Source organism: Salmo salar, chromosome 08, assembly GCF_965601325.2.
Source record: "Salmo salar chromosome 08, fSalSal1, whole genome shotgun sequence".
Taxonomy (NCBI): Eukaryota; Metazoa; Chordata; class Actinopteri; order Salmoniformes; family Salmonidae; genus Salmo; species Salmo salar.
Genome location: NC_138298.1, coordinates 28,039,623 through 28,111,711, shown reverse-complemented (window position 1 = coordinate 28,111,711; position 72,089 = coordinate 28,039,623). Strand labels below are relative to the sequence as shown.

Here is a 72,089-nt window from a genome sequence, read left to right as displayed (position 1 = left end):
CTCTACCTCAGGCGAACAAAACTTTGAGACTTCCTTAGATATCGTGCACCAGCTGTTGTTTACAAAAATGCATAGAACCCCGCCCCGTGTCTTACCAGAGGCTGCTGTTCTGTCTTGCCAATAGTTTATAACCCGCCAGCTCTATGTTCTTAATGTCGTCTTTCATCCACGACTCGGTGAAGCATAAAATATTAGTTTTTAATGTCCCATTCGTAGGATATACGTGCTTTCAGTTCATCCCATTTATTTTCCAGTGATTGAACGTTAGCTAGCAGAACGGCGGGCAAGGGCAGATTAGCCACTCACCGCCTGGTCCTCACAAGGCACCTCGATCTTTTGCCTCGAAGTCTCCGTTTCCTTCTCCTGCGAATCACGGGGATCGAGGCCTGGTCAGGTATCAATAGTATATCCCTGGTGTCCGACTCATTGAAGAAAAACTCTTTGTCCAGTTTGAAGTGAGCAATCCCAGTTCTGATGTCTAGCAGCTCTTTTCGGTCATAAGAGACGGTAGCAACAACATTATGTACAAAACATGTTACGAACAAGGCAACAAAAATAATAATAGCATTATCTGTGGCCAATGGCCTTGAGCCTACTTGGAATGGCACTTCTAATCTAAGTCTATGAAAGAACCAAAAGGGCTCAAATTCTTGATGTCTCCCTTACTAAAGGCGGGTGACGTAGTGTCCCCATGAGTGACAGAACACTGAGCCAATCACGGTGCAATGCTCCTATTTTCTGCTGCCCTGCCCAACCACCACAGAAAGCACATAACTAGGCTGAAATGCCGGCATTTTGGAGCTGCCTGTTTGTATGCGGCTTTATTAACTTTTGTTTGCAAACTGATATGACACGTATTAATGCCAAAATAACATGCAAAACAAGCAAGCCCTCCCCCCAAAAAAACATATGTATTTAAAATTATTTTAAAAAAATTTATGTGTAGCTCAAAACAGGTGGGGCTCAGCAACCACAGGGCTATATAGTGCCTTCGGATAGTATTGACCCCTTGACTTTTTCCACATTTTGTTACGTTACAGCCTTATTCTAAAATTGATTAAATTAAACAAAATCCTCAGCAAACTACACTGCATGCACAATTATTAGGCAAATTGTATTCTTTGGCATTCATTTTATTGTTGAACGAACGCAATGCTCTCAGTCAATCCAAAATGTTATTGAACCTCAAACCTGAATGTTAAACAAAGGAAAAGTGAGTTTTGTCTTTCTCTGGGAAATATAAGTGTGCACAATTATTAGGCAACTAAATTACAAAAATAATTTATCTCAACTCACTTGTTTATTCTCAATTTTTAGAGCAAGTGTAACAGGTAAGTAACACAAAATGACAATTATATAACATTTTTGGCCTTTCAAAAATATTCAGTGACCAATATAGCCACCCTTATTTTCAATTACTGCCATGAGCCTTCCATCCATGGAATCTTGATCTGTTCACGATCAATTTTCACTGAAGCAGCAACCACAGCCTCCCAAATGCTGTTCAAAAAGGTGTATTGTCTTCCATCACTGTAAATCTCACGTTTGAGAAGGGCCCACAAGTTCTCAATAGGATTTAAGTCAGGTGAGAATGGGGGCCAGGTCATTATTCAGGCATCTTTGAGGCCCTTGCTGGCTAGCCAAGCAGTGGAGTACTTGGATGCATGTGATGGAGCCTTGTCCTGCATAAAGATCATGGCCTTCTAGAATGCTGAGGACTTCTTCCTGTACCACTGTTTGACGAAAGAATCTTCCAGAAACTGGCAGTAGGTTTGGGAGTTGAGTTTCAGTCCATCTTCAACCCGAAAAGGTCCAACTACCTCATCCTCAATGATAGCAGCCCATACCAGTACCCCTCCTTCACCTTCCTGGCACCTGACTCAAAGTGGTGTCCTGTGTCCATTACTGATCCAGCCACAGGCCCATCCATTTGGTCCATCAAGAGTCACTTTCATTTCATCTGTCCATAAAACCTTTGAAAAATCTGTCTTCAGGTATTTCTTTGCCCAATCTTGACGCTTCAACTTGTGAATCTTATTCAGTGGTGGTCTTGTTTAAGTCTTCTTGACCTTGGCCATGTCTCTTAGCACTTGACACCTTGTACTTCTGAACACTCCAGGTAGGTTGCAGTTCTGTAATACGGTGACACTGGGATAATGGGTTCCTGGTAGTTTGACGTTTAATTCTTCTCAAGTCTTTTGCAGTTAATTTGCACATTTTCTTCCCCATGCGTTTTTTGCGCCCCAGTTGACTATTCGCAACCAAATGTTTGAATGTCCAGTGGTCACGCCTCAATAGTTTAGCTATTTAAAGAGTGTTGCATCCGTCTGAAAGGCATTTAACATTTTTGGCTTTTCAGTGTCAGTTAAATTTATTTTTGGGCCCATTTTACCTGAGGTAATGAGGCTGCCTAATAATTATGCACACCTTGATATAAGGTGTTATTCACTTTCGCCACACCCTCCCTCATTACACAAATACATATCACCTGAAAATGATTAAATCCAATAAGCATTCAAGTTTATATGGTTTGGAGTTCGAAAATGTGAATAGAAACAATGATAAGATCAGAATACTCACTTGCCTAATAATTGTGCACGCAGTGTATACCCTACAATGACAAAGCAAAAACAGGGTTTTAGGAAAAATGTCAAATTTATAAAATAACTTATTTACATAAGTATTCAGACTCTTTGCTATGAGACTCGAAATTGAGCTCAGGTGCATGCTGTTTCCATTGATTATCCTTGAGATGTTTCTACAATTTGATCGGAGTCCACCTGTGGTAAATTCAATTGATTGGACATGATTTGGAAAGGCATACAGGGAAAGGGGGGATACTAGTCAGTTGTACAACTGAATGCATTCAACTGAAATGTGTCTTCTGCATTTACCCCAACCCCTCTGAATCAGAGAGGTGCGGGGGGCTGCCTTAATCGACATCGACATCTTTGGTGCCCGGGGTACAGTAGTTCCCGGGGTACAACACACACTTTGGTGCCCGGGGTACAACACACTTCCTAGAGCTGGCCGCCCGGCCAAACTGAGAAATCGGGAGGGAAGGGTCTTGGTCAGGGAGGTGACAAAAACCCAATGGTCACTCTGACAGAGCTCTAGAATTTCTCTGTGGAGATGGGAGAACCTTCCAGAAAGACATCTCTGCAGCACTCCACCAATACATTACAACGGAACCATTTGACTAGTGTAATGTTAGCTAGCTACATAGTTGTCTTTGTATCAAGATAAAGGCGTAGTACAGAGTACATATCGAGGTTAGCTAGCCAGCTACATTTTCTAACATAGTCAACAACGCGCGCCCTGCTAGCTAGCTAACCCTACCAGCTAGCTGTATCATTTTTAGTCTATGATTTTTGCAACGTAAGCTTAACTTTCTGAACATTCGAGATGTGTAATCCACTTGTGTAGGTAGCAGGACTGACTTTGTGTTAGCTAGCCAACGTTTAATTACTTCTGCGTTATGAACTAGACACGGACACGAATGATCCATTGGTAGCTTGTTGTAACCAAGTATTGGTGCTGACCGTGTGTTATAGGATGCTAGCATGCTAGTTAGCTACGGCGTCATAGGACACGGTGCACTAGGTGGGTTTTCACGGAAGAATACTGTACCAAGTTATCTAGCGGAATAAACTAAGTTTGAGCCTATTCCTGGAAACATTGAACCACTGTAGTTTACATCAATTATAATTTCTAGTGGAAGCTAGGAAAGTTATGTTTTAGTGTTTCAGTGAATTGTTAGTGAGGGAGGCCCTGCTCTCTCGCTTCCCCAGTTGTTTAGTTAATTTTCATGCCAATCTCCTTTGCATTAGCGTAGCCTCTCCTGTAGCCTATCAACTATGTGTCGGTCTATCCCTGTTCTCTCCTCTCTGCACAGGCCATACAAACGCTTCACATCGCGTGGCCGCTGCCATTCTAACCTGGTGGTCCCAGTGCGCACGACCCACGTGGAGTTCCAGGTCTCCGACAGCCTCTGGAACTGCCGGTCTGCGGCCAACAAGGCAGAGTTCATCTCAGCCTATGCTACCCTCCAGTCCCTCAACTTCTTGGCGCTGACGGAAACATGGATTACCACAGAAAACACTGCTACTCCTACTGCTCTCTCCTCGTCTGACCACGTATTCTCGCACACCCCGAGAGCATCTAGTCAGCGGGGTGGTGGCACTGGAATCCTCATCTCTCCCAAGTGGACATTCTCTCTTTCTCCCCTGACCCATCTGTCTATCTCCTCCTTTGAATTCCATGCTGTCACAATCACTAGCCCATTCAAGCTTAACATCCTTACCATTTATCGCCCTCCAGGTTCCCTTGGAGAGTTCATCAATGAGCTTGACGCCTTGATAAGTTCCTTTCCTGAGGATGGCTCACCCCTCACAGTTCTGGGTGACTTTAACCTCCCTACGTCTACCTTTGACTCATTTCTCTCTGCCTCCTTCTTTCCACTCCTCTCCTCTTTTGACCTCACCCTCTCACCGTCACCCCCTACTCACAAGGCAGGCAATACGCTTGACCTCATCTTCACTAGATGCTGTTCTTCTACTAATCTCACTGCAACTCCCCTCCAAGTCTCCGATCATTACCTTGTATCCTTTTCCCTCTCGCTCTCCTCCAACACTACTCACTCTGCCCCTACTCAGATGGTATTGCGCTGTCGCAACCTTCGCTCTCTCTCTCCTGCTACTCTCCTCTTCCATCCTATCATCTCTTCTTTCTGCTCAATCCTTCTCCAACCAATCTCCTGATTCTGCCTCCTCAACCCTCCTCTCCTCCCTTTCTGCATCCTTTGACTCTATGTCCCCTATCCTCACGGCCGGCTCGGTCCTCCCCTCCTGCTCCGTGGCTTGACGACTCATTGCGAGCTCACAGAACAGGGCTCCGGGCAGCCGAGCGGAAATGGAGGAAAACTAGCCTCCCTGCGGACCTGGCATCTTTTCACTCCCTCCTCATTACATTTTCCTCTTCTGTCTCTACTGCTAAAGCCACTTTCTACCACTCTAACTTCCAAGCATCTGCCTCTAACCCTAGGAAGCTCTTTGCCACCTTCTCCTCCCTCCTGAATCCTCCTCCCCCCTCCTCCCTCTCTGCGGATGACTTCGTCAACCATTTTGAAAAGAAGGTCGACGACATCCGATCCTCGTTTGTTAAGTCAAACGACACCGCTGGTCCTGCTCACATTGCCCTACCCTATGCTTTGACCTCTTTCTCCCCTCTCTCTCCAGATGAAATATTGCGTCTTGTGACGGCCGGCCGCCCAACAACCTGCCCGCTTGATCCTATCCCCTCCTCTCTTCTCCAGACCATTTCCGGAGACCTTCTCCCTTACCTCACCTCGCTCATCAACTCATCCTTGACCGCTGGCTACGTCCCTTCCGTCTTCAAGAGAGCGAGAGTTGCACCCCTTCTCAAAAAACCTACACTCAATCCCTCCGACGTCAACAACTACAGACCAGTATCCCTTATTTCTTTTCTCTCAAACTCTTGAACGTGCCGTCCTTGGCCAGCTCTCCTGCTATCTCTCTCAAAATGACCTTCTTGATCGAAATCAGTCAGGTTTCAAGGCTGGTCATTCAACTGAGACTGCTCTTCGCTGTGTCACGGAGGCTATCTGCACTGCTAAAGCTAACTCTCTCTCCTCTGCTCTCATCCTTCTAGACCTATCTGCTGCCTTTGATACTGTGAACCATCAGATCCTCCTCTCCACCCTCTCCGAATTGGGCATCTCCGGCGCGGCTCACTCTTGGATTGCGTCCTACCTGACAGGTCGCTCCTACCAGGTGGCGTGGCGAGAATCCGTCTCCGCACCACGTGCTCTCACCACTGGTGTCCCCCAGGGCTCAGTTCTAGGCCCTCTCCTATTCTCGCTATACACCAAGTCACTTGGCTCTGTCATATCCTCACATGGTCTCTCCTATCATTGCTACGCAGACAACACACAATGAATCTTCTCCTTTCCCCCTTCTGATAACCAGGCGGCGAATCGCATGTCTGGCAGACATATCAGTGTGGATGACGGATCACCACCTCAAGCTGAACCTCGGCAAGACAGAGCTGCTCTTCCTCCCGGGGAAGGACTGCCCTTTCCATGATCTCGCCATCACGGTGGACAACTCCATTGTGTCCTCCTCCCAGAGTGCTAAGAGCCTCGGCGTGACCCTGGACAACACCCTGTCGTTCTCCGCTAACATCAAGGCGGTGACCCGATCCTGTAGGTTCATGCTATACAACATTCGCAGAGTACGACCCTGCCTTACACAGGAAGCGGCACAGGTCCTAATCCAGGCACTTGTCATCTCCCGTCTGGATTACAGCAACTCGCTGCTGGCGGGGATCCCTGCCTGTGCAATTAAACCCCTACAACTCATCCAGAACGCTGCAGCCCGTCTGGTGTTCAACCTTCCCAAGTTCTCTCACGTCACCCCACCCCTCCACACCCTCTACTGGCTTCCAGATGAAGCTAGCATCTGCTACAAGACCATGGTGCTTGCCTACGGAGCTGTGAGGGGAACGGCACCTCCGTACCTTCAGGCTCTGATCAGTTCCTACACCCAAACAAGGGCACTGCGTTCATCCACCGCTGGCCTGCTGGCCCCCCTACCTCTGCGGAAGCACAGTTCCCGCTCAGCCCAGTCAAAACTGTCCGCTGCTCTGGCACCCCAATGGTGGAACAAGCTCCCTCACGATGCCAGGACAGCGGAGTCAATCACCACCTTCTGTAGACACCTGAAACCCCACCTCTTTAAGGAATACCTGGGATAGGATAAAGTAATCCTTCTAACCCCCCACTCCAAAAAAAAGATATAGATGTACTATTGTAAAGTGGTTGTTCCACTGGATATCATAAGGTGAATGCACCAATCTGTAAATCGCTCTGGATAAGAGCGTCTGATAAATGACGTAAATGTAAAATCAGGCCTTTATGGTAGTGACCAGACATAAGCCACTCCTCACTAAAAGGAACATGAGAGCCAGCTTAGAGTTTGCCAAAAGGCACCTAAAGACTCTCAGATCATGAGAAACAAGATTCTCTGTTCTGATGAAACCAAGATTGAACTTTTTGGCCTGAATGCCATGCATCACGTCTGGAGGAAACCTGGCACCATCCCTACAGTGAAGCATGGTGGTGGCAGCATCATGCTGTGGGGGTGTTAGCTTGTGAATAAAACTTTCCCTGACATCACACTTAAACATTGTAATTTTCAATTTACCTGATATAGTCTGATGGCTAACATTTGCATTGTCTTCTAGCCAAGATACGAAATGCAATCATAATTGACTATAGGGCATATAATTCTTTTTTTATTTTTTATTTCACCTTTATTTAACCAAGTAGGCCAGTTGAGAACAAGTTCTCATTTACAACTGCGACCTGGCCAAGATAAAGCAAAGCAGTGCGACACAAACAACAACAGAGTTACACATGGAATAAACAAACGTACAGTCAATAACACAATAGAAAAGTATATTTACAGTGTGTTCAAATGAGGTAAGATTAGGGAGTTAAGGCAATAAATAGGCCGTAGTGGCGAAGTAATTACAATTTAGCAAATAAACACGAGTGATGGATGTGCAGAAGATGAATGTGCAAGTAGAGATACTGGGGTGCAAAGGAGCAAAATAATATATAAAATAACAATATGAGGTAGTTGGAAGGGCTATTTACAGGTGGGCTATGTACAGGTGCAATGATCTGTAAGCTGCTTTGACAGCTGATGCTTAAAGTTAGTCTCCGGCGATTTTTGCAATTCGTTCCTGTCATTAGCAGCAGAGAACTGGAAGGAAAGGCGGCCAAAGGAGGAATTGGCTTTGGGGGTGACCAGTGAAATATACCTGCTGGAGCGCGTGCTACGGGTGGGTGCTGCTATGGTGACCAGTGAGCTGAGATAAGGCGGGGCTTTACCTAGCAAAGACTTATAGATGACCTGGAGCCAGTGGGTATGGCGACGAATATGAAGCGAGGGCCAGCCAACGAGAGCATACAGGTCGCAGTGGTGGGTAGTATATGGGGCTTTGGTGACAAAACGGATGGCACTGTGATAGACTGCATCCAAATTGCTGAGTAGAGTGTTGGAGGCTATTTTGTAAATGACATTGCCGAAGTCGAGGATCGGTAGGATGGTCAGTTTTACGAGGGTATGTTTGTCAGCATGAGTGAAGGATGCTTTGTTGCGAAATAGGAAGCCGATTCTAGATTTAATTTTGGATTGGAGATGCTTAATGTGAGTCTGGACGGAGAGTTTACAGTCTAACCAGACACCTGGGTATTTGTAGTTGTCCACATATTCTAAGTCAGACCCGTCCTTAATAGTGATGCTAGACGGGCGGGCAGGTGCGGGCAGCGATCGGTTGAACAGCATGCATTTAGTTTTACTTGCATTTAAGAGCAGTTGGAAACCACAGAAGGAGAGTATGGCATGGAAGCTCGTCTGGAGGTTAGTTAACAGTTTCCAAAGAAGGGCCAGAAGTATACAGAATGGTGTTGTCTGCGTAGAGGTGGATCAGAGAATCACCAGCAGCAAGAGCGACATCATTGATGTATACAGAGAAAATAGTCGGCCCGAGAATTGAACCTTGTGGCACCCCCGTAGAGACTGCCAGAGGTCCGGACAACAGGCCCTCCGATTTGACACACTGAACTCTATCAGAGAAGTAGTTGTTGAATCAGACAAGGCATTTGAGAAACCTAGGCTGTTGAGTCTGCCGATAAGAATGTGGTGATTGACAGTCGAAAGCCTTGGCCAGGTCGATGAATACGGCTGCACAGTATTGTCTTTTATCGATGGCGGTAAGGATATCGTTTAGGACCTTGAGCGTGGCTGAGGTGCATCCATGACCAGCTCAGAAACCAGATCGCATAGCGGAGAAGGTTTGTTAACTTGGCTTTCGAAGACCTTAGAAAGGCAGGGTAGGCTAGATATAGGTCTGTAACAGTTTGGGTCTAGAGTGTCTCCACCATTGAAGAGGGGGATGACCGCGGCAGCTTTCCAATCTTTGGGGATGTCGGACGATATGAAAGCGAGGTTGAACAGGCTAGTAATAGGGGTTGCAACAATTGCGGCGGATAATTTTAGAAAGAGAGCGTCCAGATTGTCTAGCCCAGCTGATTTGTAGGGGTCCAGATTTTGCAGCTCTTTCAGAACATCAGCTATCTGGATTTGGGTGGGGGAGGCTTGGGCAAGTTACTGTGGGGGGTGCAGAGCTGTTGACCGGGGTAGGGGTAGCCAGGTGGAAGGCATGGCCAGCTGTCAAAAAATGCTTCTTGAAATTCTCAATTATCTTGGATTTATCGGTGGTGACAGTGTTTCTTAGCCTCAGTGCAGTGGGCAGCTGGGAGGAGGTGCTCTTATTCTCCATGGACTTTAGTGTCCCAGAACTTTTTGGAGTTTGTGCTACAGGATGCAAATATCTGTTTGAAAAAGCTAGCCTTTGCTTTCCTAACTGCCTGTGTATATTGGTTCCTGACTTCCCTGAAAAGTTGCATATTGCAGGGGCTATTCGATGCTAATGCAGTACGCCACAGGATGTTTTTGTGCTGGTCAAGGGCAGTCCGGTCTGGAGTGAACCAAGGGCTATGTCTGTTCCTGGTTAAAAAAAAAAAATTAAATGGGGCATGCTTATTTAAGATGGTGAAGAAAGCACTTTTAAAGAATAACCAGGCATCCACTGATGGAATGAGGTCAATATCCTTCCAGGATACCCGGGCCAGGTCGATTTAGAAAGGCCTGCTCGCTGAAGTGTTTTAGGGATCGCTTGACAGTGATGAGGGGTGGTCGTTTGACCGCAGACCCATTACGGACACAGGCAATGAGGCAGTGATCGCTGAGATCCTGGTTGAAGACAGCAGAGGTGTATTTAGAGGGCAGGTTGGTCAGGATGATATCTATGAGGGTGCTCGTGTTTACGGATTTGGGAATGAGATTGAGGGCATCTAGCTTAGATTGTAGGATGGCCGGGGTGTTAAGTGTGTCCCAGTTTAGGTCACTTAACAGTACGAGTTCTGAAGATAGATGGGGGCAATCAATTCACATATGGTGTCCAGGGCACAGCTGGGGGCTGAAGGTGGTCTATAACAAGCGGCAACGGTGAGATACTTTTTTTCTGGAAAGGTGGATTTTTTTTTTTTTAAGTAGAAGCTCGAATTGTTTGGGCACAGACCTGGATAGTAAGACAGAACTCTGCAGGCTATCTCTGCAGTAGATTGCAACTCCGCCCCCTTTGGCAGTTCTATCTTGTTGGAAAATGTTATTGTTAGTGATGGAAATTTCAGGATTTTTGGTGGCCTTCCTAATCCAGGAGTAGGGTAAGGGTACGGCTAAAGGCTATAAGAACTGGTCGTCTAGTGCGTTCGGAACAGAGAGTAAATGGTTGGTACAACCAGCCTAATCTCGGGAGTTGATAGGTTTGAAGTCATAAACAGCTCAATGCATGAAGCATTGCGAAGAGCTGCTGGCAAACGCACGAAAGTACTGTTTGAATTAATGCTTACGAGCCTGCTGCTGCCTACCATCGCTCAGACTGCTCTATCAAATCATAGACTTAATTATAACATAATAACACACAGAAATACGAGCCTTAGGTCATTATTATGGTCAAATCCGGAAACTATCTTTTCGAAAACAAAACGTTTATTCTTCATGTAAAATACGGAGCCGTTCCGTATCTTATCTAACAGGTGGCATCCCTAACTCTAAATATTGCTGTTACATTGTACAACCTTCAATGTTATGTCATAATTATGTACAATTCTGGCAAATTGATTACGGTCTTTGTTAGGAATAAATGGTCTTCACACAGTTCGCAACGAGCCAGGCGGCCCAAACTGCTGCATATACCCTGACTGCTTGCACGGAATGCAAGAAAAGTGACACAATTTCCCTAGTTTAAAGAAATTCATGTTAGCAGGCAATATTAACTAAATATGCAGGTTTAAAATATATATACTTGTGTATTGATTTTAAAGAAAGGCATTGATGTTTATGGTTAGGTACACATTGGCGCAACGACAGTGCTTTTTTTCGCGAATGCGCTTGTTAAATCATCACCCGTTTGGCGAATTAGGCTGTGATTCGAGGAGAAATTAACAGGCACAGCATCAATTATATGCATGCAGGACACGCTAGATAAACTAGTAATATCATCAACCATGTGTAGTTAACTAGTGATTATGTTAAGATAGATTTTTTTTTTTTATATAAGATAAGTTTAATGCTAACTAGCAACTTACGCGACTACAGCAAGAAGCCAAGGTAACAGGTAGTCACTAATAACCGGAAGTTTGCAAGATTGAATCTACGAGCTGACAAGGTAAAAATCTGTCATTCTGCCCCTGAACAAGGCAGTTAACCCACTGTTCCTAGGCAGTCATTGAAAATAAGAATTTGTTCTTAACTGAATTGCCTAGTTAAATAAAGTTATTCATTTTTTTTATCTGCCACAATCAGTGTCCAACAATGCGTATTTCCGATTTGTTATAAACTTGAAATCGGCCGTTCTGATTAATCGGTCAACCTCTAGTAAATGGAGCAAGTTTCTTGGCGCGGAAGAATAGATTCAAGGCATAATGTACAAACAAGGGTATTGTAGGCTGTATAATGCACCCAAAACAGCTACCAGTGGTTCCATGATGTCTAAAAATACAACCGTGGGACGAACGAGTGACACATTCCCTCGTCCCTTGCCCTGCAAGTGTATACTCGTCAAATGTCATGATAGGTCATCAGAAGTGTCCACTTAATTTGAGGGGAGAGGGTGTCTTTTAAGTGTGTGGAATACAGCCAAAGTGTTTAGTTTCAGGCTCAATGTAAAAATTATTTGGACCAATGAGAACTTGCTGCATGTAGCTATGGGTCCCGGAACCCCTACACAGATTCTAAGCAGATGTTGAACTGAAAAACAACTAGTTCCATTGACCTCTAGTTCTCTATTACAGAAAAAAATAGTTCCATTTATCGTTTGTTGTGTATTTATCTTAAAAAATTCTTAAACTATCCAAATGCTCTGCAATGATAGTGTACTTTTAAAATATACTGAACAAAAATATAAATGCAACATGCAAGATCTTCAAATATTGTACTTACTTACAGTTCATATAAGGAAATCAGTCAATTGAAATTAATTCATTAGGCCCTAATCTATGGATTTCTCATGACTGGGCAGGAGTGCAGCCATGGGTAGGCGTCGGAGGTCATAGGCCCACCCACTTGACAGCCAGGCCCACCCACTGGGGAGCCAGGCCCAGCCAATCAGTGAGTTATGATTGGTCCTTGATGTGGAGGTCCTGGGCTGGTGTGGTTACATTTGTTCTGTGGTTGTGAGGTCGGAAGGACGTACTGCCAAATTCTCTAAAACGACGTTGGAGATGGCCTATGGTAGAATAATGAGCATTCAATTCTCAGGTAACATCTCTGGAGGACATTCCTGCATGCCAATTGCATGCTCCATCAACTTGAGACATCTGTGGAATTGTGTTGTGTGACAAAACTGCACATTTTAGTGGCCTTTTGTCCCCAGCTCAAGGTGCACCTGTGTAATGATCATGCTCTTTAATCAGGTTCTTGATATGTCACGTGTCAGGTGGATGGATGCTCACTAACAGGGATGTTAAGAAATTTGTGCACAACATTTGAGAGAAATAAGCTTTTTGTGCAAATGGAAAATGTCTGGAATATTTTATTTCAGCTCATGAAATCATGGGACCAACACTTTACATGTTGCGTTTATATTTTTGTTCAGTATATATTTTAGTTTTGGATTCATTGTGTACCTTCTGTAAGATTAAGAAATACTGCCTTTTAGTTCCGTTGCCAAAAACCCACATATCTTTAAGTCATTTTCTAATTTCTCTCCCTCATGAGGAGGGAGGATAATGAATATTAACAGAAGTAACAAATAATGATAGACCTACCAATTTAGTTCTAGTGATTTTACTGATATAGAAGTTGTTTATGAATTGAATCTGGACAACCCCTCTCTTTCTTTCTCTCTCCCTCTCCAGTTACCCACAAGTCCCCTCTGTTTCCATTTACTGTAACAAGCCTCCTCACCCACTGTGCACCAACTGACACAGGATGTCCATGGACTTGATCTTTTTGTTCAGTCCACTTTGGCCTTGATGTTAAGTCCACATATGGACCGTACTGGACCAAATATGAAACTATCATAGATGTATGTTTCACAAGTTTGGATAGTACAGTAGTACAGTGAAAATAACCCAAATAGATTTGTACTGGCCCAACGCTCTAACCACTAGTCTACCTGCCACTATCTGCATAGTTCTTCCACTAAATTAGATTTAGTACATTTTTCAATGGAAATTGTTAAAAGTAGTCATTGTGCATAGAGTTATAGGGTTGGTTAAACTTTGATTTCAATGGGGGTTTTTTTGTCATACTTTTTTAAAGTGAAAAAACGGAGTCAAAGCTCAAATCTGTTACTGTGGAATTACCCCTCTGGAAATGATGTCCATGCACTCCAAGCTGTCTTTTTGCCTTTTCCATGAAACTGTGAGGTTGTATTACAGCCTGTAAATGCATGGAAGCCTGACAAAGCCAAACTCGCATCCCAAGCTTCTCGTAGATGGTGTTGATGCAAATCTCCTGCTAGTTTTTCCCCATACCAAAAGCAACCCAAAGCTTTATGGTTGGATAATCCTTGTTAAGAACAGACCAGCAAGGAAGACAATGATGTATGTATCCACTGTTAGAATTATTATATATTTTTTTTTACCCAGTAAGTTGACTGAACACATTCTCATTTACAGCAACAACCTGGGAAATAGTTACAGGGGAGAGGAAGGTGGACAAACAAGCCAATTGAAAGCTGGGGTTGATTAGGTGGCCGTGATGGTATGAGGGCCAGATTGGGAATTTAGCCAGGACACCATGGTTAACACCCCTACTCTTGCAATAAGTGCCATGCAATCTTAAGTGACCATAGAGTCAGGACACCTGTTTAACATTCCATCCGAAAGACAAAGTGAAAGACAACGTAGATTCATCAGTTGTAGCATAGATCTATTTTCCATCTTCAGATTCATTGGCACACACCTTCTTTGTCAATATGTTGAAAAACTCCTGTTTGTTATTAGGGTTTCTGAGAAAGTCAGAACTTACATGGAAGCTTGGTTGTCTCCCCAACTTTCTTTCAGATGCCTTTTCCTTGCTTCTCTCTGGTTGAGTATTTTAGACTCTCTTTGAATGTGTCCCACACAATACATAGTTCACTTCACTGTATATAAGCTACTAGAAGATAGATATGTAAACTGATTTGCATTTTTGTAAATCAGTTTAGTTTTTCTATGGGTTTGCAAAATATTTGTTTTATTAAATTAATACATTTTCATAAAATGAATGTAGGATTGTAGCTTAATTTATAGATAATGTCATTGTTAATTTGCTTACAGTTAATATTCTATAGACCATCAATGTTTAAGAAGTAATGTGAGACTGATCATATTCAGTAGCTGTTCTGTAAGATGACCAAACAGAAAGAACATCAACACCAGACTTCTCTCTACAGTAACAACATTTCCTTCTTATCCAACAGAACAAAATGAAGAGGTCCGGATTGTTCTGCTGGGGAAGACGGGAGCTGGGAAGAGTGCATCAGGAAACAGCATCCTGGGGAGAAAAGCGTTTGAATCCAAAATGTCCTCATATTCTGTGACATCAATATGTGAAAAGAAAAGAGGAATGGTGGGAGGGCAACATGTAGCTGTCATTGACACACATGGCTTGTTTGACACCAAGTTAACACAGGAGGAGGCAGTGAAAGAGATCTCACAGTGCCTGCTTTTCTCTTCTCCTGGTCCCCATGTGTTCCTGGTTGTGATCAGGCTGGAAAGATTCACTAAAGAGGAGCAGGAAACCGTGGAGCTGATTCAGAAATTATTTGGTGTTGAAGCATCCAAATACACCATGGTTCTCTTCACACATGGAGACCTTCTTGATGATGATGAAACAATTGAAGACTTCCTCCATGGAAATCTCGAACTGGAAAGTTTCATTGCCAAATGTAAAGGGGGCTTTCATGTATTCAAAAACAGAGATCAGAATCCCTCCCAGGTCACTGAGCTGCTTGAGAAGATAAACAAGATGGTGAAGGTGAATGGAGGAAGCCATTACACCACTGAGATGTTCCAAAAGGCAGAGAGAGCAATTGAAGAAGAGAAAGAGCGGATCCTGAAAGAGAACGAAGAGCAGAGACGCAGAGAGATGGAAGAAATAAAGGCAAAGTTTGAAGGAGAGCGTCTAAGGGAAGAAGAAGAGAAGCTGAGGAGAAAACAGGAAAGTGAAGCTAGAGAGAAAGCTGAGAATACACACCGCTTAAGGAAAGGTGCCGCAATCGGAGCGATTGTGGGAGTATATGGAGGCCCATTTGGTATGGCATTTGGTGCAGCATTGGGAACTACAGTGGCAGCTGTAGTAAATGCATGCAGGTCTCAATGAGAGTCCATAGCTACAAGATGTTTGACTTCATTACTTGATATTTAAAGCTTCCTCTATATACACAAAGTAAACCAAACATTTGGAACTTCTTCCTAATATTTAGAACTGTTAGAGAATTAAAGAGTGAAAGTTGGCCTTGCCTTTCCTATCAACCTGGAAAAGGGCCTGAAGACATTTTAACTGGAACACTTTAAGGCAGCCAAGCTCTTCAGCCAAGCAAGAGAACACCAGCCATGAATTCATGTCTCCTTTCACAATTTACAGGATAGGACGCTTGGACATGTATTTTAGTCATCACTACTTACATCATGAACATAAAGATAGATCAGCGTATTGCACATTTGAGAGCACAGAATTTCATATTTCCCTCAGTAAAGGTGAAAGTTAAAATTGTATTTCTGCCTGTCAAGCTAAAAAGCTATATGCTACTGTAAGATTAATTTACAGTTGCTGTCACAGCTCACATTGCTGCCTCAGAAGCATGATGAATGGAGATTTACTATTAATGTCATAGTTATTTCATCACACTATAAAATAAAGGTCCACTGGAAATTCCTCCCTGTTTTTGTACCAATTGTTTTATAAGCACTATCTCCTTCACTGCTTGCTTTCCATGCTATCATCTAACATAGGGAGATGGAGATATAAGGTCTACAAAGGGAACATTGGACTATAGAACATATTTAGCTGGATAGAACTCATGTGTGTCTTGTTACATGAGAAAATGTAAGAGCCCTTGAGGGGTTACTTCTTAGTAACAGATTTGATAAAGAAGGAAAGTACGTCTGGGGATCACAAGGAACCGACATGTATACAGTTGAAGTCGGAAGTTTACATACACCTTAGCTAAATACATTTAAACTCAGTTTTTCACAATTCCTGACATTTATTCCAAGTAAAAATTCCCTGTCTTAGGTCAGTTAGGATCACCACTTTATTAAAAAATGTGAAATGTCAGAATAATAGTAGAGAGAATGATTTATTTCAGCTTTTATTTATTTCATCACATTCCCAGTGGGTCAGAAGTTTACATACACTCAATTAGTATTTGGTAGCATTGCCTATAAATTGTTTAACTTGGGTCAAACGTTTCGGGTAGCCTTCCACAAGCTTCCTACAATAAATTGGGTGAATTTTGGCCCATTCCTCCCGACAGAGCTGGTGTAACTGAGTCAGGTTTGTAGGCCTCCTTGCTCGCACACGCTTTTTCAGTTCTGCCCATTCACTTTCTAAAGACTGGGGACATCTAGTGGAAGCAATAGGAAGTGCAAAATGAACCATAGCTCACGGTGTGATTAATAGGCAACGTGATGAAGTTGAGTTCGCAATTCAGAATTCCACTTCCTGTTTCGATCTGTCTCGGGGTTTTGACTGCCATATGAGTTCTGTTACATTCACAGACACCATTCAAACAGTTTTAGAAACTTTAGGGTGTTTTCTATCCACAAGTATTAATTATATGCATATCCTAGCTTCTGAGTTTGAGTAGGAGGCCGTTTAAAATGGGCACAATTTTTTTTCAAAAATCGCTTTAGCGCCCCCTATCCTAGGGGAACCCCAAGAGGTTAATCTGGATGGTTGTACAGTCGTCTCAAATAAAACTGTGAAGGACCTCGGCGTTACTCTGGACCCTGATCTCTCTTTTGAAGAACATATCAAGACTGTTTCAAGGACAGCTTTTTTCCATCTACGTAACATTGCAAAAATCATAAACTTTCTGTCCAAAAATGATGCAGAAAAATGTATCCATGCTTTTGTTACTTCTAGGTTGGACTACTGCAATGCTCTACATTCCGGCTACTCCTAAAAAAACTTCAGTTAGTGCTAAATACGGCTGCTAGAATCCTGACTAGAACCAAAAAATGTGATCCTATTATTCCAGTGCTAGCCTCCCTACACTGGCATCCTGTTAAGGCAAGGGCTGATTTCAAGGTTTTACTGCTAACCTACAAAGCATTACATGGGCTTGCTCCTACCCATCTTTCCGATTTGGTCCTGCCGTACATACCTACACGTACGCTACGGTCACAAGACGCGGGCCTCCTAATTGTCCCTAGAATTTCTAAGCAAACAGCTGGAGGCAGGGCTTTCTCCTATAGAGATCCATTTTTATGGAATGGTCTGCCTACCCATGTGAGAGACGCAGACTCAGTCTCAACCTTTAAGTCTTTACTGAAGACTCATCACTTCAGTAGGTCCTATGATTAAGTGTAGTCTGGCCCAGGGGTGTGAGGATGAACGGAAAGGCTGGAGCAACGAACCGCCCTTGCTGTCTCTGCCTGGCCGGTTCCCCTCTCTCTGCCTCTAACCCTATTACAGGGGCTGTGTCACCGGCTTACTGGTGTTCTTCCATGCCGTCCCTGGGAGGGGTGCATCACTTGAGTGGGTTGAGTCACTGACGTGGTCTTCCTGTCTGGGTTGCCCCCCCCCCCCCCCTTGAGTTGTGCCGTGGCGGAGGTCTTTGTGGGCTATACTCGGCCTTGTCTCAGGATGGTAAGTTGGTGGTTGGAGATATCCCTCCAGTGGTGTGGGGGCTGTGCTTTGGCAAAGTGGGTGGGGTTATATCCTGCCTGTTTGGCCCTGTCCGGGGGTTTCATCAGATGGGGCCACAGTGTCTCCTGACCCCTCCTGTCTCAGCCTCCAGTATTTATGCTGCAGTAGTTTATGTGTCGGGGGGCTAGGGTCAGTCTGTTACATCTGGAGTATTTCTCTTGTCTTATCCGGTGTCCTGTGTGAATTTAAATATGCTCTCTCTAATTCTCTCTTTCTCTCTTTCTTTCTCTCTCTCGGAGGACCTGAGCCCTAGGACCATGCCTCAGGACTACCTGGCATGATGACTCCTTGCTGTCCCCAGTCCACCTGGCCGTGCTGCTGCTCCAGTTTCAACTGTTCTGCCTGCAGCTATGGAACCCTGACCTGTTCACCGGACGTGCTACCTGTCCCAGACCTGCTGTCCCAGACCTGCTGGAACCCTGACCTGTTCACCGGACGTGCTACCTGTCCCAGACCTGCTTTCCCAGACCTGCTGGAACCCTGACCTGTTCACCGGACGTGCTACCTGTCACAGACCTGCTGTTTTCAACTCTCTAGAGACAGCAGGAGCGGTAGAGATACTCTCAAAGATCGGCTATGAAAAATCCAACTGACACTTACTCTTGAGTTGCTGACTTGTTGCACCCTCGACAACTACTATGATTATTATTATTTGACCATGCTGGTCATTTATGAACATTTGAACATCTTTGCCATGTGCTGTTATAATCTCCACCCGGCACAGCCAGAAGAGTACTGCAGGCCACAGGCGATGTCCTGAGACAGGCCCATCCTCACTGTCCATGACAGATACTTGTCACTGTCAAGCAGCTGCTCCAGGTTACCCCCGTTGATGTACTGTAGGTAACCATGACAACAGCACACACACATAGTTCATGAGATTGAGTCCATTCCAGACACACAGATTCTGTGCATGCCTACACATATTACATGATCATTAACCCTACATTAAATTTATGTGGTTCGTGAGCCGTAAAACATTTCCATAGGCATTTGACCTAATTTCTGTAAAGACCTTAGCCTATGTTCTTTGCAGGTATTTGTAGAATTTAATTTAAATGGTACGCAACCCTCATCTTCATTACTTTTTATGTCCCATGCATGCAGCCAATTCCGTTACCATGGACACTATTGTCTCTGGAAGATAAAATGCAAGGACTCCCTCCAGAGAGACAGAATCAGGATGAGTTTACCGGTTAGAGCATGGAGCTGGCCCTTGTGTACACACACTCCCAGGAACCTGAGCAGAGAGAGAGAGAGGGAAAACATTCAAAATACACCGAAAACATCCGAAATACATAATCTATACAGCTAAAAACAACAATGTGATTTCAAACCTAGTTGACAGAGATTTCGATGATTCCAACATTGTCTTCAAATTTGAAGAGTTTGTGTGTCTGTTCTCTGTCTGATAATGGTGGCAGCAGTTTACTAGCTAGTTTTCTGTCTGTCCATCTTTCCAGATTTAACAGTAAAATGAAATGTAGCTAGCCAGCTAATGGACAGCAGTTGTGTCTTTTCCCCTGGGTGGTGCTGTTGAGAGTTGACACAAGTTCTACCCACAGCAAAGGTAGGCTACTACAGACACAAAACAACCACAAAGATTATAATAACTAAACCCTTCAATCTGTGACAACAACACAGTGCTACTACTAATGGGTCTGAGCGAGGCTGACAGGGCAGCTGTGCAATATGCACTGTACATAGCCAAGTGTGTACATTGTGCATGCAGTGTGTGTGTGTGTGTGTGTGTGTGTGTGTGTGTGTCTAGCTCTAGACATACCCGAGTATATTGGGGTGGACCTCCCTGAGCATGTTGGCCTTGTTGCTGGCCAGAGTGTTCATCTTTAGGGCCATCACCTGGCCTGTGATCCTGTGCTGCACCTACAGGGGGAGACAGAGAGCAGCACTGCTTCAAACAACCATAGATATGATTATTTTTATTAAAACAAATATTTAACCTTTTATTAACTAGGCAAGTCAGTTAAAAACAAATTCTTATTTACAATGACGGCCTACAACGGCAAAACCCGGACGACGCTGGGCCAACTGTGCACTGCCCTATGGGACTCCCAATCACGGCCGGTTGTGATACAGCCTGTATTCAAACCAGGGTGTCCGTAGTGACGCCTCAGGCACTGAGACCGCTGCGCCACTCGGGAGCCCCAAGTGGCACAGCTTAGGGTGTGAGGAGAGCAATCTGATCCTATATCTGTGCTTAGGGCTTGAGGAAGGCAAGCTGAGATGGGGTGAAAGAGAGGACTGGGTTGTATTCACTAGAGACAACCATAAAGATGGTGAGAGAGGACTGGGTGGTATTCACTAGAGACAACCATAAAGATGGTGAGAGAGGACTGGGTGGTATTCACTAGAGACAACCATAAAGATGGTGAGAGAGGACTGGGTGGTATTCACTAGAGACAACCATAGAGATGGTGAAAGAGGACTGGGTGGTATTCACTAGAGACAACCATAGAGATGGGGAAAGAGGACTGGGTGGTATTAACTAGAGACAACCATAGAGATGAGGTGAGAGAGAGGACTGGGTGGTATTCACTAGAGACAACCATAGAGATGAGTTGAGAGAGAGGACTGGGTGGTATTCACTAGAGACAACCATAGAGATGAGGTGAGAGAGAGGACTGGGTGGTATTAACTAGAGACAACCATAGAGATGAGGTGAGAGAGAGGACTGGGTGGTATTCACTAGAGACAACCATAGAGATGAGTTGAGAGAGAGGACTGGGTGGTATTCACTAGAGACAACCATAGTTTCACTAGAAACTAAATGGCAGAAAGTGGACCGAAACAAGGAGGGCTAACTTGAACTTGGCATTATGAACAGTATATGAATAGAAAAGGTGTGTACAGCAGTAGTTATATAGGATGAGTCTTGACTAGAATACTGCATATAAAGTGGGTAAAATAGTATGTAAACATTATTAAAAAGTGACCAATGTAAAGTGACCAGTGCAGTCTGTGAGGTGCAGGGTAGAGTACCGGGTGGTAGCCAGCTAGTAACAGTGACTAAAGTTCAGGGCAGGGTGCTGGGTAGAGACCAGCTAGTAACAGTGAATAAAGTTCAGGGCAGGGTGCTTGGCAGAAGCCAGCTAGTAACAGTGACTAAAGTTCAGGGCATGGTGCTGGGCAGAGGCCAGCTAGTAACAGTGACTAAAGTTCAGGGCATGGTGCTGGGCAGAGGCCAGCTAGTAACAGTGACTAAACTTCAGGGCAAAGGGTGCTGGGCAGAGGCCAGCTAGTAACAGTGACTAAACTTCAGGGTAGGGTGCTGGGCAGAGGCTGGCTTTTTCTTTTTTTTCTTTTTTTTCGTGGTATCCAAATTGGTAGTTACAGTCTTGTCCCATTGCTGCAACTCCCATACGGACTCGGGAGAGGCGAAGGTCGAGAGCCGTGCGTCCTCCGAAACACAACCCACTGCTTCTTGACACAATGCTCGCTTAACCTGGAGGCCAGCCGCACCAATGTGTCAGAGGAAATGCTGTACAGCGTGCATTGCGCCCGGCCCGCCACAGTAGTCGCTAGTGCGCGATGGGCAAGAACATCCCTGCCGGCCAAACCCTCCCCTAACCCGGACGATGCTGGGCCAAATGGGTCTCCCGGTCGCGGCCTGCAGCTACAGAGCCTGGACTCTAACCAGGATCTCTAGTGGCACAGTTAGCACTGCGATGCAGTGTCTTAGACCACTGCACCACTCGGGAGGCCAATGGACCATTTTTAAGGTTGTCAATGATGTGCACGCCAAGGAACTTGAAGCTTTTGACCCTCTCCACTGTGGCCCTGTTGATGTGGACGGGGGCGTGCTCACTCTGCTGTCTCCTGAAATCCATGATCAGCGTTTTGTTGAGGGAGAGGTTATTTTCTTGGCACCACTCTGCCAGGGCTCTCATCTCCTGTCCTCTCCTCTCTCATCTACAGTAGTGTCGTCAGGCTTATCTCTGTAGTGTCGTCAGCAAACTTGATGATTGAGTTGAAGACTTGCATGGCCACGCAGTCATAGGTGAACAGGGAGTACAGAAGGGGGCTGACCAAACACCCCTGTGGGGCCACCGTGTTGAGGATCAGCGTGGCGGAGGGGTTGTAGCCTATCTATACCACTTGGGGTTGGCCCGTCAGGAAGTCCAGGACTCAGTTGCACCGGGAGGGGTTGAGACCCAGGGCCCTCAGCTTAGTGATGAGTTTGGAGGGCACTATGGTATTCTTACATATGGTATTGTTCCATAGGTATTTCTCTTGTCCAGGTGGGACAGGAACACAAACCTGGAGTATGATGAAGTTGCTCCTTCCTATACAAATCTAAGATCAGTTTAGAATGTCCCCCACGCCCTTAATGGTCTTGTACAGGGTTTGAGGAGGGAAAGTTGAACCTAGATCTGTGTTTAGGGCTATGGAAACTTCTACCTGAAGGTGAGGGGACACAGTTAATAGTAGATCTGTGTGTGTGTGTGTGTGTGTGTGTGTGTGTGTGTGTGTGTGTGTGTGTGTGTGTGTGTGTGTGTGTGTGTGTGTGTGTGTGTGTGTGTGTGTGTGTGTGTGTGTGTGTGTGTGTGTGTGTGACCTACAAGGCTATTTTAAGCTTAGGGGTTACAGGTTAAGGTTCTGGAAAATAGGATTGTGAATGGAAATACATTTTAGGTCCCCATGAGGATAGAAGAATATAAAGTGTGTGTGTGTATTTAACAGTCGCTCCGCACTAATAGGCTTTCTCGATTTCCCATCACCCCTCTTGATCTGCACAAATCCAGGGTACCGTCACTGTGACATCACAACATAGACAAGACAGTCTCAGCCTCTTAAACACACACACAGAGACACACACACACACACTACAGTATAGACACACCCTCCAAACACACCAGTCAACTCTTAAAATGGAAACCAATATGACGTGGAACTAAAACATTGGCTCAAAAAACTATTTCCATTGGAAAGACAATGCAATACAGTGTCAACTTTAGTATCATTGACCTGTATTCTAATCAATCAGGATCATGCAGGGTGAATGAGGCAAGAACAGGATGTTGACAAGCCAATCAAACGGCATGAGCGTTGTGTCATTGATCGAGAGAGAGAGATGGGGATTAAATCTGGCGCCTAATTTAAATGAAGCCACTCCTGTGAGGCATATGTCAAGTTGAGAATCAGGTCTAGTGAACAGCATTAAACATAGTATTCCTACCAAATATCACCCCACTCCAATCCCTGTATAGTGCACTACTTCCTGCTGAAAGAAATCAACGACCACAAAATGCTTATCCGCCAAGACTGTTTCCACTGCCATTGAGCCTCAGGGAAAAACTAAAGGGCCGTGGCTGACCAGCAAACCAATGTTGATTGGTTAAAATGAAGGTTAAGATAGGGTTAGGGTTAAGTGTTTGGTTAAGGTTAGGAATAACATTCAGATGTTGGCTAGTTGGGCTGTCAATGGGATGTTGGTCAGAGAAGTCTCCTTAGTCTCTCTAGCATGCCTAAGTGGAGGGCGTAAACATTTGAAAGAGCCAATCGTGTCAGTCTTGGTATATTTGAATTCTATTGTCGTTGATGTCTGTTATCAGGAAGTTGCCCCACACCATGCATGAGGTCATAATATATATTTAACCTTTTAAATGTTTAATCTCCAAGTTCAGTTTTATGACTAACTGAATAAACATTTCCCACTCCGACAGCATGATGATACTAAGAGAGAGAGAGAGAGAGAGAGAGAGGTGCAGACCCACCTAACTAGAGCGAGAGAGATGTGCAGACCCACCTAACTAGAGAGAGAGAGAGAGAGAGGTTCAGACCTACCTAATTAGAGAGAGAGAGAGGTTCAGACCCACCTAACTAGAGAAAGAGCGGTTCAGACCCACCTAACTAGAGAGAGAGAGAGGTTCAGACCCACCTAACTAGAGAGAGAGAGAGGTTCAGACCCACCTAACTAGAGAAAGAGCGGTTCAGACCCACCTAACTAGAGAGAGAGAGAGGTTCAGACCCACCTAACTAGAGAGAGAGAGAGGTTCAGACCCACCTAACTAGAGAGAGAGAGGTTTAGACCCACCTAACTAGAGAGAGAGAGAGAGAGAGAGAGAGGTTCAGACCCACCTTACTAGAGAGAGAGAGAGAGGTTCAGACCCACCTAACTAGAGAGAGAGAGAGAGGTTCAGACCCACCTAACTAGAGAGAGAGGGAGGTTCAGACCCACCTAACTAGAGAGAGAGGGAGAGAGAGAGAGAGGTTCAGACCCACCTAACTATAGAGAGAGAGAGGTTCAGACCCACCTAACTAGAGAGAGAGAGAGGTTTAGACCCACCTAACTAGAGAGCGAGAGAGAGAGAGAGAGAGAGAGAGAGGTTCAGACCCACCTAACTAGAGAGAGAGAGAGGTTCAGACCCACCTAACTAGAGAGAGAGAGAGGTTTAGACCCACCTAACTAGAGAGCGAGAGAGAGAGAGAGAGAGAGGTTCAGACCCACCTAACGAGAGAGAGAGAGGTTCAGACCCACCTAACGAGAGAGAGAGAGAGGTTCAGACCCACCTAACGAGGGAGAGGTTCAGACCCACCTAACGAGAGAGAGGGAGAGAGAGAGGTTCAGACCCACCTAACGAGAGAGAGGGAGAGAGAGAGGTTCAGACCCACCTAACGAGAGAGAGGGAGAGAGAGAGGTTCAGACCCACCTAACGAGAGAGAGAGGTTCAGACCCACCTAACGAGAGAGAGGTTCAGACCCACCTAACGAGAGAGAGAGAGGTTCAGACCCACCTAACGAGAGAGAGAGAGAGAGAGAGAGAGAGAGAGAGAGAGAGAGAGAGAGAGAGAGAGAGAGAGAGAGAGAGAGAGAGACACCCACCCACCTAACGAGGGAGAGGTTCAGACCCACCTAACGAGAGAGAGGGAGAGGTTCAGACCCACCTAACGAGAGAGAGGGAGAGGTTCAGACCCACCTAACGAGAGAGAGGGAGAGGTTCAGACCCACCTAACGAGAGAGAGGGAGAGGTTCAGACCCACCTAACGAGAGAGAGGGAGAGAGAGAGAGGTTCAGACCCACCTAACGAGAGAGAGGGAGAGAGAGAGAGGTTCAGACCCACCTAACTAGAGAGAGGTTCAGACCCACCTAACTAGAGAGAGGTTCAGACCCACCTAACTAGAGAGAGGTTCAGACCCACCTAACTAGAGAGAGGTTCAGACCCACCTAACTAGAGAGAGGTTCAGACCCACCTAACTAGAGAGAGGTTCAGACCCACCTAACTCTCCCTCAGAAGAGGGAGAGAAAGAGCATGCTCAACATGAGCTCCTGATGTATTTCATATTTTTTTGTTTTTAGAATGAGATAAACACTAATCGAAAAATAATTCCTGACAAGAAGTGATGAACAACAACTCTATTCATTCAGAATATAAAAAAGTAACTTTGCGCCTCAAGTTAAGAAGTTTTTACTCTAGCTAGCTAGCTACACAACAAAGACCTAGCCAGCAGACTAACAAGCCAGCCAGAAGAAACGAGCTACAACAAACCTAGCAAGGGGAGATAATACAACTACATCAAACGACCAAACTGAGTGAGTAAACCAAAAAGGAGCACGGACTAACTTTAAACATATCTTCAGGTTTTTTTTGTGTAAAGATTTGTCACTCTTTTTACTGTTTTTTTAACTAAAGTAGAGCTATATAGCAAGAGCAGCAGACAAACAAACTGGTTGCTATGGCAACGGGGCAGCAGAACAGAGCAGCAGCAGCAGTAGTAGCAGAGCCCACAGGCACCATGTCCCCACTCCGCCTCAGCGCTGAGTCCATTCTCTACCCTCCAGAAGCCAAAAATGACACAACGAGGAAAGCCTTTAAACAGAAACTACTGAAGGGGAGGCCAGAAACCCTTTTCACAGACCTCTACAAAAACAGTGATGTGAGTAATCTCATCTTTCTCACTGACCAGCCAAATGCATGGCGCTCAGCAGTCTGCTCTCACTACCCATCCATAAAGAAAGAGGGAATATGTAATAGGTGGAAGCTGAAAGTCAGAGACAGATGACCCTGACAGCACCATGATAACAATCAACCTCTACAAGACTGGGACTGTCATGGTGCAAGGTATTCTTAGGCTGTTTGAAACAGACTTTCAGACCATTAAGGAGAGAGCAGAGAGAGAGAGAAGGACACCACCAGTGACATGCTCTCCCACAAGACAAACTCCACCAGCACCGCCCTCACCCCTACTATCCACACCCAAAAAGGCACATCCAGCACCTCTCTTCCCACCATAGTGGAAGACACACCCCAAGAGGAGAGTGACCCCCTCAGTGCAGAGCAGGCTCAGGCCCTCCTCACCACCATGGCTGCCATGAGGGAGGAGTTCACCAAACTGGAGGGGGAGGTGGTCCTGTTCAGGGAGAGCGTGAGCAAACAGCAACCAGACAACCACACCTTAGAGGAGCTACTAACCAAGATGCAGACAGAGCAGGACAGCAGCCTTGCAACACAGCTGAAAGAGGTTCAGCAAGAGAGAGACGGACTCGAGAGCGTTGGCTGATCCAAAAAGACAGGCAGAACAGTATTAACGATCTGACCACACTAAGAGAGGAGCTGCAGGAGAGAAAGAGAACAGAGGACAGGCTGCAGGAGCAGCTAGATCACCACTCTATGACCTGCCCTCACACAGCAGAGGAGCCCAGCTCAACCAGCCAGGCTTCCCCAGCCCTGCCTGCTGCACACCTCCTCCCCAGCCCACAGATCAGCCTCCCCTGACAGCAGCACCGGCACAGACCAGCCCCACCCCAGCTCCAACACCCACCAGCCCCCCCTCTACCCTCTACCCTCTCCAGTCCAGAAGAAACACTGGCTGACATCGTGCTGTTGATGGACTCAAATGGGAAGTTTTGTTTAGGAGAATAAACTTTTCCCTAGACACAAAACGAGAAAGGTGTGGTGCCCAACAACGCAGAGTGCCATGGAGCCGCTTGATAAGGTCCATCTTGGGTCACCAAGCCACATAATCATACACACCGGAATCAACGACCTGCGTGCTCAGTAGGAGAGGGTGGCGACTTCACTACGGGGAGCGATTGAGAAGGCCTTCGCAATTTTCCCCAACTCAAGAATCGTAGTGTCAACCCTTCTACAGAGGAAGGACTTCCACCCTGCCACAATCCAAAGAATAAACGCCAGCCTCTCCCGGGACTGTGCCCTGCGACCCAATGTACACCTGGCCCACCATCCCACCCTCGATCTGGACTGTCTCTATGACCATGTTCACCTGTACAGGGAGACAGTGCCCATCCTTGCCAAGACTCTCAAGGACGTCGCTTTAAACCGCAGCCCGACCTCTCCACCCAGGAACAGCGGAGAAATCTCCACCCCTCCGAGATCACCGAGACAACACCCCGGACCAGCACCCTGGACCCCCCAGCCACGACCACAGCACCACCAACCTCAATGCCCACCACAGCCAGCGCAGCACAGACCACCCCAGTCCAGCTTCAGACCCACCCAGATGAGGCCTACCACCCCCCTCCCCCCCACTGCAGACCCACACTTGGAGGAGCCACAGCCCAGCAGGCAGAGCTACGCACAGGCTGTGAGAGGAGCAACTGACCCAGACCCCACCAACGAAATGAGTGACATTAAACAAATGCTGAGTCTACTATGCTCACATGTGATAGGCCGAGGGTCATGGTAAGATGAGCACAATAACTCCACCATCTTCACACTACATCCACCCAAGTGGCATGACACAAATGCTATCTTAAATTATAAACAAATCACATTTGCATAATAAGAGTTTACGTTAATTAAAAAATCATATTTTAATAGTTCTTGTTGGATTGTGAGTGTTTGTCTCATTTTGAAGGTAAAGAAGAAAAAAAAGAAATCTTTTTACGTTGCATGTTGAAATTTACAAGGATTGAAGTCCTCTGCTTTTGGGCTAAAGAGCAGAAACCCAGACTTCCTGAAAGAAATTGATGATGTTGATATTGTAGTACTACAGGAAACACGGTGCAGAGGTGATGTTTCCACTGGCTGTCCACTAGGTTATAGGGAGATAATCCTACCATCCACTAAATTAAAAGGAATCAGACAGGGCAGAGACTCAGGGGGAATGCTAATATGGTATAAATCTGAACTAATTAATTCAATCGAATTGATCAAAACAGGAGAATTCTTTATCTGGTTAAAAATCAACAAGGAGGCTATCTTAACAGATAAAAACGTCTTCCTCTGTGCCACATACATTCAAACCTCAGTCACCCTACTTCAATGAAGAGAGTTTCTCCATTCTAGAGGGGGAGATTAGTCACTTTCAGGCTCAAGGCAACATACTGGTCTGTGGAGACCTGAATGCTAGAACAGCAGAAGAACAAGACACTGTTAACAGTCATGGGGATAAACACCTACCAGGAAGCAACAACCTTTCCCTCCCCACATACCCCCACAGAAACAAAGTGAAAAACAAAGTGAAAAACAAAAATGGAGTACAGCTCGTGAAGCTCTGTCGAACACTGGGTCTGTACATAGTCAATGGTAGGCTGAGAGGGGACTCTTTTGGACTCTTTTGGTAGGTACACCTACAGCTCATCCCTTGGCAGCAGCACTGTAGACTACTTCCTCACCGACCTAAACCCAGAGTCTCTCAGAGCCTTCACAGTCAGCCCACTAACACCTCTCTCAGACCACAGTAAAATCACAGTGTATCTGAGAAGAGCGGAACCCAACCATGAAGCATCACGGCCCAATAAATGACATGGTACTAAACAGGCCTATAGATGGAGTGCGAACAGTACAGACATCTAAGCAATTAGTAGCCAAAAAATACAATCTCTCCTGGACAACTTTTTAGCCTTAACATTCTCCTACAGCAATGAAGGTGTAAATTTGGCCATTTGGAACATAAACTTTATATTTGAAAAATTAGCCTCCTTGGCTAATCTAAAGAAGCATAAGAGCAAACCAAAAATAACAGATAATGAAAAATGGTTTGATAATTATTGCAAAAATCTAAGAAAGTCATTGAGAAATATATCTATTCAAAAACACAGAGAACCAGACAACAAAAATATACGCCTTCAATAATGGGGAAACACTGAAGCAATACAAACACACCCTAAGAACAAAAAGGTAACAGCACATTATAAATCAGCTGGATAGAATTCAGGAATCCACAGAATCAAACCACTTCTGTGAGAATTGGAATAAATTAAACAAACCTCATCAGGGGGAATTGGCTATCCAAAATGGGGATATGTGGAGAAATCACTTTGCAAACCTCTACAGCAATATAACAAAGGGCCCTGAACAAAAAGATATACAAGAAAAATTGCAGTCAAAGACTATCAGAATCCTGTGGATACCCCAATTACAGAAGAATAATTATTGGAAAAACTATGCAGTCTCCAACCCAAAAAGGCCTGTGGTGCTGATGGTATTTTAAATTAAATGATTAATAAACAGACCACAAATTCAAATTGGCTATACTCAAACTCTTCAACATTATCTTCACTGCAGGTATTTTCCCCGATATTTGGAACCAGGGATTGATCACATCAATTTATAAAAATGGAGACAAATTTGACCCAAATAATTAGAGGAATTTGGGTTAACAGCATCTTGGGGGAAATTCTCTGGAGTATTATAAATAGCAGACTACATCATTTCCTTGACGAACAAAACGTCCTGAGCAGAAGCCAGATTAGATTTCAAAAAAATGATTGTACAACAGACCACATTTACACCCTCCACGCTCTAATTGACAAACAAGTAAACCAAAACAAGGCAAAATCTACTCATGTTTTGTAGATTTCAAGAAAGCATTTGATTCAATTTGGCATGAAGGTCTTTTTTATAAACTAATAGAAAGTGATATTGGAGGGATAACATATGATGTTATTAAATCAATGTACACTAAAAACACATGTGTGGTTAAAATTGGCAACAAGCAAACAGACTTCTTCTCTCAGGGACGGGGAGTGAAACAGGGCTGCCCAATAAGCCCAACAATATTTAACATCTACATTAATGAATTTGCAAAAACATTAGAAGAATCGGCAGCACCTGGTATCACCCTATACAACACTGAAATCAATGACCTGGTAATGCTGTCTCCCACTAAAGAGGGGTTACAGCAGCACCTAGATCGTCTTCACAGGTTCTGTCAGACCTGGGCTCTGACCGTAAACCTAAAAACCCCAAATATAATGATATTCCAAAAAAGGTCTGGAAATCAGGATGACAAATATAAATTCTATTTGGACACAGTTCTATTGGAACACACCAAAAACTACACATATCTAGGACTAAATATCAGCAACACCGGTAGCTTCCACATGGCTGTGAAGGAGCTGAGAGACAAAGCAGGAAGATTATTCTGCCATTAAAAGGAACATTAAAATCAAAATTCCAATTAGAATCTGGCTAAAAATGTTCCAATCAGTTATAGAACCAATTGTTCTATATGGCAGCGAAGTATGGGGTCCACTCTCTAACAATGAATTTACCAAATGGGACAAACATTCAATCAAAATACTGCATGCAGAGTTTTGCAAGACTGTATTGCAAGTGCAAAGAAAAACTCAAAATAACGCATGTAGAGCAGAATTGGGCCAATACCCCAATACCTCCTCATTCGAATAGAAAAAAGAGCCATCAAATTTTACAACCATCTAAAAACAAGTGACCCCAAAACATTCCATCACACAGCTCTACAATGTCAAGAGATGAAACAAGAGAAGAGTCCCCTCAGCCAGCTGGTTCTGAGGCTCAGTTCACTAACCCAAACCAACCCCATAGAGCCTCAGGACAGCACTCAGAAAATCTGGCCCAGCCAAATCATCACAAAAATAAATATATATCACCTATTGGGAAGACACCACAAAGAATCTAAGTAAACTTCAATGCTATTTGGCTCTAAACAGACAGTACATGGTGGCAGACTATCTGACCACTGTGACTGATAGAAAACTGAGCAAAACACTGACTAGGTACACAGTAATGTACTGTATCTGTATCTTGGCACAGTGAACACATTGATGTTGTGCATCAGTAATGTACTGTTTCTTGGCCCAGTGAACACATTGATGTGTATCAGTTATGTACTGTATCTTGGCCCAGTGAACACATTGATGTTGTGTATCAGTAATGTACTGTACCTTGGCCCAGTGAACAAATTGACTATCATGTTAATAGTCTGTGGTGGTGGTGGGAGATGTAACAACATGGGCATTTATACAGCAGCCACTGACCTTGAGGTTTGAAAACAAACACACACAAGTCCCCACACACTGATGAGCTCACCATCATACCTTCAGTTCACAGTGAAGCTGTTATAGTTTAAATTTAAGATGCACTCACTGTAAACACACACACACACACACACAGGATGTGAGGGCCTGAGAGGTAATCAGCTTTGTGTGAGCAGTGAGCGCAACCTGTTCTCCTATAATCACACAGTCCTCTCCTCTCTGGCAGGGCAGGGGCACAGTGCTACTGAGCCACACACCTCCCTGGAAGGGCAGGGGCACAGTACCACTGAGACACACACCTCTCTAGCAGGGCAGGGGCACAGTACCACTGAGACACACACCTCTCTGGCAGGGCAGGGGCACAGTACCACTGAGACACACCTCTCTGGCAGGGCAGGGGCACAGTACCACTGAGACACACCTCTCTGGCAGGGCAGGGCCACAGTACCACTGAGACACACACCTCTCTGGCAGGGCAGGGCCACAGTACCACTGAGACACACACCTCTCTGGCAGGGCAGGGGCACAGTACCACTGAGACACACACCTCTCTGGCAGGGCAGGGGCACAGTGCCACCGAGACACACACCTCCCTGGCAGGGCAGGGGCACAGTACCACTGAGACACACACCTCTCTGGCAGGGCAGGGGCACAGTACCACTGAGACACACACCTCTCTGGCAGGGCAGGGGCACAGTGCCACTGAGACACACACCTCTCTGGCAGGGCAGGGCCACAGTACCACTGAGACACACACCTCTCTGGCAGGGCAGGGGCACAGTACCACTGAGACACACACCTCTCTGGCAGGGCAGGGGCACAGTACCACTGAGACACACCTCTCTGGCAGGGCAGGGGCACAGTACCACTGAGACACACACCTCTCTGGCAGGGCAGGGGCACAGTGCCACTGAGACACACCTCTCTGGCAGGGCAGGGGCACAGTGCCACTGAGACACACACCTCTCTGGCAGGGCAGGGGCACAGTGCCACTGAGACACACACCTCTCTGGCAGGGCAGGGCAGGGGCACAGTGCCACTGAGACACACACCTCTCTAGCAGGGCAGGGGCACAGTGCCACTGAGACACACACCTCTCTAGCAGGGCAGGGGCACAGTGCCACCGAGACACACACCTCTCTGGCAGGGCAGGGGCACAGTGCCACTGAGACACACACCTCCCTGGCAGGGCAGGGGCACAGTGCCACTGAGACGCACACCTCTCTAGCAGGGCAGGGGCACAGTGCTGTAGCACTCACATAGAACACTACAGAGGGAGACATACAGTATGCAGACATCCCCATGCATATAAACACACACTAAGAATCTTAGACTAGTACACACACACCCACCCACTCATAGCATACAGTACACAGACTCATAGTATACACACACACACTCATATTATACACACACACACACACACACACTCATAGTATCGCTTCATATTCGTCGCCAAACCCACTGGCTCCAGGTCATCTAAGTATTTGCTAGGTAAAGCCCTGCCTTATCTCAGCTCACTGGTCACCATAGCAGCACCCACCCGTAGCACACGCTCCAGCAGGTATAGTTCACTGGTCACCCCCAAAGCCAATTCCTCCTTTGGCAGCCTTTCCTTCCAGTTCTCTGCTGCCAAAGACTGGAACGAATTGCAAAAATCACTGAAGCTGGAGACTCATATCTCCCCCTCTAACTTTAAGCACCAGCTGTCAGAGCAGCTCACAGATCATTGCACCTGTACATAGCCCATCCAACTACCTCATCCCCATATTGTTATTTATTTACTTTTTTTGCTCCTGTGCACCACAGTATTTTTACTTGCACATTCATCTTCTGCACATCTATCACTCCAGTGTTTAATTGCTAATTTGTAATTAATTCGCCACTACGGCCTATTTATTGCCTTACCTCCATAATCGTACCTCATTTGCACACACTGTATATAATTTTTTTAATATATTGTATTATTGACTGTATTCCCCGTGTAACTCTGTGTTGTTGTGTGTGTCGCACTGCTTTGCTTTAACTTGGCCTTGGTCGCAGTTGTAAATGACAACTTGTTCTCAACTGGCCTACCTGGTTAAATAAAGGTGAAATAAAAAATAAAAAATGGTCAAGTAAATTTTCCTAAGGGACATAATGTAATGAATGACTTCATCCAGGTGTTAATTCTGTATTGTGTTATTCTTAGGACCTCACAGAACCATGGTTCTCATAATTGAAAGAAAGCTTCATTATCTACTATGCACCCCAGTCAATTTATTCCCTCGTGTTGTATCAATGTAGAATCTTGATACAATATGGACACTTTTGAGTCAACACAAACGTAAATAGAGGGCAGGGAGTTCTAATGCAAGGACACATTTTCTATGAAATCATGTGACTTAGGCTGCTACACACTCAATGACACGGCAGCATAACAGGAAGGATAGACCTAAAGGGGAAGTAACATTGTTGCGCTATTATAAGTTTTAAAATAAAGTTGTGTCTAGAGGGCAGGGAGTTATAATGCAAAGACATATTTTCAATGAAATTATGTGACTTTTCCACTACCATGGCTTGTTTCAGCAGGAGGAGGGGATGTGGTTTGTAAACAGTCATTTCCTCTTCTAGTCTCTGTGCTTTGATCCGTAGTCTTTCTCCACCCCCTAACGGTAGCAACTGTGGGCATCTAATGGTGACAGGGGCAGGAAGTTGTTCACCTCCTCAGACGATGCATGGCTCAACTAAGGTTGAGTGCCACTTTATCGACTCTGCAGTAGCTGACCTCTGACCTCACCTACTAAGAAAATGACCTCAATAACAACATTTTTGCTTTAGCATTTGGCAGTTACATACAACAACAAAACATTATTTATACAAATAAATCTATTAATATACACCAGATATACAGACTGACCCTAGCCCACTGGCACATAGACTATTGCAGCATAGATACTGGAGGCTGAGACAGGAGTGGTCGGGAGACAACAAAGTAGTGACTTTCAACGTGGCACCGTCATAGGATGTCACCTTTCCAACAAGTCAGTTTGTCAAATTTCTGCACTGCTAGAGCTGCCCCGGTCAACTGTAAGTGCTGGTATTGTGAAGTGGAAACATCTAGGAGCAACCCAGGCTCAGCGGTGAAGTGGTAGGCCACACAAGCTCACAGACCGGGACCGCCGAGTGCTGAAGAGAGTAGCGCATAAAAATCGTCTATCCTCGTTTGCAACACTCACTACCGAGTTCCGAATAGGTAATAACTATACAAGACAAATGGTAAGTTATTCACTGAGCGTACAAAACATTATGAACACCTGCTCTTTCCTTGACAGACTGACCCGGTGAATCCAGGTGAAAGCTATGATCCCTTATTGATGTCACTATACATCCCTGTGGAATGCTTTCGACACCTTGTAGAGTCCATGCCCAAAACGAAGTGAGGTTGTTCTGATGGCAAAAGGGGGAGAACAACTCAATATTAGAATGTTTTCCCTTATCTCCGTCTCCAGTCTCTATGCTGCAATAGTCAGGGGTCAGGCTGTCCTATATGGTGTGTTATCTTTTATTACACAGTAAAGAACTTTTGTATAAATCAACACAAAAGTATTCTGTCTAGAGGGCAGGGAGTTCTAATGCAAACTAAGACACATTTTGAAACATTATTTTATTTCAACTGTAAAGAGATAAGGGTGTAAAATGTTAAGGCAAAGTGAATGCAAGCATAAGCCAGCAGCTTTAAGATACTGGACACAGTGTTTCACGTATCAAAAGCGAGACCACTCACCCATCACTGTGTCCTATAGGACATGGTGAATTGGCCGTTCCTTCCTACGAGAAGGCTGAAGCACTGGTACAGGTTGTGATCTAATCAGTGCTTGGACTACTTCCTACTTATCTGTGATAATAAGGTCATCACAAACTCACAGTCTCCAATCTCAGTTGCTGATGTCATTCAGGGTCCCTAAGGACTGAAAAACGCTCCTTGATCTTGGTACGAGCAGCAAAACACCGATTTTTTTTAAATTAACAGCCTTTCCCTTACGTAGGCTACCATGTCGGTCATAACACTTTTATTGTGCGGCCAGCTATAGGAAGAGTCTTGGTCGTTCCAAACATCTTCCATTTAAGAATGATGGAGGCCACTGTGTTCTTGGGGACCTTCAAAACTGCCCAATCTGTTTGGTACCCTTCCCCAGATCTATGCCTCCACAAATTCTTGTCTCGGAGCTCTATGTACATTTCCTTCAACCTCATTTCTTGGTTTTTGCTCTGATTTGCACTGCCAACTGTGGGCCCTTATATAGACAGGTGTGTGCCTTCACAAATCATGTCCAATCAATTGAATTTACCAAAAGTTGGACGCCAATCAAGTTGTAGAATCATCTCAACGATGATCAGTGGAAACAGGATGCACCGGAGCTCAATTTTGAGGCTCATAGCAAAGGGTCTGAATACTTACAGTTGAAGTCGGAAGTTTACATACACTTAGGTTGGAGTCATTGAAATTCGTTTTTCAACCGCTCCACAAATTTCTTGTTAACAAACTATAGTTTTGGCAAGTCAGTTAGGACATCTACTTTGTGCATGACACAAGTAATTTTTCCAACAATTTTTACAGACAGACTATTTCACTTATAATTCATTGTATCACAATTCCAGTGGGTCAGAAGTGTACATACACTAAGTTGACAGCTTGGAAAATTTCAGAAAATGATGTCATGGCTTTAGAAGCTTCTGATAGGCTAATTGACATAATTTGGGTCAATTGGAGGTGTACCTGTGGATGTATTTGACGGCTTACCTTCAAACTCATTGCCTCTTGGCTTGACATCATGGGAAAATCAAAAGAAATAAGCCAAAACCTCAGAAAGAAAATTGTAGACCTCCAGAAGTCTGGTTCATCCTTGGGAGCAATTTCCAAACGCCTGAAGATACCACGTTCATCTGTACAAACAATAGTACGCAAGTATAAACACCATGGGACCACGCAGCCGTCATACCGCTCAGGAAGGAGATGCCTTCTGTCTCATAGAAATGAACGTACTTTGGTGCGAAAAGTGCAAATCAATCCCAGAACAACAACAAAGGACCTTGTGAAGATGCTATAGGAAACAGGTACAAAAGTATCTATATCCACAGTAAAACAAGTCCTATATCGACATAACCTGATAGGCCACTCAGCAAGAAGGAAGCCACTGCTCCATAACTGCCATAAAAAAAGCCAGACTTCGGTTTGCAACTGCACATGGGGACGAAGATCGTACTTTTTGGAGAAATGTCCTCTGGTCTGATGAAACAAATATAGAACAGTTTGGCCATAATGACCATCATTATGTTTGGTGGAAAAAGGGGGAGGCTTGCAAGCCGAAGAACACCATCCCAACCGTGAAGCACGGGGGTGGCAGCATCATATTGTGGGGGTGCTTTGCTACAGGAAGGACTGGTGCACTTCACAAAATAGATGGCATCATGAGGTAGGAAAAGTATGTGTATATACTGAAGCAACATCTCAAGACATCAGTCAGGAAGTCAAAGCTTGTTGCAAATGGGTGTCACGATCGTTGTAAGAACTGGACCAAGGCGCAGCGTACGTAGTGTTCCACATCTTTATTATAAAGTGTAACTTCAGCAAAAACAAAACAATAAGCGAACAAACGAAACGTAAAGCAAGTGAAGTGCTCACAGGCAACTACACAAAAACAAGAGCCCACAAAACACAGTTGGTAAATGGCTGCCTAAATATGATCCCCAATCAGAGACAATGAAAAACAGCTGCCTCTGATTGGGAACCATACCAGGCCAACATAGAAATAGACAACCTAAATTGCCCACCCTAGTCACACCCCGACCTAACCAAAATAGAGAATAAAAAGCCTCTATGGTCAGGGCGTGAAAGTACCCCCCCCCCCCCCCCCCCAACGGTGCGGACCCCAGCCGCAAAACCTGACTCTATAGGGGAGGGTCCGGGTGGGCATCTAGCGTTTGTGGCGGCTCCGGTGCAGGTCGTAACCCCCGCCCAGACCCCGGATCCGGCCATGGTGCTGGGCTGAACATCGTGCCTGGACTGGTCATCGGCGCAGAGGAAGGCTCCGGCCATGGAGCTGGGTTGGTCACCGTGCCTGGACTGGGCATTGGCGCAGAGAAGGGCTCCGGCCTAGGAGTTGGACTGGACACCTTGCCTGGAAGCTCCGGACCGTGGACCGTCGCAGGAGGTTCCGGACTGTGGACTGTCGCAGGAAGTTGTGGACCGTCGTAGGAGGTTCGGTACTGTGGACCGTCGCAGGAGGCTCTGGACTGGGAATGCGCACTGGAGGCCTAGTGCATGGAGCCGGTACAGGTGGCACCGGCCTGGTGACACGCACTTCAGGGAGAGTGCGGAGAGCAGGCACAGGACGTACCGGACTGGGGAGGCGCACTGTGGAGGCCTGATGCGTGGGGCCGGCACAGGTTGCACCGGACTGGTGACACGCTCTTCAGTGCGAGTGCGGGGAGACGGCACAGGACGTCCTGGACTGGGGACATGCACTTCAGGGCGAGTGCGAGGAGCTGGCACAGGATGTACTGGGCTGTGGAGGCGCACTGGAGACCTGGTGCATAGAGCCGCCATAAATTGTACCGGAACAATGACACACTTCGCACGGCGAGTGCGGGGAGCTAATACAGGACGTCGGGCTGGGAGGCGCCTGGGCCTGGTGCGAGGCCGGCACTGCGGACGAGCCCTGCCGGCGGTGCGGGGCTGGCACGGACGCCGGGCGGGAGGCGCACGGAGACCTGGTGGTAGGCCGGCTCGGACGGACGATGACATGCTCCTCAAGGCGAGTGCGGAGAGCTGGCACAGGATGTACAGTGCTGGGGAGGCGTACTGGAGTCCCGATGCGTGGAGCCGGCCCAGGTTTCACCGGACTAATGACACGCTCCTCCAAACACCTGCGTTGCCGCATACTCCTAGCTAACTCCATTCTCCGGTATCTTTCCTCACACTGTTCCATCGACTCCCAGGCGGGCTCTGGCACTCTCCTTGGGTCGACCGACCACTTCTCCATTTCCTCCCAGATAGTCTCTGGCTCTTTCCGTTCACTCCTCGGCTCCGCCGACCACCCCGTGTTGCCCCCCCCAGAAACATTTTGGGGCTGTTTTTTGGGCTTCCGTTGTGGCCGTGAACCCCGGCGTCGTTGCTGACCTCCCTTATCTCCTTGCGTCTGCTTCCAAGGAAGGCTTTCGTGTCCCTCCATGATTTCCTCCCATGTCCAGGATATCTTCTCCTCCTTGATTTCCTCCCAAGCCCAGGATACCTTCTCCTCCCAGGATACCTTCTCCTCACGCTGCTTGGTCCTGGTTTGGCGGGATCTTCTGTCACGATCGTCGTAAGAACTGGACCAAGGCGCAGCGTACGTAACGTTCCACATCTTTATTATAAAGTGAAACTTCAGCAAAAACAAACCAATAAACGAGCAAACGAAACGTGAAGCAAGTGAAGTGCTCACAGGCAACTACACAAAAACAAGATCCCACAAAACACAGTGGGGAAATGGCTGCCTAAATATGATCCCCAATCAGAGACAACGAAAAACAGCTACCTTTGATTGGGAACCATACCAGGCCAACATAGAAATAGACAACCTAGATTACCCACCCTAGTCACACCCCAACCTAACCAAAATAGAGAATAAAAAGGCTCTCTCTGGTCAGGGCGTGACAATGGGTCTTCCAAATGGACAATGACCCCAAGCATACTTCCAAAGTTGTGGCAAAATGATTTAAGGACAACAAAGTCATGGTATTGGAGTGGCCATCACAAAGCCCTGACCTCAACCCTACAGAAGATTTGTGTGCAGAACTGAAAAAGCATGTGCGAGTAAGGAGGCCTACAAACCTGACTCAGTTACACCAGCTCTGTCAGGAGGAATGGGCCAAAATTCACCCAACTTATTGTGGGAAGCTTGGGGAAGACTACCTGAAATGTTTGACCCAAGTTAAACAATTTAAAGGCAATGCTACCAAATACTAATTGAGTGTATGTAAACTTCTGACCTAGTGGGATTGTGATGAAAGAAATAAAAGCTGAAATAAATCATTCTCTCTACTATTATTCTGACATTTTACATTCTTAACCTCTATGGGCTAGGTGGGACGCTTTACCTTAGAAATGCTATTACTTCAATTTCTCAAACATATGACTATTTTACACCATTTTAAAGACAAGACTCTCATTAATCTAACCACACTGTCCGATTTCAAAAAGGCTTTACAACGAAAGCAAAACATTAGATTATGTCAGCAGAGTACCCAGCCAGAAATAATCAGACACCCATTTTTCAAGCTAACATATAATGTCACAAAAACCAAAACCACAGCTAAATGCAGCACTAACATTTGATGATCTTCATCAGATGACACTCCTAGGACATTATGCTATACAATACATGCATGTTATGTTAAAATCAATTTTTATGTGATTTTTCTCATAAAAAAGCGATAATATTCCGACTGGGAGTCGTTGTTTTCTTTCAAAGGGAGAGAAAGTAAACATGATGTCGGCTCGTGCACGAGCTTCCCAGTCTCATTGTTCTCAGATCGACCACTATCCAAATGCGCTACTGTTTTTCAGCCATGGCCTGCAAAGTCACCATTCATCGTTCTGGCGCCTTCTGAGAGCCTATAGGAGCGTTAGAAAATGTCACGTTATGCCAGAGATCCCCTGTTTTGGTTAGAGATGATCAAGAAGGCCAAGAAATAGTCAGAGAGAGCGCTTCCTGTTTGGAATCTTCTCAGGTTTTGGCCTGCCAAATGAGTTCTGTTATACTTACAGACACCATTCAAACAGTTTTAGAAAATTCAGAGTGTTTTCTATCCAAATCTGTTAATAATATGCATATCCTAGCTTCTGAGTTGGTGTAGGAGGCAGTTAAAAATGGGCACATATTTTTCTCAATACTGCCCCCTAGCCCGTAGAGGTTAAGAACAAATTCTTATTTTCAATGACGGCCTAGGAACAGTCTGTTCAGGGGCAGAACGACAGATTTGTACCTTGTCAGCTCAGGGGTTTGAACTTGCAACCTTTCGGTTACTAGTCCAACGCTCTAACCACTACACTACCCTGCCGCCGCGTATGTCATTGGCCAAGTGGGACCGTCATGGAGAAGACTGTTTTTAGGCATAGCTATAGGCTACACAAATCCACAAGGAGTCAAAAGTAGCTTATAAAGAAACAGACGGAACGGCCTGGCAGTTTTTTTTCTCCACCATGACCCATAAGGGGCTCTGTAGTCAAGCAAATTTCCCTATGGGACATAATGTAATTCATTAATGAAATGATTTTTAAATTAATTGTTGTCTTATTCTTAGGTCTTCACATTACCATGGTTCTCATTATTGAAATAAATGCTCATTAGCCACTCACTATGCACCACATTCAATTAATAATGTTGTAAAAAATTCAAAACTCGATGCACTCTTTTGAGTTATCAATAGACCTAAAGGGGAAGGAACATTGTTGCAGAGGAGGTGGGGAGATAGCATACAAGCAGTCATTTCTTCTTCTGTTCTCTGTGCTTTGAGTCATATTCTTTCTCCACCCCCTAATGGTATCAACTGTGGGTGTCCAGGGCTGGCTGTAGCCTTTTGGGGGCCGCAAGCGAGATTTGGTTGGTTGTGGGGTCCCCACACCAAGCGGCAAAAAAAAATTGTGGCCCCCCTCTTGACAGCGGAGAGAAACATTTACGTTTTAAAGTCAATTTCATAAAATTCGACATATTTTGCCATGAGGCAGAGAGATATTTTTTGCATAAGCAGTCGAGGGCCGCTTATGTCGCTTATGCCTGGAGTCGGGCATAAGCGCGTGGGTGTCCCATGGTGACAGGGACGGGTTGTAATACAGACACATTTTCAATAAAATCACGTGACTTAGCAGAGGAAGCCACTTCAGACTATAGTTCTGTTAGGGTTAGTTTCTCATTACACTAATGGTGGCATATAGTGAGGCCTACCTATCTTTCATTTTGTTATTCTTTGCTTTGTGCTTTGTAGTTTAAATTTCATGAAAATTGCTTTACAAATGAAGGTGTTATTATCAGTATTGTCATTAGACCTATTATTATTCAGGTATTTCAATACCCAACCTATAGACTATAGCAAATGGGGTCAGTTGAGGTGTGACTTGTTGAGTGACAATATGTGAAACTAAAGCCAGGCAGACATTTTAGTACGATCTACGGGCTCCTGATCAGCTTTTTCCAAATCGTAAGAAATTGGATCAAACCTAGAGTAAAATGTAGGGCCTCAGCCCGTAAAATGTAAGCACATACCCGATTTGCTGATGATGGCTCTCACGGGCACCCGGGCACTCTACGGGCCCTTGTGGTGGCGTCTTGATCATTTTCAAAGTTGTTGAATATTCGGCCTCAAATCGGCCATTATTGTCCAATCGTAGTATACCTATTACTAGTTCAGTACAATTTGGCTTGACTGAATTGTTAAATGTGAAAGGCTCTCCAATGGTTAGAGCCCGTAGACTAGACAAACAATGGTGTAGTACAGATATTCCCAAACCAGTTATACGCGCAATGCCGTCAGGGGTACGCTAAATAAAAATGTGATTCACTTTTGATTTTTTTTTATTATTATTATTTTTAAATAAAAAATAATAAAACAATTCTTCACATTTTCAAACAGTCCATTTATATTTTCCAATACATTTGGGTGAGGTTTTTTTCTTGCCTGAGTAGCATTGTTTTACTGCCAAAAATAAAACTAAACCATCTAGTGTTCAGTAAAATAACAACACAATGTCAAATACAGGTAGCCTAGTCAAATAATTAACATCTAATCACATTAACCGTTAATATCTCGCTGGAATTCCACTAACGGTCCGTATGTAGCCAAACGTAGCTGCTGCTCATTCCGTTCACTCGATAAATGGTTAAAAAAAGTAATGCTCACGTCCATAGAGACACATACCAGTTCTACTGGTAGTACTGCTACTACCAGCAGTAATACACCTGCACCTGTCGACGACACAAGTTGTTCTGCTTCCACGAGCACATCCAATGATAGCATCAGTAATTCTACATTTGTTGTTAGCCCAGCTAGCATGGACACTGACAGTTGTGAATCTGATGCAGCCGAAGAACTACTGCCCCCTTACCCGAGAAAGCACTAAACAACAGACAGGGACGTTGGACCATCAAAGAGGCACAAATATGATGAGAACTACATTGATTTGGGGTTCACTTATATTGGGAGTAGTGCCTTTCTTTAGCCACAGTGTGTTATATGTGCAAAAGTACTATCTCACAACTCGATGAAACCTTCACTCTTGTGCAGACATTTAGAAACAAAACATGCCAATTTAAAAAATAAGCCACAGGAGTTTTTTGAGTGAGAATTAAGACGACTTTCGAGTAGTAAGACATGTATAAAAGCAACAGATACCATTAATAAGAAGGGGCTAGAAGTGTCTTATATGGTGAGCTACCAAGTGGCTAGGTGTCGTCAGGAATGGACCAAGGCGCAGCGGGAATGTGGATACTCATATTTTTAATAAACACGAGTAAAGCATCCACTGAAAAAAAAACAATAAACACGACAGGAACAGTTTTGCAGGCACACAAAACGCAGTGCAAAAACAACTACCCACAACCCCAAAGGAAAACACACACCTGTTTATAGGACTCCCAATCAGAGGCAACTAGAACCACCTGCCTCCAATTGAGAGTCCAACAACCAATCTACACATAACACAAAACCCCTGCCACGTCCTGACCAAAACTAATACAATTGCTCCCTCTGCTGGTCAGGACGTGACACTAGGACAGGCAAGCCCCATACTATTGAGGAATTCTTCCTGCTGCTGGGACAATGCTGGGGGAAAAGGCCAAAAAAAGCAGCTATACAGACTATGCCTTCATCAAACAATACTGTTTCACGACGCATCAGTGACATGGCAGGAGAAGTTTTGAAACAATTACTGCTTCGCATACAAGCCAGTGAATTCTATGCGTTTCAGTTGGATGAGTTATCCCTTTCATGCCCTGCCTCCAGTCCACTTACCGATATCTGAACAAGAGAGCCTCATCGAAATTGCAACAAGCGGTTCAGTGAAAATGTAATTTAATCAGAATCCACTGCCATATTTCTGGATTGGGCTGCGCTCAGAATATCCTGCCTTGGCAAATCGCGCTGTAAAGACACTGATGCCCTTTGCAACCACATACCTATGTGAGAGTGCATTCTCGGCCCTCACTAGCATGACAACTAAATATAGGCACAGCCTGTGTGTGGAAAATGATTTAAGACTGAGACTGTCTCCAATACAACCCAACATTGCAGAGTTATGTGCATCCTTTTAAGCACACCCTTCTCATTAACCTGTGGTGAGTTATTCACAATTTTCGATGAACAAATCGTTTTATATGTAAGATGGCTAAATAAAGAGCCATATTATTGATTATTAATATATTATTATTTGTGCCCTGGTCCTAGAGAGCTCTTTGTCACTTCTCGCGAGCCGGTTTGTGACAAAAACTCACTCTTATTCTTATGTTTAATAAATGTATCGTATAATGTGTGGCAGGCTTACAATGATGGCAACAAACAACATTTGAGAGTGCGCTGACCCTGGTGCTAGAGGCTGGAGGTTGAATGTTTGAAGGGGTTCAGGACTATAAAACGTTTGGGAACCACTGGTGGAGTGTATATCAGCTATTGCCACACCAGCCTTCGCTTTGGCTCCCTCTCCTGTCCAGCTCAGCCGTTCGGCGTCGCCGGCCTTCTAGCTGCTGCCGAACCTGCTGCTGGCAAACGCTCTTCACTCATTAACCCCGGACTTATCTCTTCATCATTACACACACCTGGTTCCAATCCCCACTCTATCACTGTATATGTACTCTCTCTGTCATTTGTCTTTGTCGGTCATTTTAAATGTTGCTTGTTTTCCTGAGAGTAATCTCTCCTGCTATTTCCTGAGTACTTTATTATTTTGCACTTTGGGTTTTGTCCCGCTTTTTTTAAATATAAATATATAAATATATATATATATATATATATATATATAGCGCTTTAATAAATTCAGTAGTTCTAAACCTGCGACTGCTTCCTGCCTACTACTCTCTACACTTGTGACAGCCATAAATAGTGGGAAAGGATTTCAGTAAATGTATGACGGTGAAGAGAAAGCCTATGGGTGTGTCAGGGGGTGGGCGCCTGAGAGATGCTGTAATAAAAGAAGTGGGCAGACCCACTCTCACATTGTAGTTCTTCAGTATCCTTACAAGAGTATAGAAACTACTACTACTACTATTACTACTACTACTACTACTACTAGTACTACTACGCTCACACAGCACTTGAGACTGACAGATCTTCACTCCAAAAATCAACAGCAAAGTTTATCAGTCTGGTGAGTAGCCTTTAGTGTACCAAGATTGGAACTGAACTAAATGATTTAAAATAGAAGGATATTGATTATATTTTTTTCTAATGTGCTTTTCCCTTTGAGTTCCACGCACTCCAGAAATATAACAATGTACAGCAGTGGGGAGCATTATTTTTATGTCACCCCACTGCTTTACTTTTTTAACAGTATTATTTACATTACATTATAGTCAGTGTAGTAACTCATTAAAAACAGAGGATTTTGTATAAATACTTAGGTAACACTTTATTTGGGACCAGAGATTCTAGTTACATCACAAGAGGCTGCTGAGGGGAGAACACCTCATAATAATGGCTGGAAGGGAGCAAATGGAATGGCATCAAAAACCTGATGTATTTAATTCCATTCCACTGATTCTGCTCCAGACATTACCACTCACCCGTCCTCCCTAATTAAGGTGCCACCCACCTCCTGTGAGTTAGATATAGTACTTTTATTTATTTCTTCAATTTTTATTTTATACATACACTGATTGGACATCTCTGTTTAAGAGCACCCCCCTCTCTTTTTTGTCTTTCTCACTTGCTATTAAGATCGTAAAAAGAAAGATGTGGATTAGACATGTATTTTTGTACTGTGGCCTACCATTGATTAAAAAAAGTAACAACAAGAGTTTTGTTATTTTTGATGGTAATCATCTTAGCAAAAATAGATCTATGGTTAATGACATTTCCGATTACATGTTGACAGTGTTTGGGAGTAGTTCACAGTAGTTTGGTGGTAGTTTAACTAAATACAAAAATTCAGAGTTTTCAGTAGTTTGTAACTTTTTTGCTATGTAGCAGTGTAGCTGGTTACTGGAACTACCGACTGTCACACAGATCAAATCAAATCAAATTGTATTTGTCACATGCGCCGAAGGCAACAGGTTACCTTACCTTACCGTGAAATGCTTACTTACAAGCCCTGACCAACAATGCAGTTTTAGGAAAAATAGGAGTTGAGAAAATATTTACTAAATAAACTAATGTATAAAAAATATATATATATATATATATATAACAATAACGAGGCTTTTTATAGGGGGTACCGGTACCGAGTGTAACACTACAATGTAACATCTGACTTCAGAGTGATGTGTTCTTGCCATTGTATTATATGACATTTCAGATTTAAATGTTGTGAAATACTTCTTAAAAATAACTTTAGTTAAACAAACTAGGTCTATATTTCTGCTTCCAGTGTGAAGTAATTGGTGGCTTGGTAAACTATATTTTCAGAGTAGCTTGCCCCACTGTCCCAAGTGGCGCAGCGGTCTAAGACACTGCATCTCAGAGCAAGAGTCATCACTACAGTCCCTGGTTCGAATTCAGGCTGTATCACATTCGGCCGTTATTGGGAGTCCCATAGGGTGGCGCACAATTGGCCCAGCATTGGCCGGGTTTGGCTGGGGTAGGCCATCATTGTAAATAAGAATTTGTTCTTAACTGTCTTGCCTAGTTAAATATAAATAAATAAACACTGCATGTTGAGTGCACATATGCTCACAGATTATTGTACAGATCATGAAGTACTTCCTGCTTTGTGTCAAGAAGATGTAGCTGTTCCTCACAATGTACTAAGAAGTTGTACATGAGGACTAGACCTCTTTCAAAGGTAACAGCCTTGTCCATTTAATCCAACAGAACTCCAACGGCAGACACAAAATGAGCTGAGGATTGTTCTTGTTGGGAAGACTGGAGTGGGAAAGAGTGGAGCAGGAAACACCATCCTGGGGAGAGATGCTTTTGAATCAGATTTAGCTCCCTCCTCTGTGACAACCAAGTGTGAGAAGAACAGGGGAGAAGTAGTGTAGCTGTTATTGATACCCCAGGCTTGTATGACACCAACTATACTCAAGATGAGATACTGCTGGAGATCAAGAGGTGCATCTCTTTCTCCGCTCCTGGTCCCCATGTGTTCCTGATAGTGCTCCAGCTGGGTAGATCCACACAAGAAGAGAAGAAAACAGTGGAGATCCTTCAGGCAACTTTTGGAAAACAGTCAGCAAACTATACAGTTGTGCTCTTCACTCATGGAGATCTACTGGTGGCGAAAGAGCGAAAGAAGACTAAATCAATTGAATACTTTGTGCACGGGCACAAATATCTTCATGCTTTTTGACAGGAATGTAAAGGGGATGTCATGTCTTCAACAACGAATGCCAAAATCCCTCTCAGGTTACTGAGCTGCTTGAGAAGATTAGCAAAGTGGTCAAATGGAATGGAGGAAGCTATTACACCACTGAGATGTTCCAGGAGGCTGAGAGAACGATTGAAGAGGAGAAAAAGAGGATCCTGAGACAGAATGAAGAGAAGAATCGCATAGAGATGGAGGAACTGAAGGAAAAACATAAAGGAGAGGCTCTGAAGGAAGCTGAAGAAGAACTGAAACAGCGTCTGGAAAGAGAAGCAAGAAAGAAAGCTGAGGAAAGTAACACATTCATTAAATGTGCAGCTGTTGGTGCTGCAGTTGGATTATGTGTAGGCGTAGGATCAGGTGTAATCTGCTCGACTCTGAAAGGAGCAATGGGAGGGGCTGTAGCGGGTCCAGTAGTAGGGGGAGCCGTAGGACTTGGAGTAGGAGCTGGAGTAGCTTTGGCTACAACTTCAAAAGACAAATGTATTATACAATGAGAATGTGTAATATTACTCCAACACCATCTATCATTGGTTTGGCGTAATTATGAAATGATTTGATTCTTAAAAATGACAGATTTTGTTAATTGTCCTCCTGGCTATTCATTACAATTAATGTTAATGTTGTACTAATTAATTGCTAAAACACGAAGTACGTATTTAAACATGAAATGTTACTTTTACCTTGATTATTTTCATATTGCAAAATGATAGCATATGTCAAATGAATTGTGTGGGAAATAAGTAAAGAATAAAAGTTTTTAAAGTCTGTGTGTGTGTTCGTGCGTGTGAGAGAGATGCAGGTAGCCTAGCAGTTAAGAGTGTTTGGCCAGTAACTGAAAGTTTGCTGGTTAGAATCCCTGAGCCGACTAGGTGAACAAAATCTGTCAATGTTCCTTTGAGCAAGGCACCAAACTCTAATTGTTCCTGTCAGTCTCTCTGGATAAGAGTGTCTGCTAAATGATTAACATGTAGATCTATGCACTAACTGTAAGCGGCTCTGCTAAATTACTAAAATGTAGATGAATGTACTGAGCATAAATAATGTGTCATATAAAGATACCATGTGTTTGTTTTTTTGTATTTGATACAAGAAAATAACATACATACAGTACTACTGACTGCATAACCCAGACACTAATACGCTGAGTATAAAATACATACAGTACTACTGACTGCATAACCCAGACACTAATACGCTGAGTATAAAATACATACAGTACTACTGACTGCATAACCCAGACACTAATACGCTGAGTATAAAATACATACAGTACTACTGACTGCATAACCCAGACACTAATACGCTGAGTATAAAATACATAGAATTATCATGACAGAATGTTTTCTTTTGCTGTAATGTTGATTTCATAATGTTCACTAGTAGTTGTTAAAATGTGAAGTATTTTTATCCTTTATTTAGCTAGGCAAGTCAGTTATGAACAAATTCTTATTTACAAATGATGGCCTACCTTGGCCAAACCCTAACAATGCTGGGCCAAATGTGTGCCACCCTATAGGACACCCAATCACAACCGGTTGTGATACATTTTGGAATCGAACCAGTTTCTGTAGTGACACCTCTAGTACTGAGATGCAGTGCCTTAGACTGCTGCACCACTCAGGAGCCTGTAGGCTGTTTTATATTTCTTATTTTACATACTTACTGACACATCAAATGCACAATGCTGTTCTAAATACTTGATCGTCCAAAACTCATTTGAAAAAGAGATGCTTCATGTGACATCTTCCGTAAAATAGAGGATATATAGTTTTATATATACACTCTTCTCTCATCTGACTCTTTATTTTAGTAGCTGACGTTGGTCATGACCTGAGACTGGTGTTGGTTGGCCTGGACAGAGTGGGGAAGAGTGCAGCAGGAAACACCATCATGGGCCAAGAAGTGTTTGAGTCTGGGGTCAGTTTCACATCACTGATCCTGACGAGTGAGAGCAGAGAAGTAGAGCTGTCTGGGAGGAGAGTGATGGTGGTGGTTACTCCAGGTCTGTTCAACAGTGACCTCTCTGTAGAGGAAGTCAGAAAAGAAATGGAGGGCTTTGTCTCTCTCTACACCAGATCCCCAGGCCTTCCTACTGATCATTGAGCTGGGCTGCTTCACAGAGCAAGAGAAGAGAGTGATGGACACACTGGAGAAGATGTTAAGTCCCTCTGTCAGTGAATATACCATAGTGCTCTTTAGTTATGGAGACAAACTGAAGAACAATACTATAGATCAGTTTATCAGAGTGGACCAAAACCTGAAGAAACTGGTTCAGAAATGTGGAGGGGGTTTCCATGTGTTCAACAATAATGATACAGACAATGCAGGCCAGGTCAATGAGCTTTTACACAAAGTAGACCAATTAACAGGAAAGAACCATGTGCAAACATTTTATGAAAAAAATATTAATACATTTTGCAAAACATTCTACGCAATCGCTGTTCTGGGGGGGGATAGCAGGGATAATAGTGGGGGGAGCAGTAGGGGCATTAGTGGGGGGACTAGCAGGTCCAGTAGGGGCAGTAGTTGCTGGGCTAGTAGGAGCTGCAGTTTGACCGAAAGCAGCAGTGAAAGTTACAGAGAACAGCACTACCAAGTGAGACTGTGTTGACATAGTTCAATTTAACCTACATTGCTGTATTTTAAGCCACATTTATTTTCTTCTCATGTTCGATAAAATAACAGCATGGTTGTGGGAGCTCTTCCTGATTATGAATTATAAACCATTTGTTACCTATCTACATGTAATTCCACATTAACTAAAGCTTCAAGCAGAGCTCTTACACCAAAGCCCTTGTCCTTGTGAACTGTAGTTTAAGAGGACATACATGCAACAGTTGTTCTCCGTGTTGATAAGGAAGGTATATGTATTGTTAGCACATATCCCGTGTTAAACATTGCTTGTGATTCACAGCTTGTCTCTCTGTATTCCTACTCAGAATTGATATTGTTCAGTTGATTTGCTAACTGATTTTCTATGTTTTGTAACTGCTGAAATCTTGCCTCCTTTTTCTATAAAGTTGTTAGTGATAAATGCTGACTAAACTCAGTGTTCATTATTGGGCTCACTGATGTCCACAAAATGTCATGAATCTGAAGGACCATGAAATTTATACAAGACGTGATATATCGGGGAGAAGGTTTCAAATTAACTCTGAGATGTATATTTTAATTGTACATCGTCCAAATAAATGCATTCAATTTCGTGCATAGTGTGGACAATGAGGCTTTTTATGAATTATGAAACCCATGAGGTCATAAGGGTAAGGTCCCATGATTTTAATGTTTAGATATTCTAAAAGACTTTGGGCCATTCCTATTTGGTGAAAATACCAAGTTAGTATACAGTGGTATCAAGCAGCACTGTAGCAGGTGTAGTAAGCTCTAATATGGCCTGGCCAAGTAGGTGGACCGCTACACTATCTCTGGCTGGTTTCACCAGGCTACATTTTTTAAAAAACAGACAATCCCTTTAAAGCTTAGGCCTACTTTCACTCTGATTAGGATGCGGAACTGAACACCCATTGTTGTGTTCTAGGTGGCAAAGAGCCAAAAGTCATACACCCACTGTTGGTTTAGATATATCATCTCTCAGCACACAGACACTTCAGTTAGATGGAACTTTTGTATGGGTCTTTTACCTATGCTTATTATTCTGTAAAGATTCATCCACGACACTGTGGCGCCCCCTGGTGGTGTGGCTGGGGTGTGCCACAGTTTGCAGCTTCAGCCACACCTCACAACCAGCATGTTTAGGCTGCTGCAAGCTAGGCTGCAGTGCCACGCCTGCACCTTAATCCACTGAGCCTCGTTAAACTTCCACACCTGGTCGAGCTGTGCAGACGAGGCTGTGTAGACAAAACAGTGTGAGTGGGACAGGTCTAGTTTGTAACAAAGTTGTATCTTTGTTCTTTTGGTGTATTTGGCACGACTGTACTTTGACTGAGGGTCGGAATGGAGGATAGTTCAGATGGTAGAGTTAGGGCAATTGATAATGATGATGATAAAACAACCAGTTTTGATCAGCTATTTACACCTGTTGTAAGTAAGCGAGGATGTGCAATGGTGCATTTAAAACTACACTGGTTGACGCTTTAGAAGTGGATACTGGAAAAATGCCACTGTCCCTTAGATGAGTTAAGCTGGCGCTTGCATACACTGACAGTATTGGAAGACTGCTGGGAATACGAACGATATCAAAAGAGGGGTTTTGGGAAAAGGGTTGATGAATATGGACTCCGGGATCTTGTTATAGTGCCATCTGTGGCAATAGGAAATGTGCCACCGTGATTTTATACAAGACCACATGTTGATTTTAGCCTGATCGAAGAAAATAAACAGTGGTGTGAAGATAATGTGGGAACAATAGTGGATCAATATTGATCCACTATTGTTCCTACATTATCTTCTTGAAACAATACAGGTCTATCTGTTCCTCAAGTTTATCTCTATCCCATGTCTAGACCAGCTGCGGGGAGTGAACTATGAAGAGATTCACCATCCTTTCTCAGAAGCACAGCATGTCTTTACTATTGTTATGCATATTAATTGTTAACTATTAATATTAAACAAATCAGGTAAAAACCTAATTTTTCTCTCTCACAGAAGATAGGAGCAGGTGTATTTATTCCTGAGTTCCATGTTAATCTATGCAAAAGACCAACAAATTATTTTATCTGTATATTCAACAGAAATGGTTGTGATAATCTTTGGATTGCAATGAATAGAGGAAGTGTAACCAAAAATAGTTCAGACTGCATCAGTTTTGTGCAGTTAAGATCTGGAAAGTCAGAACGTCAGGATTTATGGTCAGAAATAATGATGCTGTTGTTTGACTTACAAATAAATGGTACTGAAACTCAGTTCCGTTGGATCCCGTCTCATACAGGAGTTAATGAAATTATATAGCAGATACAATAGAAGGAGAAAAAAACAGTGAAATTATATTTTTGATATACAGGTGCAGTTGTGTAGAAGGGAAATTAAAACATTGATTTAGAAAAATGGGTTAGATTGTTGGCAGACATTTTTATAGTACTGGAGATTAGTGTCATGTAATGGGTACACAATTAGGATGTTATGTTGTGTAGGAGGAGATCAGGGCATACGGTATTGAATTCCTCTTTGAAATTGGTAGGGAAACATGGTACTGGAATATGTAATGGCTGTACAGCAGAGGAAACAGTTGAACATGTTATTTTGTGAAATGTATGATGTAGAAAGGGAGAGGTTGTATGACAGGGTTAGAGAGGTTGGACGGGAATGGGGTGTGGGTGATATTTTGGGTAGGGGTGATGGGAGTAGTGAGTTTTGTATGGAATTACTTTATTTTGTAAGGGTTAGTTAATTAAGAGAATACAGTGGTATTCACAGGTTGCACCTCTGTCACTTGGTCGCATCATGCCATTGTCATGAATGTTCTCAAGTCGCCCTCTACCAGCGGCACCATAGTGGTGCCCTAAAGGGTCATAAACCCATCCATTCTGGACGGAGGCTAACTACTGTGTGTAGAAAGAGTGTAGAAAGTGAGTGAACAAACCAGTGACACACTGCAATTATCAAATAAAATGTTCAACAGCTGCCATTACCAGATCTCAAGTGACAAATTAATAGCCAGCTTCTTTTTCCCATTCAGCTTCTCATTTTAAAGTCCCAAACTCCACCACTGTCCAACACCTCCACACACACACACACACACACACACACACACACACACACACACACACACACACACACACACACACACACACACACACACACACACACACACACACACACACACACACACACACACACACACACACACACACACACTTTCTGCTTTCTATATATAACTATGTATGACTTACACATGTATGAATAACTTTTTAACCATGTGGCTTGTGACCATGTGACTTGTAAATATTTAATTGTCTATTAGATTGTGTTTACTGATGTCCACAAGACTAACTCACCTCTAAATATATTTTAATCAGGCAGTACAGCTCACAGACACAATAATACAAAAATATGTCCCGTTGGTTTTACTTTGAACAATAAAGAAGCTTTTAACTTCCATTGTCCTCCAAGACCTGCTGAATCTCCTCTACTTCAGTTTGCTCCTTAAATAATTCACCTTGGTTGGAGAGAGAGGTAGCAGCAATGATCCCTTCCCTTCAGACACACCATCTACACAGAACAAATGCAAGGAGACTATCAATATCATGGCCACTAGAGGGCAATCGACAACAGCTAATCTAGTTTTAAAAACTGAGAGGGAAGTATTGAAGAACTGATAGAGAATCCGAGAGTGAAAGTTGGCCTTGCCTTTCTTATCAACCTGGAAAAGGGCCTAAATACATTTGAACTGGAACACTTCAGGGCAGCCAAGCTCTTCAGCCAAGCCAGAGAACACCAGACATTAATTCATATCGTGTCTCACAATTTACAGGATACAATCCTTCGAAATGTATTTTATTCATCAATACTTGAACATAAATATAGATGTGGTTATTATCACATGTTTGACAGTGCAGAATTTTATATTTCCCAGAGTAAAAGTGAAAGTGAAAAGTTTATTTCTGCTTGTCAGTCTAAAAAGCTATATTCTACTATAATATTACTTTACAGTTGCAGTCACAGGTCCCATTGCTGCCTCAGAAGCATGATGAATGGAGATGTACTATTTAACCATTACTATTAATGTCATAGTTATTTCATCACACAGAAAATACCTACCTATTTCTTTGTTTTCATTGCCAATCCCGAAATAAAAAAAGCTAAGAACTCTCTCTTTAACTGCTTGTTTTCTGTGCTATAGTCTAACTAGTAAAGGGCATAGGGAGATGGAGATATAAGGTATACAAAGGGAACATTGGACAATATAATGTATTTTGCTGGATAGAACATCACTGTACTATCTACAATGAAGTCTTGGAAAAAGACATCTATATAGTCCTCTTACTGTAGAGACAAGTCAGGAGATATGAGAGATGGATTGTGGTTACCACAAGGCACATTCACAGGAAGACTGCAGATGTAAATTAGATGTTAGCCAAATCTGTTGCAATGTATCACTTCTCACATCTGAGACATGTGTTTTGTCGTACATTGTCCCTGTTCAAATAAACGTAATAAATGAAAATAAATATATTCTACTGTTATTGTAGCCTACATTAAGAACGACACTTGGGTGGTTGATGAACAAATATTTAGCTGTTTTTGTTATTATTATTTTTTTGATCACTGGAAAATGTTGTTGTATTGAGTTACATTTTATCAGGAATAACAGACACCTGGAAAAGATGGGAGGCACTCACAAATAAAGTATTACTTAGATGTATTATTAACACTCACAAAGGACACATTTCAGCCATCAAGCATTTGTCAAGTAAATTTCCCTAAGGAACATACTGTAATGAATGACTTCATCCATGTGATAATTCTGTATTGTGTTGTTCTTATGACCTCACAGAACCATAGTTCTCATAATAGAAAGAAAGCTTCATTATCTACTATGCACCACAGTCAACTTATTCCCTCGTTGTATAAACATAGAAACTTGATACATTATGGACACTTTTGAGTCAACACAAAAGTGACGAGAGGGCAGGAAGTTCTAATGCAAAGACACATTTTCTATGAAGTCATGTGACTTAGGCTGCTAAATCACACTCAAAGAGATAGCAGCTTAACAGGAAGGATAGACCTAAAGGAGAAAGAACATTGTTGCATGGTGAATGCTATGACCATACTTGTATTATGAGTTTAAAAAATCAAGTTGTATCTAGAGGGCAGGGAGTTATAATGCAAAGACACATTTTAGATGAAATCATGTGACTTTTCCACTACCAGGGCTGGTTTCTACAAGAGGAGGGGATATGGTGTATAAACAGTAATTTCCTCTTCTAGTCTCTGTGCTTTGAGTCGTAGTCTTTCTCCTCCCCCTAACTGTATCAATTGTGGGCGTCTTAATGGTGACAGGGGCAGGAAGTTGTTCCCCTGCTCAGACGATGCATGGCTCAACTAAGGTTGAGTGCCACTTTATCGACTCTGCAGTAGCTGACCTCTGACCTCACCTACTACGAAAATGACCTCAATAAGAGCATTTTTACTTTAGCATTTGGCAGTTACATGCAACAAAACATTATTTATACAAATAAATCTATAAATATGGTTTTTGAACACTAACATTTGTTTATAAGATTGATAGATGTACTTTAGTTTACAGTCGATGTTGGCCATTAGCCAATCTGCATTTCTCAACGAGTTCAAAGCACGTGAATGTATCCAACTGGTAATTCATTACCACCTTCCCACGTGGCTATGAATGCAGAATTAGGTTGCTTTCCCCTGCTCAGATTTTGCATGCATCATAAATTACAGTCAATTCAGAAAATCAACCAAATTCCTATTTAGTAATTCTCCTAATTGAAAGGCATAGTTTAAAAATTGATTTCAGTGTACTTCCTGAATTGACTGAAATGGAAATGGGATTGATCCCAACCCTGACTGATAGAGAATAAGAGAGTGAAAGTTGGCCTTGCCTTTCCTATTAACCTGGGAAAGGGGCCTGAATACATTTTAACTGGACCACTTTAAGGCAGCTCTTCAGCCATGCTAGAGAACACCACACATTAACTGATTTATAGGATAGGATGTTCAGAAATGTCCTCTAGCATTACTACTAACAGCATGAATATAAGTTGGATTTATTACCCTCAGTTATGACCATAAATATATGCTTGGGTATTGCACATTTGAGAGTCAATCATTTAATATTTACCTGAATTAGGTTTAGGTTTATTCCTGCCTGTCAGGCTAAATTAGCTAGCAATATACACCTCTCCTTTATAGTTGGTATAAGACAGCTACCATTATTCATCAGGAGAAGGCTGAACGATGAATGACTAAGCATAAATAGTTCATATTAAGTTATTTCATGGATATTTCATGGCACTGTAAAATAAATGGCCACTGAAAATACCACTTGACCACTTGTTTTGTTGAATCCATCAGGTACTGTCAAAGAAACATTATAAACTGGGTGGTTTGAGCCCTGAATACTGATTGGCTGACAGCTGTGGTATATCAGACCGTATACCACGGATATGACAAAACATTGGTTTTTACTGCTCATATTACGTTGGTAACCAGTGTATACTAGCAATAAGGCACCTCAGGGGTTTGTGGTACATGGCCAATATACCACAGCTAAGGGCTGTATCCAGGCACTCCGCGTTGCGTCCTGCTTGAGTACAGCCCTTAACCTGCTGTATTGGCCACCCCCCCGTGCCTTATTGCTTAAGTATACAATGGCTGCTAATTTTCATGGACATTGTATTGATGCTGTAAAAATATTGCTTTTGTGGTTTTGTAGCATTCTATAAAAATATATTCATCATAGAATATAATATGAGATTAATATGGCATTATGTAAGCAAGCATTATGCAAAAAGCTATCAACACAAGCATTATTTGTATCATTGTCTTTGTATGGCAGATATTACACTTTTTTAGAACTGTTATAGGTTAATATGCAACATAAGTGCTCAGATAATCATTTACAGTAAAATGGCTGTCCAAACCTAACATGGCTGCCCAAACCAAGGAGTGAGAGTTATGAAGTCAATCATTAACTTCATAATGACACCATGCCGACAGTCTCTGCCACTTCTCTGCTCTTTTACAACATGTTTGTGCAGATCATCAGTGTGTGGTACAACGTTCAGTAGATTTTCTAGCGAATTCAACAACAATATTTTTCTTGTCAAAGTCTTTTTCTGCCTTATCTCTGACTCTCTGTTTCTTCTTTTTTAGCAAGTCTTTGTCCTCTCTTATCCGTTTCACTTGTCCCTGCAGGTCATCTATCTCTTTCTGTTTTTCTTGTATAGCAGAGTCTTTCAGATCCAGTGCCTTCATTGCTCGCTCTAATTCTGACTCCAGGTCTTCCTTCTCTTTCAGCTCTTTTTCATACCCCTGTTTCAGTTCTTCCGCTCTGCTCTGGATGGCTCTCTCCACTTTTTGGTACATGTCATTGGTGTAACACCTCCCTTCATTGTCTTTCACCATGTCTGTTACTTTGTCCATCAGCTGCTTTACTTGCTCACGGTCGTCCAAGTTCTCATTGTTGAAGACGTGGTATCTTTTTCCACATGTCTCAATGAGCTGCTGCAGGCCTTCACCAGCCGCCTGGATAAAGTCCTCAATGCTTTTCTTCTTTTTTTCCAGTGTGTCTCCATGGGTGAAGAGAATCATGGTGTGTCTGACTGCTGCTTCGCCGAAGATGTTCCTGATCCTTGCAACAGCAGTGTGGTCTTCGTCTGTAAAACGACCAAGGGCAACAACAAGCAGGAAGACATGGGGTCCAGGGGAGGAGAGAGCGATGCACTCCACCAGTTGGGTCGTCACTGAAGACTCTGAGAGTTGAGTGTCAAACAGACCAGGGGTGTCAATGACTGTGATGCCCATCTCACTGCTCCTATCACATTGTTTGGTCACAGACTCTGCAGCGAAATCTACTATGAACTCAGTTCTCCCCAGGATGGTGTTTCCTGATGCACTCTTCCCTGCTCCAGTCTTCCCCACCAGAACAACCCTCAGCTCGGAAACTACAAATCAAACAAACATCATTTTAGTTCAAGCCCATCAAATCCACCTTATTGTTTTACTGTATGTGTGTGTGTTAATTAACACCTATATTTTTTTAGCAAACTAGGCCTAACTTACATTCTAAAGGAGACATCATGCTGGCTCTTCTGTCTTTTCTGCTTGAGCTCACTGTAATATAATTAACAAGTATGCATCAACATATTGCTAAAGACATCACTAAGACAAATCACATTTCAGATAGGATTAATTGAAAATAAAAAAGTAAACAACACAAAACAACTGTCGGTGTATTTGGCCATATGCCCAGGTTGTTGCACAGTCAACCAGAGCAAGAGCTCATATTGCAGATGGATTTTAATATTTGAGATTTCCAATATGAATGCAGGCTATTATATGTTAAGAAAAATGTTTCTTAACGAATGATCAGTGAGTAAATTAAATGGGTAGATAAACACCTGGTAAGTAAAATTCTAATTTAGTAAGCGACTGTAGGCCTAAGTTATTTATTACCTTTGAAATAACATTATTTTTTAATTCTCGTTGGTTCCAAAATTATATGAAATCCAACAGATCAAAATAAACATCAATCAAATCAAATCACATGTATTGGCCACATGCGCCAAATACAACAGGTGTAGACTTTACCGTAAAATGCTTAGCTACGAGCCCATCCCAACAGTGTTAAAAAGTAAGACAAATATTTGCACACAGAAAAAGAGAGTAGCACATTAAAAACAATAACGAGCCTATATAAAGGAGTACCGAGTCAATGTGCAGGGGTACAAGGTAGTTGAGATGGACATATGTTTTGTAAAAAAAAATCATTATTATACACCAAAGTGAGTTACAGTAAATTTAAACACTGTATGGAGTTGAGTGACTTTTCAAAATGGCGTATTGTACTTTGAAAGTGTGGTGGGTAAATCACCCAAATGTACGCAATCCCCAACACCATTGTGAGAATAAACAATAACGCAAACCTTATGTCATCATTATGCACTTACGGTCATGTTTTTCACATTGTGAAGTCGCCATCGCAGTCGATGTTGCCTGAAATTCCGAAATGTATGAATGACTTTGTTGGATTAATCTTTAGTCACGTGCATAGTAACGCCTAGTACAGTTTGAGATGAGCATGAAAGCCACAATCTGTAATTCGTCTTCCAGGCGAACGGCAGCCCAACCACTTTTTTATGCTAGAGAGAGGGGTGGACCTGGAGAAATGCAACAATTCTTAAAACACATAAATATGCTGTAGATGCAAGGACTGGAAGTCCATGAAATCAACATGTATAGTTTAAAAAATATGTTTGGTTTACAAATACTTTTCGTACAAATAATGGCTTAAAACAACATTTTTTTGGTTATTCTGACTCAAGCTCATGAAGCAGTTATATTAAAGCTCATGAGACGAGTTCTATTTGTAAAGATCATTTGGTGTGTATCATTTATTGAAATTACCACTGAACAGCAGTTACTAATACAGATTGCCCCTTTAATATTGTGGTCGACCAAATTAAATTCACATAGCACATAGTTAAAGTAAATTATAGAACTGTTATTCGCATGAAAGCAAGACTGATAAACGGTGGATACGTTCTATTAGCGCTATTTCTATGCTTCCCGTCGTTTACATTTTTACTTTCGCTTTTTTACGAGTTTAAAACAACTGAAAATACAATTTAAGAAAATATATAGTTAACAGTTATTTAGATTGAGCAATTATTCTCTACACTATACATGTATTTTTATCACATAAACTGAAATAAGGCGAACATTATAGAATGTTAGCTACCAGGTAAAGGCAGAGCGAGTGTTACATATTGAACCTTGCAGTCCAGAGCTTCCATTTTTATCCAAAGGTTGCTGCGGGTATTTCTAGGTTGGCTTTCAGTGTACATTGACTGTAGGCTACATTGTACCATCAAACGATTGATACTGTTAATTCAGTGGCGTGATGATTGTACCAGATATGTCTTCATTGTAATCTACATGGATTAACATTTCCTGAGGACAAAATTGGCCAACTTCAACAACAGTTTCAAGGTAAAATCATGACCACGGGCTAACGTTATATGACAAAAATTTGGCAGAGTTTAAGGGCTAGCGTTACTAGTTAACGTTAGTGTTTCAACTGTAAGAAATGTTTTTCACAGTATTTTAAATATCCAATGAAGACATTTCGCTTATTTTTTGTTTAAATCGTCTTTCAAAGTACAGCAAGACCAACATTTGGTTTATAGGCCTACAATTGAGGATGAATCTACACGGTAGTGTACACTTTTGTCAACATTGTCTCATTGTAAGAGTCATTGTTGCGTTGGTAGAATACCTTAGAGAAGGGAGTAGACCATGCTTCTACAGCAGTTCACATGGTCTACCAATGACTTCACCAACTGAATGTTATATGAAATTCTATAGGCTTCCTTTTGAGAAATGCATATTAATCTCAGACACACAGAAGTAGCCTATGGATTAAAAGAGCTATGTATTTTACTTTCAATTATAGTATACATATGTACACAATATAACCATATATACACAATCAAGATTATATGAATATCTTTATATTGTTACGTTTTGACATATATTTATCCCATTTTTATTGCACCTACTTATTTTGTTGCAGACATATCTGTAACACACAGCATCCCTGGTTGTGTACAATGAGATGACATGGATCAATCTTCCTCTCATGGTAAGACAACAAGTCAAAATTATCAGACATTGAGGTATTTTGTTAGTTTAATAGTATATACAATTACATATTTTTTACTTTGGCAGTGTGATGCTTTATCACATGGACATCATCTTAACCATATGAGTTTTAATAAGCCATATTTATTTTGAAAAGGGTAAAATAAAAACTGCTGTCAGTTTATTTTAGCATATGTCTGAGCTGAGAATAAATCATATTTGTGTTTTTTTTCTGTTGAAGGTTGTCTTATGGAGATTGTGCTGGTGGGGAAAGTTGGATGTGGGAAGAGTGCTTCAGGAAACACCATCCTACGAAGGGAGGTGTTTGAATCATCATTTGGTTCCTCAGCTGTGACAAAGACTTGTAAGAGGGAGACAGGTCTGGTGTGTAGGAACCGAGTCACTGTAGTTGATACTCCAGGACTGGACTGTGCTGAGGTGTCTTCTGATGAACTTATCAGGTCCTTGTGGCTGAACACACATGGGAACATCAATGTCTTCCTGCTGGTGATCCAGCTGGGCAGGTTCACAGAGGAGCAGAGAGCAGCAGTACAAAAGATGGAAGACATGTTTGGCGAGAGGGCAAGGGAGTTCACAATGATTCTCTTCACATATGGAGATCACTTGAAAAGGACACCGATAGAGGACTTTCTCCGAAAAGCAGGTGTCCCACTGAGGCAAGTTGTAGAGAAGTATGATCACAGATACCATGTGTTCAACAATGAATCTGGCTCTCCAAGCCAGGTGACAGAACTGTTTCGAATGATGAGCAGAATGCAGACTGTGATACAAGACAAAGTGTACCACATTGATTACTGCATGAAGAAATCCTTGAGAAGAAGAATGTGGTTTGGTAAGTTTGTCCAGTTTCTGCGTATTTAATTTAACTTAAGCTTATTGCTTAACATTAATTTAAAAGGATGATTGTATCCAATAGTATTTCATAATGACTGTATATCAATGTATTTCATAGTGACTTTCAGCTACAATTTAAACAATGGCTAGCTATACCTTTTTGCACTGAACAAAATATGTACTACATTTGACCTCTAAAAAAGTAATCTTGGTCATCCCACAGGACAGAGACCAATGGAGGAGCTGAGGATTGTTCTGGTTGGTAAGACTGGAGCAGGGAAGAGTGCATCAGGAAGCACCATCCTGGGGAGAAAAGCTTTTAAATCAAAGTTTTCTGCTGTTTCTCTGACATCAAACTGTGAAAAGGCCAGAGGAAAGGTGGATGGGCAAAATGTGGCTGTTATCGACACCCCAGGTTTGTTTGATACTACATTGTCCAATGACGAGGCACTGAGAAAGATCGCTCTTTGCATCTCTCTGTCTGCTCCTGGTCCCCATGTTTTCCTGGTTGTGATCAAGCTGGGAAGATTCACTAAAGAGGAGCAGGAAACGGTGGCAATCATTCAGAAACTCTTTGGGGAGGAGGCTTCAAAATACACCATGGTTCTCGTCACACGTGGAGGTGAGGTTGAAGGAAGAACAATCAATGCTTTTTTACATGAGAGTCCAGATCTTCTGAGATTGGTTACCAAATGCCATAGGCAGTATCATGTCTTCAACAACAAAGTCCAGAATCCCTCTCAGGTCACTGAGCTGCTTGAGAAGATACACAAGATGGTTGAGATGAATGGAGGAAGCCACTACACCAATGAGATGTTCCAGGAGGCAGAGAGAGAGATTGAAGAGGAGAAGAACAGGATCCTGAGAGAGAATGAAGAGCAGAGACGCAGAGAGATGGAGGAACTGAAGGCAAAGTTTGAAGGAGAGTGTCTAAGAGAAGAAGAAGAAAAGCTGAGGAGAAAACAGGAAAGAGAAGCTAGAAAGAATGCTGAGAATACAAACCGCTTAAGGGCAGGTGCCTTAATCGGAACGACTGTGGGAGTAGTTGGAGGCCCATTTGGTATGGCAGTTGGTGCGGCATTTGGAACTTCAGTGGGAGCTGTAGTAAATGCATGCAGTTCTCAATGAGAGTCCATAACTACAAGATGTTTGACTTCATTACTGTACCTTCATAAGATCAATCTGGTTTCTGTTCTGTATTCATTATGTCTATAACTAAACCCATCCTGGTTTCTGTTCTGTATTCATTATGTCTATAACTATACCCAGCCTCTTTTCAAACTGTATTGTTGCTCATTATTGTTTAAAATAATTAAAATAACAGGAGGGACCAATCATGCAACAGGAGCCGTGATTGGAGGAACAGCTGCAATGTCTCGTCACTTCTATTCTGGGGATGAGTCACAGCAGCTTAATTGAATTGAGTTGGAATTGTATTGTTTGGCATTGTATTGCATACAGCTTGTACTATTGTCATTCTTATGTTGTAGTCTTTAACTGTGGACCCATTGCCTTCTGTAGATATACACTGTAAAAAACATTAAGAACACCTTCCTAATATCGAGTTGCCGCCCCCCCCCCCCCCTCCCCTCAGGACAGCCTCAATTCATTTGGACATGGACTCTACAAAGTGTTGAAGCGTCCCACAGAGATGCTGACCCATGTTTGACTCCAATGCTTCCCACAGTTGTGTCAAGTTGGCTGGATGTCCTTTGGGTGGTGAACCATTCTTGATACACACAGGAAATTGTTGAGCGTGAAAAACCCAGCAGCGTTGCAGTTCTTGACACACTCAAACCATTGCGCCTGGCACCTACCACCATACCCTGTTCAAAGGCACTTAAATATTGTGTCTTGGCTATTCACCCTCTGAATGGCACACATACACAATCCATGTCTCAATTGTCTCAAGGCTTAAAAATCCTTCTTTAACCTGTCTCCTGCCCTTCATCCACACTGATTGAAATGGATTTAATAAGTGACATCAAAAAGGGATCATATCTTTCGCCTTGTCAATCTATGTCATGGAAAGAGCAGGTATTCATAATGTTTTGAACACTCAGTGTATATTCTATAGATATACAATTTAACCTGGATCTGCTTCGCCCGATGTATGGGAGGAAATGCATGACTAAATGCAGAGATATTCAATGTTTTTATATATATTCAATGAGGACATTCTTATCATGAAACAGTTTATAAAGCTAGTAACTATGCTAATCAGAAGTGTCTTGCATGAGGAAGGATAGCCTCGTGAGACACACTGATCTAGTATTGAAACATACTTACAGTATGTACGTATATATAAGCTCTCAAGGTCAGTGTGGCTAGCAGGGCTAGTGGAAAGGTTCTGGTAAAAACAACATTATTTCAGGATATCTTTTATGCAATGATGTGAATTAATGTCATAACCTGTATGTAGGTGGCAGGGAAGTCAGGCGCAGGAGAAACCAAAGTGGTTAAAAAATGTATTATTTATTAAAGAAAACTAACTCCAAAACCAACGTACTCAATAATCCGGGTAAACAATAACCCGTCGCACACCGATACATAATCAACACGTACATAACATAACAAACAATCACCGACAAGATTATGAGGGGAAACAGAGGGTTACATACACAACATGTAATTACTGGGATAAGAAACAGGTGTGTAAGGAGACCAGACAAAACCAATGGAAAATGAAAAACTGATCAATGGTGGCTAGAAGACCGGTGACGTCGAACGCCGAGCACCACCCGAACAAGGAGGGGCATCGACTTCGGCAGAAGTCGTGACAATTAAATATGTTTTATGACATCATCAATATGGACTGGAACAGTGGAATTCTTTGAAGAGATGCATACAGTTGTCCAGAGTCTGTAAATAATGCGGTTTAAACTGTGAAGTAATAAAGAGACTCAGCACAGTTGAGTAAGACCGGCTACATCCCAATACTCTGGTTTATCTTTCATCCTACAGATCACTAGCTAGATTAACTGATTACACACGTTAATATCTATAGCCATATAGTCATAAACCTTTTTAAGTTCCCTCATATCAGTTGATATATAAATAGGGCCGGGACCTTTTACTGACCAAGTGACCTGACAAGGAAAACCTTCAGGTTATAACTAGGGCCTGGAGTTTTCTGTGGTCTGGTCATGTACAGCTTCTCCTAGAAAGAAAGGGTATGAGGAAAGGAAGCTATTGAAGAGTATTGAGACTGTGAGCCACAATGGCCTGGTCTGTCTGGGGCCTCCTGGCCAGCAGAGGGAGACAAACACACCTTCAACTCTGGAGCTGACACAAAATGGCATCCTAATCCCTATTTAGTGCACTACTTTTGAAAAGGGCCCACGAAGCTTTGGTCAAAATGTGTGTGCTATATAAGGAATAGGGTGCCATTTCAGACATACCCAGTCAGACACAACAGACAAGGAACCAGCAGCCCTATGAAATCAAGAGTGCAGCGATTATCATCAACAGTGTAAAAAAAAAACATACAGTAAAGACTATGTACACCTCACTCACTTAATTTAAAATTATTACACTCATTTCTCTAATCTCACACACACAGGTACGGGGAAATGACCAGCGAACCATTAACATTTCACAACAGACATCAGGGGATAAACTATAGTCATTCAGTCACACACATACTCTCACCATCTCTCACTTCTCACTCTCTCACACTCTCTCTCTCTCTCACACAGAACTTTGAGAGTTATTACCTGTACAATAAATAAGAAGAATTGCTTTTCATGATGTTTCAAAATTACACGAGCTGTTAAAGCGCTGTCACGACTTCCGCCGAAGTCGGTTCCTCTCCTTGTTCGGGCGGTGTTCGGCGGTCGACGTCACCGGTCTTCTAGCCATTGCCGGTCCACCTTTCATTTTCCATTTGTTTTGTCTTGTTTTCCCACACACCTGGTTTACATTTCCCTCATAACTTGTTGTGTATTAAACCCTCTGTTCCCCCCATGTCTGTATGTGAAATTGTTCATTGTCAAAGTTGGCACGCTTCCGGCTGGTTTGCCCCGGGTGTTGTTTTATTTACCCGTGCTTTGTGGCAGCCGGTACTTTGTACTTGGTTTTTTTGTACTTTGTGCTGCCTCACTTGTTCGTTGGGCATTTGTTTTGTGACGTGGTTGCGTTCTGTGCAAATTATCGCCTAAGTAAAGTGCTTTGTCCACTCATCTCTGCTCTCCTGCGCCTGACTTCCATGCACCAGCTACACTCACCTTTTGACAAGCGCAGACACACTGAAAGGATGCCTGGATCATAGAGGGTTATGGGAAGAAAACTTTGAGGTTTGAGGAAAGAAGAAGCACCTGTTTGAATTCAATACAGATCTCCAGCACCACCCAGACCAGTGAAGAATCATTAGTAGGAATCAAATAGAAAGATTCAGAGTGTAGAAAGTGAGTGAACAAACCAGGCTCCAGGTCAACAACCAATATATTAGATCTCACATTAATAACCAACTTCTGGTTTCCCATTCTGTTACTTCCCATACCCCCCCCCCCCCCCCCCCCCCCCCCCCCGACACACACACACTGTAGAATAAAATAACTTATTAATTCACACAAAGACAAGCTGCTCATCGACTTCAAGTAGTAGTAATCATCATCTTCTTCATCATGATCATCATCACCAGCTCCCCAGTTCCTAATAGTAATAATAAATAGTAAAAGCATCACTGAACAGTACCAGTCAAAGTCTCAGTAATGTCACTGGTGGTGTTGTTGTTGGTCAGTCAGCCCACTAGGGGGAGCCCTCCCTAAGACTGTGCCTCCGGTAGGGGCAGTCCAGGCACGCAAGGCATGGTTGGAGGAGCGAGACCGTTCGCCCCGCAAAAAAGCAGTCCCTTGATTGATGTAGCAGCTGAAGCGTCACCAACGCCGCCCCCGTTGAGGTTCCGGTCGTGTCGTCGGGGCAGAACGTGACGAGGAGTCGGCATGCCCTTCACGCACATGGACGGAAAACTCAGACCAATCAGATAGCAGCCCGGATAGGAAATTACCTCATTTTGCTCAGGGGCGGGGCCAGCAGGGGGGCCCGGGAGGATTGCGGCAGCCGCTAGTCCTCCAGCCAATCGGACGGCTGACGACCACGATCGCCGAGATGTTGTTGTTGTCCAGACGAGGGAGAGGAGGGAGGGAGGGGCATTGGAGACTGGGTGGCCCCAGCCATTAGGCTGCAGAAACAGGAAGGAAGAGGACGAGGCTGGGTGTAGTAGACGTCTCCCTGGTGAAGGAACAGCGCCCTCTAGTGTGTCAGGAGACCTGCTGCAGTCCATAGACTCCCCCAGAGAAAAACCTTCCTCTTCCAGAGGACCCAGAGACACCATGTCCAGGTCCAGAAGCAGCCCTGAATCATCTGACACGTCCTCCATTATCCCTCCCTTCATCCTCCACTTCCTCTACCCCCTCCTCTTTCTGCAGGTTGGGGTCCCAGAGGAGGGCGAGCGTTCGCCCCAGCTCGGGGGTGCAGGGGAGGGGCTGGCAGCTTCCGGAGGAGCCCGCGGAGGAAGAGGTTTCCCCTGAGGGGGGAGGTCAGGGAGATGACAGACTTGGGGAACTCCGTCGTCGGTAGGGGCTGTTGTGGACGGTGGCGGATTCTGAGGAGCGATAATCACCCAGATGGATGACCATCTTCCTCTCCTCTCCATCCCCTCCATTAAGACTACTATCTCAGAGAACGAGGGATGCATCTTTACATTTATCTGAGGTAGAGGGAGAAACAGAGTGAGGGAGAGCAGGAAGAGGGTAAACAGTGCTTACTTTTTGGAATGTATAATTGGTTTTAGCTTGTCAATCTACGCAGTTACAGTAAGTATGAACACAGTCATGGATGCATGCAATTATGTCTGTCTGTCTGTCTGTCTGTCTGTCCGTCTGTCTTATTGTATCTTACATTGCAGCAGAGGACTGCAAGGTTGAGGAATGGTGTGGGACAGTCACTGACCAGGTTCTCAAAGGCATCCACGTCTAGTCCAAGGTCCTGTAGAGGACTAGCTGTCAATCAGTTTGTCTGACTAGGTTTAAAAAACATACATGTTGTAGTTCTCCATATTATGAAGACACAGAAAATGTTGCCCTTTAAAATCGAACATCACCCTTTCATCATCATGTTTTATTTTAAAATATGGTATTGTTAATTAACCAGAAATGTAAACCACACATTCTCCCATAACCAGAATAGATACTGTATAAAGACAGGACAATGTACCAGATATAACTTGGCCTCAAACAGAAGACATGCATGAGTTCAATCAAAGTGAAGAATATGAATGTGACCACCATATCCCTCTTGAAGGCTACATATAGTAGACTATACAGGTTACATAAAGTAGACTATACAGGTTATTTACCAGCTTTACTGCTGATGTTCAGGTTTTGGAGGGTAGATGAGTAGATCTATCAGCTGTGTTAGACAGTAGGTCACTACCTTCCTCTGTGTTGCTTTATACTGTAAGGCTATGATATCTGTCACAAACGCCACACCAGAGACATCCTTATGTATTCTCTTGGCAGTTATCCACGTTGTAAAATCAGTGTCCTTGGTAACACAAAGCAGAATGAAAAAAAAACGACAGAATAGTCATTAGCGGCTCGAATGAATGAATGAATGTGTTGAGTAAGTTGTTTTGTTTGTCAGCTGAATGCACCTTTAAGTTCATTGATCCGTGGATATGTGAGTATGAATTGACTTTGTACTGAGTTTCTTCTGTGCTGCTTAGGCAGACTAAGGATACGGGCAGGGCCGCAACCTGAAAACAATAGCTGTGTTTACAATCGTAATACATCTTCATGGACTAGTTAGGCTTTTTCCTGTTTCCGGTCACAACTTGCAGACTTGTTTACGCTGCTTTGCGTTTTTGTTGCCGATCTTACTTTGATACCTGACGGTTTTTTACTTTTTCATTACCGTATATTTTTACTTTTTCCCTCACTCAACTTTTTTCATTCAACTTTTTCACCCCGGAGGTTTTATCTGGACATGGTTCGTCAGGACTTCAAACAGCCGAAGCTAAGTAACATTAACATGATGCCTTCTAATTGCAGTCGTTGTACTTATAATATACAGGAGAACGATCGCCTTACGGCAAGGATAGCTGTGCTGCAAGCCCAGCTTCAGACGCGATCGTTAGGCAAGGGTAATTTCAGTGTAGGAAAGGATGAAACAGCGTCTGTGCCACCAGTAAGTACAGATAGTAACGTTAGTATAAACCCCCTCGCACGGTCCCCGCAGCCGGACATCTTTCTCATGGCTTCTGGAGGGAAACGCTATAGGAATGCTCAACCGGTGTCGCTTATTCAGCCGACAGAAACTTTCAACTTTCTCCCCATTAAGCGAGTCGGAGTCGGAGGCCGAGACTTCTCTGGTCTCTACTCCTCCCGTTGTGGGGTCTGAGACGCCGACGGCTCCCACCATTAGCTCTGACAAATTGAAAACCCTAGTCATTGGCGACTCCATTACCCGCAGTATTAGACTTAAAACTAATCATCCAGCGATCATACACTGTTTACCAGGGGGCAGGGCTACCGACGTTAAGGCTAATCTAAAGACGGTGCTGGCTAAAGCTAAAACTGGCGAGTGTAGAGAGTATAGAGATATTGTTATCCACGTCGGCACCAACGATGTTAGGATGAAACAGTCAGAGGTCACCAAGCGCAACATAGCTTCAGCGTGTAAATCAGCTAGAAAGATGTGTCGGCATCGATTAATTGTCTCTGGCCCCCTCCCAGTTAGGGGGAGTGATGAGCTCTACAGCAGAGTCTCACAACTCAATCGCTGGTTGAAAACTGTTTTCTGCCCCTCCCAAAAGATAGAATTTGTAGATAATTGGCCCTCTTTCTGGGACTCACCCACAAACAGGACCAAGCCTGGCCTGTTGAGGAGTGACGGACTCCATCCTAGCTGGAGGGGTGCTCTCATCTTATCTACGAACATAGACAGGGCTCTAACTCCTCTAGCTCCACAATGAAATAGGGTGCAGGCCAGGCAGCAGGCTGTTAGCCAGCCTGCCAGCTTAGTGGAGTCTGCCACTAGCACAGTCAGTGTAGTCAGCTCAGCTTTCCCCATTGAGACCGTGTCTGTGCCTCGATCTAGGTTGGGCAAAATTAAAAATGGCGGTGTTCGCTTTAGCAATCTCACTAGTATAAAGACCTCCTCCATTCCTGCCATTATTGAAAGAGATTGTGATACCTCACATCTCAAAATTGGGTTACTTAATGTTAGATCCCTCACTTCCAAGGCAGTTATAGTCAATGAACTAATCACTGATAATAATCTTGATGTGATTGGCCTGACTGAAACATGGCTTAAGCCTGATGAATTTACTGTGTTAAATGAGGCCTCACCCCCAGGTTACATTAGTGACCATACCCCCCGTGCATCCGGCAAAGGCGGAGGTGTTGCTAACATTTACGATAGCAAATTTCAATTTACAAAAAAAAAATAAACAACAAGCTTCTAGTCATGAAATCTATGCAGCCTACTCACTCACTTTTTATAGCTACTGTTTATAGGCCTCCTGGGCCATATGCAGTGTTCCTCACTGAGTTCCCTGAATTCCTATCGGATCTTGTAGTCATAGCAGATAATATTCTAATTTTTGGTGACTTTAACATTCACATGGAAAAGTCCACAGACCCACTCCAAAAGGCTTTCGGAGCCATCATCGACTCAGTGGGTTTTGTCCAACATGTCTCTGGACCTACTCACTGCCACAGTCATACTCTGGACCTAGTTTTGTCCCATGGAATAAATGTTGTGGATCTAAATGTTTTTCCTCATAATCCTGGACTATCGGACCACCATTTTATTACGTTTGCAATTGCAACAAATAATCTGCTCAGACCCCAACCAAGGAGCATTAAAAGTCGTGCTATAAATTCTCAGACAACCCAAAGATTCCTTGATGCCCTTCCAGACTGCCTCTGCCTACCCAAGGACGTCAGAGGACAAAAATCAGTTAACCACCTAACCGAGGAACTCAATTTAACCTTGCGCAATACCCTAGATGCAGTTGCACCCCTAAAAACTAAAAACATCTGTCATAAGAAACTAGCTCCCTGGTATACAGAAAATACACGAGCTCTGAAGCAAGCTTCCAGAAAATTGGAACGGAAATGGCGCCACACCAAACTGGAAGTCTTCCGACTAGCTTGGAAAGACAGTACCGTGCAGTATCGAAGAGCCCTTACTGCTGCTCGATCATCCTATTTTTCCAACTTAATTGAGGAAAATAAGAACAATCCGAAATTTCTTTTTGATACTGTCGCAAAGCTAACTAAAGAGCAGCCTTCGCAAATGGAGGATGGCTTTCACTTCAGCAGTAATAAATTTATGAACTTCTTTGAGGAAAAGATCATGATCATTAGAAAGCAAATTGCAGACTCCTCTTTAAGTCTGGGTGTTCCTCCAAAGCTCCATTGTCCTGAGTCTGCACAACTCTGCCAGGACCTAGGATCAAGGGAGATACTAAAGTGTTTTAGTACTATATCTCTTGACGCAATGATGAAAATAATCATGGCCTCCAAACCCTCAAGCTGCATACTGGACCCTATTCCAACTAAACTACTGAAAGAGCTGCTTCCTGTGCTTGGCCCTCCTATGTTGAACATAATAAACGGCTCTCTATCCACCGGATGTGTACCAAGCTCACTAAAAGTGGCAGTAATAAAGCCTCTCTTGAAAAAGCCGAATCTTGATCCAGAAATTATAAAAAACTATCGGCCTATATCGAATCTTCCATTCCTCTCCAAAATTTTAGAAAAAGCTGTTGCACAGCAACTGACTGCCTTCCTGAAGACAAACAATGTATACGAAACGCTTCAGTCTGGTTTTAGACCCCATCATAGCACTGAGACTGCACTTGTGAAGGTGGTAAATGACCTTTTAATGACGTCAGACCGAGGCTCTGCATCTGTCCTCGTGCTCCTAGATCTTAGTGCCGCTTTTGATACCATCGATCACCACATTCTTTTGGAGAGATTGGAAACCCAAATTGGTCTACATGGACAAGTTCTGGCCTGGTTTAGATCTTATCTGTCGGAAAGATATCAGTTTGTCTCTGTGAATGGTTTGTCCTCTGACAAATCAATTGTAAATTTCGGTGTTCCTCAAGGTTCCGTTTTAGGACCACTATTGTTTTCACTATATATTTTACCTCTTGGGGATGTCATTCGAAAACATAATGTTAAATTTCACTGCTATGCAGACGACACACAGCTGTACATTTCAATGAAACATGGTGAAGCCCCAAAATTGCCCTCGCTAGAAGCCTGTGTTTCAGACATAAAGAAGTGGATGGCTGCAAACTTTCTACTTTTAAACTCGGACAAAACAGAGATGCTTGTTCTAGGTCCCAAGAAACAAAGAGATCTTCTGTTGAATCTGACAATTAATCTGGATGGTTGTACAGTCGTCTCAAATAAAACTGTGAAGGACCTCGGCGTTACTCTGGACCCTGATCTCTCTTTTGAAGAACATATCAAGACTGTTTCAAGGACAGCTTTTTTCCATCTACGTAACATTGCAAAAATCAGAAATTTTCTGTCCAAAAATGACGCAGAAAAATTAATCCATGCTTTTGTTACTTCTAGGCTGGACTACTGCAATGCTCTACTTTCCGGCTACCCGGATAAAGCACTAAATAAACTTCAGTTAGTGCTAAATACGGCTGCTAGAATCCTGACTAGAACCAAAAAAATTGATCATATTACTCCAGTGTTAGCCTCCCTACACTGGCTTCCTGTTAAGGCAAGGGCTGATTTCAAGGTTTTACTGCTAACCTACAAAGCATTACATGGGCTTGCTCCTACCTATCTTTCCGATTTGGTCCTGCCGTACATACCTACACGTACGCTACGGTCACAAGACGCAGGCCTCCTAATTGTCCCTAGAATTTCTAAGCAAACGGCTGGAGGTAGGGCTTTCTCCTATAGAGCTCCATTTTTATGGAATGGTCTGCCTACCAATGTGAGAGACGCAGACTCAGTCTCAACCTTTAAGTCTTTACTGAAGACTTATCTCTTCAGTAGGTCCTATGATTAAGTATAGTCTGGCCCAGGAGTGTGAAGGTGAACGGAAAGGCTGGAGCAACGAACCGCCCTTGCTGTCTCTGCCTTGCCGGTTCCCCTCTTTCCACTGGGATTCTCTGCCTCTAACCCTTTTACAGAGGC

The 72,089-nt window shown here is 43.5% G+C and overlaps 3 protein-coding genes and 1 pseudogene across 3 annotated transcripts; 3 read left to right on the top strand and 1 right to left on the bottom strand.

The window, feature by feature from the left end:
* The first annotated feature begins 12,181 nt into the window (after positions 1-12,181).
* On the top strand, positions 12,182-16,017 carry LOC106610416 (GTPase IMAP family member 9-like). Its single transcript, XM_014209784.1, has 2 exons — positions 12,182-12,185; positions 14,560-16,017. The coding sequence occupies exons 1-2, from the start codon at positions 12,182-12,184 to the stop codon at positions 15,459-15,461; spliced, it is 906 nt and encodes a 301-aa protein (XP_014065259.1). The 3' UTR covers positions 15,462-16,017.
* Positions 16,018-41,779: 25,762 nt separating this feature from the next.
* On the top strand, positions 41,780-51,251 carry LOC106610417 (GTPase IMAP family member 7-like; annotated as a pseudogene).
* A 4,725-nt stretch (positions 51,252-55,976) lies between these two features.
* LOC106610418 (GTPase IMAP family member 9) lies at positions 55,977-58,489 on the bottom strand. The gene is made up of 3 exons (XM_014209785.3): positions 58,365-58,489; positions 57,478-57,528; positions 55,977-57,359 (listed from the first exon to the last, which is right to left on the bottom strand). Exons 1-3 carry the CDS (start codon positions 58,393-58,395, stop codon positions 56,458-56,460), a joined length of 984 nt encoding a protein of 327 aa, XP_014065260.2. The 5' UTR covers positions 58,396-58,489; the 3' UTR covers positions 55,977-56,457.
* A 509-nt stretch (positions 58,490-58,998) lies between these two features.
* LOC106610419 (GTPase IMAP family member 8) lies at positions 58,999-62,246 on the top strand. Its single transcript, XM_014209786.3, has 4 exons — positions 58,999-59,406; positions 59,990-60,058; positions 60,299-60,910; positions 61,136-62,246. The coding sequence occupies exons 2-4, from the start codon at positions 60,037-60,039 to the stop codon at positions 62,038-62,040; spliced, it is 1,539 nt and encodes a 512-aa protein (XP_014065261.3). The 5' UTR covers positions 58,999-59,406; positions 59,990-60,036; the 3' UTR covers positions 62,041-62,246.
* The last annotated feature ends 9,843 nt before the right edge of the window (positions 62,247-72,089 follow it).

Coding starts and splice junctions, on each gene's coding strand:
- LOC106610418 (XM_014209785.3), bottom strand. CDS start 58,395: ATGGCGACTTCACAATGTGAAAAACATGACC. Junction 57,529..58,364: donor ACAATGTGAAAAACATGACC/GTAAGTGCATAA, acceptor ATTATATTACAG/TGAGCTCAAGCAGAAAAGAC. Junction 57,360..57,477: donor CATGATGTCTCCTTTAGAAT/GTAAGTTAGGCC, acceptor TTTGATTTGTAG/TTTCCGAGCTGAGGGTTGTT.
- LOC106610419 (XM_014209786.3), top strand. CDS start 60,037: ATGGATCAATCTTCCTCTCATG. Junction 60,059..60,298: donor GGATCAATCTTCCTCTCATG/GTAAGACAACAA, acceptor TTTCTGTTGAAG/GTTGTCTTATGGAGATTGTG. Junction 60,911..61,135: donor GAGAAGAAGAATGTGGTTTG/GTAAGTTTGTCC, acceptor GTCATCCCACAG/GACAGAGACCAATGGAGGAG.